Here is a 71,431-nt window from a genome sequence, read left to right as displayed (position 1 = left end):
GGGGGGGTATGCACACGTATGTGTGTGTGTGTGTGAACCATGTACATTTATACAAAGAAACATGAATGAAGTTTGGGGATACTACCTATGTGTTGCCTAAACAATCCCACTTTAGATTACCCCTGCTTAAATTCCCTTTCAGGAAGACTGTAGATAGCTCTTGGTATCGCTTACACTCGATTACTTCAGCGTTCACTTCTCCTGTGTGGTTTAACATGCACAAGCTTAATTATTCTTTTCTGGCCTAGGGAGAGATTTCCTTCCAATAATTACCTTCACTGCCCTTTACCCTTCTGCACATTAGTTTGTTTGGAGAAACGGAGTTGCTCAGTATGCAACTCCAAACAAGGCAATGCCTGCAGCTGTCTTGGAAAAGTAATTTATACCTTTTACATATAGCATGTTAAGCTTCAGTTTGCTGAAACTCAGCTACTAGATGTACTAAAATGGCAAGCTCTGAACATTTCTCTCTTCCATAAGGGTGGTATGAGTTCAGCAAAAGAATACCAGTTTACGCTGCACTTCAATAGTGTGAGGGAGTGATACAGGTGAAAAGGAAAGGACATTTAAGTCAGCAAATAACATCCATTAATTCAACCTTTTCTTTTTACTAGCAGCTGTTGTTTTTAATCATATGCTATTTAAATGTCAAAAGAGAATGACTTCTTATGAGATGAATGTGATGCAATGCTGCCAGACTGATTGGTCCTGTGATAGCAAAGAAATACTTATTTAATCTTGTGGAAATTTCATGGGATTATATCCTGATTTTTCCTTGGCCTGTCCTTTCTAATGTGAAGTATGGTGAAAAATAAAGAAAACACAAATAGTGAAAACCAAAAGGTATAAAGCACACAAATTCTTTGTTAAAATCTCTTTAAGTTGGTAGTAGTTGGAGAAGGTGTGATTGATAATTTCTTGGAACGGATGATGAAGAATTATCTCTAAAAGCATTGTCTTCTGCAATTTCTATTAATCTGTATGTTATACAAAATACAATCTGATACGTCAAAGGGATGGGGATGCTTCCTCTTTATCATGTTTACTGTAAATTGACCTTACATTATTATAACTTTTGTGGTAAATATAATGAAAAATAGCAAAAGGCTCCATTTGTCTTGAATCCCTGAATATCTAGTTCCATTCCATTACTAAGATGGAATAATTATTTAACCTTTACTGTTAATTGCACAGTAAGTAAATGCGTTTGTAAAATTGGCTGTTTTCATGTATGTGGAAATAAGTGTTTTGAACATGACAAAGCTGTGTATGTTTTTACATTATGTTGCCTTCTTCATTATGTCCTGATGTTTGATTGGAAACAGACAAAAAGAGATGGTGTTCTGAATGTTTCTTCCCTTTTATTTCAAAGTAAGCTCTTAAAGCTCCCATCTCTGATCCATTGCAGCATTGCTTGTTGCTCAACTAGAAGTTAAAATAAATTACTGCATCTGCTTTATACTTTTTGGATTTGGTAGTGGTTATAAGATGTGTTGGTATTTATTGTGGGCTCTGACACCATAATTGCAGAGCGCTGCTTCATTTCTGGTAGCTTAAATATTGATGTTTATAAGTGTATTGTTATTAAAAATTAAAAGAGGATATGGTTTGCCAGTTACAGTTAAAACCTTATCACTCTCAACTTTCAGGGAGTTGTTTGTTTTGTTTCTTAATAGTACCTTCACAAATTTGGTGGTGATAGATTGGAGAAAAATGATGTGTTGATGGTAATAAGTGATGAAATTGCTAAGGAGGAGAACAGGATGTCAGTAGCACTAAGCTGTCTGCAATAGGGACAGGTTTCAAGCTGCATGGCAAGTTTTACTGGCCCCAATTTACTGATTCAGTAAACCCCATAGTCTTTCAAGGCAAAAGAAATTGGACTTATTTGAAATAAGCAAGAACAAGAAAAACCAGATCTTTTTATTAATGGAGCTTGGGAGGGGTATTCTTTGTCCACCTTGTATCTGTTCTAGTTGTCTTCACTGCAGCATAGTTTATACATCAAAAAGGAATTTAAATTAACTGATGGCCTTTAAGTAAGAGCAAGAGTGTATTTCCTTGCCTATAGAATACCTATGATGAATTAAAAAATTAAAAACATGCCCGTGTTTGTTGTGTGGAGATAGCAAAAAGAAAAATGTTCACAAGCCCAATTTTCTTCTTGGGAGTTCTCCTGTAAAATGTATATTGCTGAAAAGAGACATACTATTTCTACCTACAAGCAGGCTAGAAATACAGGCAGATAGATTACTTGGTTGCCTTTTTGGGGCTCTTACTTTTCCATCACACATGCTTTGGATGTGTTTATATTAAAAATTGATCCTATGTATGTACATGATTAAACTTGACAAGCCTTAATCTCTGTTGCTAAGAGTGTGGGCTGGGTAGTTAATGTGGTAGGTCTTTGTTTTTCATGTAAATACTTGTAATGTTCTGTTTGCATTAAGTATGCTGTTTTTTTCTTGACAGTTTAGTGATTAAAATCTACTCAGTTTTAAATAGGAGTAGTCATGTCAATGCTGAGAACAGAATTAAACTGGAGAACTTAACTTTTTCAAGAAAATTACTAGTAATAAGTACTTCTTTGACCTCTTATTTATAATCGTATGCAATGGCTTTCAGTAATTTTTTGGCTGGGGGTTCTGTGAAAGATTTTCATTTGCTTGTATGCATTTTCCTTAAAAATTGGAGAATATGTGAGTTTTCTATTGGTTTATATTCCCGGGTCAGCAATGATAAGTCTTATTTTTGTTCATGTTAGGGTAAAATCCAGAAGTCCAGAGCTGTACTACTGAATTTGGCTAGCACTTTTATCCAGTTTGGGGTGTAATTTATAACCAATAACCTGTGCTCTTTGCATGCTGAGAGGAGACTGAGGTGGGAAGCTGGTCTCTTCTCCCAATTTCAAAGTGATAGGACAAGAATAAATGGCCTCAAGTTGTGCTAGGGGAGGTTCAGATGAGATATTGGAAGAAACTTCTTCACTGAAAGGGTAATAAAACACTGAAATAGGCTCTCTAGGTGATTGAATCACCATCCCTGGAGGTGTTTGAAACATGTATATGTGGTGCTTAGAAACATGGTGTAAGCATTGAACTTGGTAGAGTTAGGTTATGGTTGGGCCTGGTGATCTTAAAGGTCTTTTTGAACCTGAGCGGTTCTGTGTGCTACTTGGAGCTGTGTCTGGGGCTTTGGGAGGAGTGGGAAGGGTTTGGTCTTGTTTTGACTTTTTTGCCGTATATTGCAGTGGCATATTTTCACATTATATTGCAGTTGTATTAAGTACTCTGTGAGACTTTTATCAGCACAATATGAATTTGGATTGTAGCTGATGCATTGGATGCACTTAAGATGACATTTTCATGCTTGTTTTCAGAATTTAAATTACTTTTCTTGATCTTTGTTGCTGGAGTGGAATCCATCTTGAACTGCTGTGGTAAATAATCTCAGAAATTGTCAATAATACAACAAAACTTGGGAGCAAACTCCTGCTTGATCAATGTTGAAGCTCTGTCAAGGTCAGTGATAAAACATGTTCTGATAAAGGTTTTTGAACAGGCTTCCAAAAATGAGTGCTTGGAGTTAGGCCTTCAAAGCTAAGTCAGGCAGACATTGTCTTTTTTTTTTTTTTTTTTTTTCCCTTTTAGTTCAATGATTTATTTTTTCTTCATAGTAGAAGGGAGCAAGAACACCACGTAGGACAGGTGGTAGTCGTGTTATTTGTTGGGGCCTTAGTTTAGTGGTCAAAGATAAGACTGTAAGAGATTTTGGTGTATAATACCTAAATAGTCAGATTTTTGAAAAGCAAACTCACTGAATACTACTGCTAGATAGGCTGTTTCAGGCTGTTCCTGAAAGCGAGTTGCCTCCTTGACTATGTGAATACAAGATACAAGCTCCTTGGTATATTTAAAAAAAAAAATGAGAAAAAAAATAAAATTAATCTGATTTATACTCCGTTTTTGCCTGCACTCACAAAGTTTTTGGAGCAAGTGGTGCTTGTTAAAGAATACCTAAAGGTAGTGTAGAGAGGAAGATTTTAAACCTTTGCTTTTTATGTTCTCTCAGATTGGTTGAGTAATAAAAATGTCTTTGTCCTGTCCCCTCTCTGTGTTGCGTGGGGTTTCTGTCAGTCATAAAAAGGCTATTCCAGTGTTCTTGCAGGGCAGAGCGCGCTTTGGAGATTACGAGAGCCTCAGCCTGTGGTTCTTTGACGTGAAAAATACCCTCTGCTAATGATTTTGGTAGTTTTTGGCCGCTCGGTCTATTGCTGGGCTGGTCTCCTGCGAGGAAGCCGCACATATGCTGCCTTTCACAGGACAAGGGCATTTACAAGACAATGGCCGGAGCCGCCGCACGCTGGAGGGGCTGGCCCAGGGCTGGCCGGGTGATGGCTTTGTTAGGTGGGGGTTGGACCTGGTGCTGCCCTCTCCCCTCACCGCACACATGGGGTGCCCCACTAAACCCAGCAGCCCTGGCAGGCTGCTGCTCCGGTGGGTTTGGAGTGGGAAAGGGCCAAACGAATAGGTCTCCCCAGACTAGCCTGCACCTACCAGGATGGTCTTTCAATGATGTTTTCTTAAAATTTTTGTTGCTTATTTGTGGCTGGGAAAGAAGTCCTTCAAGAAAAGATCTGCTGTATTTCGCTCTAATATTGCAAGTTGGACTTGGCAGTGCTAGGTTAAGGGCTGGTCTTGATTTTAAAGGTCTTTTCCAACCCAAAGGGTTCTATGATTCTAAGTTTCTATAGCGTTTCTGTGAAACAGAGGCTGCCTACACTGCTGAAAAGCAGAGGTAGTCCTCAAATGCCCGGTTTAATATACAAGCATTGGTATTACATCAGTTTGGTCGTAAATAATGAAATACAGATTACCTTCTGTATGTTACATGCAAGCAGATATTTAATTGTACACGAGGCCATTAAACCCAGCGGGTTTTTATACCTTTGCCTTCACGAGCTCTCATTTTCAGACAATGCTGGTGCATCATGTGCAGTCCCAACAAATTAGTTCCCTGTGTTGCCCGGTCCTTTCTCAGCTGTCTGCTTCAGGATGCCCAGGGATGTTTCATCAACGTGCCCTTGTTCCACTTGCCTTCGTGTTGGGAGCTGCTGGCTTGCCATGGGTTTGGGCGAGTGGCTGTAGTTCTGCCAGATTTCAGACTGTCTGTATTGATTTTGTTTTTTGTCATCGCAAGGGCAGGCACAGTAAGCTTCGACTTATTTTTCTTGACGATAATATCTAAAATGTAACAGTATTTCAGTGGTGAATACATGGAAACTGTGTGTACTGCTTAATGTGTTTCAGAAGTCCCTGTTACTTTTCTTCCTTAAATACAAGAAAACAGGCGTGTAATGCCTCATTGAAAGAAGCCTGTAGGGGTGCTTTGTGAGGGTCTTAATTAAGGGCTTTGAAAGACTAAACAAAAGGAAAAAGAAAATGCTACAGGGTTATTGTTATTCCAGCCCATTGGCTCAGCGAGCTGACCATCCATTGGTGCCTTCTGTCCATTTGGGAGCTGAATGACACTTTTGTTCGTGGTTAACAGAGGTGAAAGAAGCCAATTATTGCCTGTCTTTTCCACAGGGCAGCTGCAGACGGATTTCACTGCAGGCAAATATGGGCTTTTCTGCCACAAGGGTGGTTGTGATGACAGTTATTTTTGTGGAATTATATGAAAGAAAACAGATTCCTCCCCCTCTCCAGTGACTTGTGTAGATGTTTATTGAAAACTACTGTGAATATGCTGGCTGGAATGAGAATGTGTAAAGGGCTGGATTTCCCCCCCTCCCCCGAAACAGTGTACTCGGCTGTTTCTCTAGGCGTGTGAGAATGAGGTTTTTTGGTTTCTTTTTCCTCTTATTTTCTTTTTTTTTCTTCCAAATGGCAGTTAATTTTAACTATAGGGTTTTTCTAATTGGTGTGCAGTGTGCATTAACCCTCTTATAGCTGCCAGTTCAGACTGTGCTGGCTGCTTTGTGTGCTGTGGTGTCAGATAGACAACCTCTGCAGGTTAGCAGGAAGGCCTATAGCAGAAAAATTAATGTCTGCATACCAATAGGGACCTCAGAAAGGGTCTCTGTGCCTGAAACCTCCCAAATCTCTATCAGTTGGTCCGGTACATGATACAATCTTTTCCTACAAATCTTCCTTTTATAATTCAAAACTTATCTTTCACCCAAAAGTTTTCTTTGTTTGAGCCTCTGGTTGTGGTTTAGATGTGTGAAAAGACTCTGTTGATGAAGAACCAGGTTCACAGACTGTTTTGATTTTTGGATAAGGCTCCTCCAGTTTGGGGCAAGTTTTCAGTAAAGACCCACATCTCAGAGTTTGTTACACTGAAAAGCTTCTTGGCATATTAGCTGCTCAGGAGGCCTGTCAGTGGTTGTGACAAATTGCTTGTGGTGACCCCTTTATGTACCGACCTAAAATCTGCATTTAAGCCTAGTTTGTATATATTAGTATATAAAAAAAATAAAAGAAAAATACTGTTCATCTTTTTATGTGGCTTTCTGCTGCAGGTAAGAGAATCTACCTTTTGTCCTCTGACCTTTGGAGGTGGAAGCACTGTGGTATTTCTCTTTTATCTCTCTGTACATACAGAGAAGTTCTTGAGAGCTTTCAGTTGGTTTCACTTCATCCAGACTAATTTATTTCCTTTACAGATTTTCAATATTTTTTTAATTTATTTATTTATTTTGCTGGATGTCTTGTTACCTGCAGATGTGACTGCTTCTGCCAGTTTCCACTATACTGCCAGCCCATATTGATTGAAGTTAGTCGTGCTTCCCTTGGACTTAGCATGGTTCAGGCAGCCTTGCTTGAGGTCTGGAACCTTCAAATGGTGTGGCTCTACAGGCACTTGTTACCTATTGGCCAGTGTCAGTGGAAGGACTGTACCCCTGCCAAGGTTTTGAGATCATGAGAGATGCATACGTGAGTGGTGCTGTGAAGTTGCCCACGCAATGCTGGCAGTGATGGCTGTGTGCACAGAGGTGTCAGCAGTGACAACAGTCACCTTCTTCTGGGCACGACAGCCCAGCTCTCAGGGAAAAAACATCCTATAGTCTGATGTTCCAGGAAAGGGAAGTCTCTGGATATGAGATCCTGCTTTGTCTGGTGCAAAGCTACAGATGAAGCTTTCAGGGGGGACCTTATCGCTCTGTTCAACTACCTGAAGGGAGGTTGTAGTCAGGTGGGAGCTGGGCTCTTTTTCCAGGCAACTAGCAACCAGACAAGAGGGCATGGCCTCAAGCTGCTCCATGGGTGGTTTAGATTGGCTAATAGGAAGTACTTCCTCACTGAGAGGGTGATTAGATATTGGAATGGGCTTCCTAGGGAAGTGGGAATGGAAGAACCATCCCTGGATGTGTTCAAGGAAAGGCTGGATGTGGCACTTAGTGCCATGGTCTAGCCCATGTGGTGGTGTTGGGTCATAGGCTGGACTTGATGATCTTAAAGGTCTTTTCCAGCCTTGGTGATTCTCTGATTCTGTTTGTGAAGGTTTGTGAAGTCTAAGGGTTACTTGCAGTAGTAGAGCGAGCCTGTTTGTCCAGTTGTGAAGCTTCACAACTTGGACCACTGAGGAGAGAATGGTGTGTTTATCACAAGGCAAAGCATGCATGAAGTTTTTTTTCTTGAGGTGAAATAATTAACTCTGTGATAAGTCAGATAAGAATGACATTATTTCTGCCACTTTTATTATACAAAGAGTAAAATTGTTTTTGAATCCTTTCTTGATATCCCGTGTTCAGTCCTGTACTGTTGAAGTAGAAGCTGAACCTGTAGCTCTTCTCTAAGAGTGAACTGGAGACATTTTATGCAGCTTTCATTTTGACTCATGTCTAAGGTTCACTGAAAGGTAGGGTGGATGCTTATCCTGTGTCTTCATGCACATAAGAGACTTGGCCATACATCTCAAATAACTCAGCAAGAGCAATGTAGCTGAAACCAGTATAACCCAAAAGGATGGGAAGCTTATATGAAGCTAGAGAGACTGTTTGGTTTCTTGTATTTGGCTACGTGTCTTGTCAATAGACAGCAACCCTCATTTCACCGTTTGTTGAAGGTGCTGTTTCCCCAGTGAAACACAAGGTTGGACATCAGCACGTGTGAATGCTGCCATGTGGGAAACTTCAGAAGATTTTAGGCAGACTTTAATCTTTCAAATGTCATAAAGTGGAAATTACTCTTCTGTCAAAGTACTTGATGATGAATAATTTCTGAAACCTAAGTTTTATGTCTTACCCAAACCACTTGTGTTTCACCAGCTACTTTAAGATGCCTTGAAAATTTCTACGTAAAAGCAGGTTTGGTTCTACAAAGGCCATTCCAGGTGCTGCCATGAAATCTATTTTGATACTGGAAAGCTGTACTGTGTGCTTTTCGTTTTCCCTCAGTATGTAGATAATTATAGTGCTGTATTGCAGAAAAAGTTGGGGTTTTTTTGCCAGAAATAATTTTTAGTTACATCCAAGCTACATGTTTACATGTAAGTGGAAAAAAATATTAAATGCTAAAGTTCTGTTGTATATAGATTTGGACGCTCACATTTTGTCTTCTGGCTTTATTGTATCAGTGACTGTCTTCATACACCAGTTTTATTTTGCCTTTTTTTTTTTTTGCTTTTAGCCTTCTAAAAATGTAGGGCTTACCCAGACTTTTGAGGCTCAGGTTGCTTTCTAAACATTGGGTGGGACAGAGTAGGAGACCAAAATAAACCAGAAGAAAATGAATAAAATTCCCAAGTACTTCGAGTTACTCAAGTTAGCATATTTATTAAATTGGATTTGTAGCTGTTTGTGTACCCCTTTTATAACAGAGCAATAAAACAGAGTAAAAATGTAACAGAAAATTTTTATATTAGTGTATGTGTGTAATGATAGTGCTTTTCTATCAGTGTAAACAGGTATAAGTGCTGGGCTCTGTCTGGACAGCTCAGAAATACTGGTAGCTTTATCCTCCCCCTTCCTCTCAGAGATGCAGGAAAGATTTTTCTCCTTTGAACTTGGAGTTTGGGAAGGGGAAGCAACCTGTCCAAACCCACAAAATGAGTCTGTGCTGGGGTGAGGAACTGAACCTTGGTGGATCTGTGTCCGGAGTTGTAATGGGGAGCTTTTGGTGAGAAATGTTTGTTGTAGTAAATATTGTGTTGCTAGGTGGAGTGAGATGTGGTGTCCTTGGAGTCCAAAGGGTGAGTGTGGCTCCCTGCACTCCTGTTGAGGCAGTTTAAGTTTTATGGAATTGCCCTTGAAGCTGTTAAAAGGAACAAAACTTGCCTAGTAGGTGCTCGTGGTTATGCAGCAGGGACCTGAGACTGGAGGGACGGATGGACCCAGATCTCATTAAACTGGTTTGATTACATAGCTTGGTGATGTTCTTAGTGTTTCAGCAGTGGCTGTTCACAGGAGTTTTTGATAAGAAAAAAATGCTTGAGAACTTCCTCAATAGTAATGAACAGAACCTTGGTTTGGTCATGGGTGACATGTTTATGTCAGATGTGTGCTTTAAATTAAAATGCAGATAGGTCTCTAACCTGGGTCTGGCTTAACTTGGTAAAGAAAAATGTCAAAGAGTAATTTTAAAATTACATAGTTACTTTGGTGGTCCAGTCTGACTCTGCAATGGTGAGGACAGTTGTTGCAACTGGCAATTCTGCCCTATTTTAACTCAGTTGCAAACACGGAGTCTAACTTTATTTACTTAAAACATGGCAAATGCTTTTCTGTAACACTCCCTTAGGGAATCTGGTCTTGATTTCCTTGAAGGTGAAGCTACATGCTATGTTTCCTTTTGGAGCAGAGTTTCCACTGTCCCCTTCAGTACCTTTCCTCATTCTTACTTCCATTTCAGTTTGCTGCCTCATCATTGTGCTGACACAGCTCTTAGTGAGGCCATGCTATAGGGAGGACTGCTAACCCCACCTGATTGGGAAAAAAAAAAAAAAAAGGCAAGCCAAAACCCTGAAATTCTTTTGTTTAACTCCAGATTGCTATTGCCCATAAATAGTTCCACTATGGAGATGGAAAATGATGGTAACATAAGCCAGTTTTCTTCATCAGAAAGAAAATATATCATTCAGCTACACCTTAATGCTCTTAAGCATGTAACCTGTTTTTGCATTTTCCTTTTCCTTTCATGTGTGCAGAGCAGTGGATTTAAAAGTACATCCCCTCTGCCTAGCTTTACTGGCTTTTACAAATACTCTTAAGTCTTTAAAAAAATAATGGTTGTGATTAATGGTTTAGGTGTGTGTGTTTGGGCTAAGATGATTCCAGGTTCAAGCCCCTTAACCTGAAGAGTTGTTGTTCCACCCAGTTTACTGCTTATTGTTACATGAGGTGAAGGCATTAAAGTATTCCTCAGTTTCTCATGTGTGGAAGACATGTCAGTGAAATACAAATGTATTGCTAACAAGAGAAGATAATTTTGAGAGCTTGCACCCAAAGGCTCCACCACCAGGTGTACAATTTACCTTAGCTCTCTGCCCCAGCCATCCTGCCTGGAGACAGGAGATGAGCTGGATAAAGTGCAGAAGACATTGCAGTAAGCTTAAAATAATTTTTCTTAGGTTTGATCCCTCTCAACAACTGCTGTGCTACTTCTCAGGGCATGATGAGTCGGCCTGGCAAAGATGTTTTGCAGTGGTCCTTTGCAAATTGTTGGCCCTTAAGAGATTTTAACTGTTCTGCTGCTCTCCTGAAGCCCTGTGTAGTCTGTGTGTTACCTCAAGTGGGTGTGAATCCGTGGGGATTATCACCAAATCCTTATAATGGCCTTTCCAATGTTTTAGTCTGTCGTTCCTTTGTAGTCTTGGATAAGCATATTACTTTAAAAAATTTATTTTATTTTTTTAAACTTTGAAGTCGGAAGTTAGCTGTGACATAGGCCTGCTGAGAGCTTCCCTACCAGGAGTTTGGGTAGTAGCAGGACACAGGAGGTTGGTTCCAGATCAGGGATGTGGATGATCAGAGTTTCCACTTGGTTTTGTCCATGGGCTGCTTCGTGGTGTAGCACGGGTTGGTCATTCACATTGTGTGATGGATACCCATAGATGCAGGAGTATCTGGGCCCAGGCTTTCCCTCAGACTGCTTTACTAATGTGCCTGTCACGCTCACGGCCTGATTTTTTATTTGTTTTATTTATTTTTTTTGTACTCAATTCCCTGGTGTTACTAAATTCCAGAGAGTAAATAATTATAAAACAATGAATAATGCATAATGTTGCTCTCTGCTATAAATAATCTCTAACTATATGAGAGAAATACTCTTGCACAGAAAGATACTTTCTTTCCTCTTCCAGTTCACCATAAGCTTCCCTCAGCCCCTAATCTGCACCAAACGTGTGGCTCTTAAAAATTAACCAAAGAGCATGTTAATTTGCGTTATATTCCTATTCCAGGATACGATCTCTTTCATAATAATGCAGTGGAATTTTTTTTCCTGCGTTAATTCCCCACCATGTGTCAACATAGGCCATTAACCGTATATGTGATTGCTTAATGGCTGGCCTGCAGTGACTCAAATACCAGTTCAAAATAGGTCTTTGCATACAAGTATTGTTCTCTCTAAGATCTTGATGATGGCTTGATTGGCACATGAATAGGGTACATTAGAGCTAGTTACTGTGTCTGGAAGAAAGCTAAGACATCATGTTGGAAGGGAAAAAAACAAACCACCAGGTTGATGTGACATGGGAAGGAGGAGGCAGGAGAAGTGACTTACAAATATGGTGGGGGAAGAGGGGGATGGTACTTCTGATGCAGGAACAGACCTGTCTGAAATTTTTAAGCCTTTCTGTGGCTGTCAGTGAAAATGTTATAGGTCCCTTTTCAGCAAAATGCTAAAAGATTACTGCAATCAACTTTTTTTTTTTTTTTTTATTTCTACTGAAAAGGGCTCTGTGTACCCTTCTTTTAGAAAACTTCTGAATATCTCAATCCCTTCTAGTAGCCGCGGTTGGTGGCTGGACTGAAGTTTGATTTCTTCAATGAAAATGCAGGTTAAAGGCTTCATCCCAAAGTGAGTGGCCACGCGAACGTTCCAGTTAGTTTGAGCCACAGAAAAGTGGATGGAAACACTGTATATAAACTGTTTGCATAGCTGTTAAGAGTATAAATCCTCTCCTTGGCTTTCAAATGGAGTGAGCCTTCACATCTAGCAAGCGAGAAATTGTTGGAGCAGTCTCCTGGCCTGTTTTCCTGCTTTTAAAAAAAAAAAAAAAAAGGAAAAAAGAAAGGTAATTTAGTCCTTATTTTCCCTCCCTTTTTGTTCTGTAATTTGGGTAGAATTTACTTCTGCAGTCCCTGCTTTTGTTCTGAGAAGGTCATGGGGGGTAGCAGCTGGACATAGCAGGAGAACAGCAGTGAGCAGCTGGTGACTCTGGGCAGGTTGCTTCACCTCTGCATGCCAGTTTTCCCTCCCATGCTGTTTGTCTGGTCCATTTAAGCAGCAAACTCTTTCAGGTGAGGAGTGTCTCCGACTGTGTATTTGTACAGCACCAATCACGCTGACACGTGTAACTGGGGCCCTTGGCTTCTTGTTGCAATGCAAACAGCAGATGATAAGACGCTGTGCTGGTTAGAGAGATAGCGTGGGTACTTAGGAAATGGCAAGTGTATTTGCTGGGTGGGAATGCAACCTGTCCCTTGTTCGGCCAGTCACAGCAGATGTTGACTAAGGCTTTAAGTATTTGGATATTTCCTTCCCTACAAGAATGTTTCCTAGAAGAAGTGGAAAAGGAAACATGCTCGTAAACAAAAAGAATGGCATGGCTGATAGGCTTTTTGTCATTGCAAAATAGGCTGTGAATACAGAACAGGTTTCTGTGCGTTTTACATGCCAGAGGTCTCCACGATCATGCCAGAGGCAGCAGGACTATATTTGAGATTGTCAGGGAGAGATGTAATCACAAAGAGGAAAATCTACATTAAAGCAAAAATTGGTTTCAAATCTTCCATTTTCTTTTATCATTAGCAACTTTGCCCATATTGAAAGGAACAATAGATAAAGATCAGGAGAAAAACGCGTTAAGATGTGGCAGTAAGATTGGAGGATATGGGCTAGTTAATACTGCAGAGTTCTGGCTGTTGGCATATCCAGAGGACCCTTCCCACTGGGAGATGGGCCCTGGTAGTTGGGCAGACCTTGTCAGAAACTGGAGAAGGTAATTTTTAAATACAAAATCAGTCTAACGTACTGGGACATCAATGTGCTATTACCATATAAATATTAGCTAAGAGTATAGGCTGAGGTAGCCAAACCTTGCAGTGATAGATGTAGGTAGTATGTGAAAGGTAAGAAATTAATTATGCAGCACATTACTTGAACTTTTTTTTTTTCCTGACTCAAACACCATTGCAAGCTCAAACACTTTCCAACTGTAGGGTCTGCTGTAGACATGATCTTTCTATTGCCTGGCATTTGTTTGCCTCCTGTTCATGAGTTGTAGCTGTTGGGGTTGGCATGTCTGTATATATGTCCTCGAATTTTAGCTGCATTCATTGGATCCACAGTGCAGGCAATTACTGTTCAAAGCAGTAGATGTGAAGTGGTGCTTCTAGAAGATAATTGTTTGATGCTTCTTATCAGGAAGATAACAGACCCAAACTTTTTATTTTAAATTTAATTAGTTGAATTAGAATTTCCTTGCTGATCCTCTAGGCTTTTATACTTTCATTACATACAGAATACAATTAAGGTTTAGGACAGTATTAATGTAAACTCATTGACTCTCTCCCTTCAGTGGCTTTATGTTAATCCTGAAGAAGATGGCTAAATGGAAAAGTAGGTCTAAACCCCGGGATGTAATTCAGCTGCTGGTCTTCCCTGGGATTGGCTGCTGTGGTGTGTTGATTTGGTTGAAAATTACATTTGTTTCCATCCTGTGAGCATGTTTCTGCAAGGAGTTGGGCACCAAATGCATTTCTTCAAGACCATAGCACCACAGTACAATTTAGATTGGTCTAACCTTCAGTTTCCCTGATTTCTTCTCTTCTTCCCTGCTGCAGCTCCTCTGCCTATCCCTGTTGCTGGCACACCAGGCAGTTCTCCTGCTTAAAGCAGATTTGACCGGGACTGAATTTGAAGCGCTGATCATCACCGTACAACTACTGTATACTTATGTCCCTTTTATTTTTGTTTATCAGCAAATAATTGTTGGTCTGGTAGACCCACCTGAAGAAAAGTATCTGTTGCTTTGTCTTGTTGATCTTTGCCTATGTTACTCTAATTGGAGCATTACCCATGTATCAACGATCCCAGTGGTAATGGATGGTTAGTTGTTGCTGAGTGTTTTCCAGCATCGTGTTGGCTTGCATTTGCAATAACCTGGCTTATTTAACGTAGTTTCCTAAGTTATTAACAGCTCCAGCTTTTCCTAGTACTGCTGAAGCTGGATCAGGTTTACTACCTGGGGAATTTTACATGAGATTAAGACCTTTTACCTAATGGTTTTATACAAGAAGGTAGGAGGGCTTTATTCAAATACAGATAGCTCTGCCTAAATCATTTTGTAAGTGTTATAATTAAATAATGCAGTGGCAGAGGGCCCAGACCTTGGAAAAGACTGAATGGAGCCTACAGTATTACATGCTATTATCTATCAGCAAACAGGTTAAGCTTGCTCAGAGGGAGTATTTTATAGGATTTTAAAGGTGCCTTGTTGAAACATGATCTTCCTTCCTTCAACAAACACTCCTCTCTCTCTCTCTCTCTCCTTCTCTCCCCCTTCTCTTCTAAACTTCACAAAAGATAGAGGTTAGGTGAAGAGCTGAAAAGAAGTTACCTCAGTGAAGTGACAGCACAGGGGAGTATTTTGATTTTATTTTTAAGCAACCAGCCTCAGTTGGGTTTGGCTGAGGTCTAATTTTCCTCTTCTGCAGCTAGGTATCTTGTGTTTTTCTAGCTTAAGATCTTCATATAAAAAGTGGAGTATTTTAGATCCTTAGCCACACCTTCAGATGTAGTACACACCAATGTGGTGGGAAGGTGTATGTGCCCCCAGATCAGTGCAGATCCAGGTGTTGATAACCAAAGCTGCAATGCAGGATAGAAAGCCTAGCACCCACATCTTCTGTGAGTTTTAGGAGAGAAGCCAGTACACCAGAGCTGGGTAGTGAGGAAGTTTTCTTTGCCTAAAGTGGGCACACCTTCTGCCTGGCTACAATGAAGTCTTGTTTAAAAAAAAAATAGCTGTTGAAGCAAAATGTCCCTCAGTCCACAGAGACTGGCATCGTTTTCCTTTTCAGTGCCCGTCAGTTACTGAGTGTCATTAGTTCTCATTCTCTGCCTATATCTTGGGCTAATTTATTTTTCATTTTTTACCTGTGCTTTCTGTAGCCCTCTACAGGAAGTCTGTGTTTCCCATTTTGTGGTCCCTCTTCGTTGTTGCAGCTTTTCTTCTCCTGCAAGAATTATTGTCCCCCTCCTCCATTTCCTTTGTCTCTAATCATCCAGCAAGGAGCTGGCATCGAAACTCCAATGATGAATCCCACTCTGGAAATGAGTAAGAAAGATGTTTAGGATAAATCTAAGAAGGTCAGGCTACTTTATGGTCAAGGCAGTGCTTTAAAATGAGTGAGAAAGAGATCTGTGTGCTGCAGAAGGTGCTGTGACACGCTGTGCATTTTATCTGATTCTATTGTGTGATACCACCAATGAAAGCCGTGGCTTAAGCCACTGTCTAAAGATAAGCAAGAATTTATTTTTTTTTTAAAATGTGAGAGAATTAGTAAGTTACCATTTAAGAGAGGAAAAGTGGTGGCTGAGTCTGGTGGGGCAAAGCTGGCCAGAATTTAAGATCAAATTCCAGAATAAATATTAAGGGGACTGGGGAGAAGAGCAGCTTTATGACATGGAGTTTATCACACTGGAAGTAACTTGGAGTGCTTGATCCTGAAAGGAGTAGGAATTGCTGGGAGGTTGGATGGGTTTTACTTCCAGATGCCTGCAAAGTTGAATGTGGGATATTTCTGCTTACCCCGGAGCCTGGGGAACTCTGCCTTTGGGTAGTGGTAGAACAAAGAATACTTAAACACAAACGACTAAGTCTTTCCTTTAGGAACCAGAATTCTTACATAGAAAGAGTATAATAAAGTTTAAGTGCATTATGTTGCCTAGTGCAGGTTTCTGAAATCTGAAACTGCTGTTTGCTTTGAGTAGTTTAAATCTGCTTTACAAGGAGAGATGTGGTGCTGGGTGTTCTTACTGTGTCCAGTAAAGGTGCTTTCCTCTCCCAGGTGATTTGATGCCTACTTTCAACATAAGGAGGTTTTCATAGCTTTTTGTGTCCTTGGTGGTTAGTATACATAGAAGTATTTTTAAAGACCTGTGTTTCTGTGTTAAGTGAAAGCAAGGGACTTTACTAAACTGAGCTGGCTATGAAGATTTAATGTAATGCTAACCTGAAGGGATCTACTGAAGCAGGCTGTAGCCAGCAAATAACTGCTGGAGTACCATGGCTTGATTTTTCACATTTGACCTGTAAAAATTAGTCTCTGCAGTACCTGGGATGGTGAAATAACACTTCCAGTAGGTTTCTTCAAGCTACTTACTGTTTTGTTGTTGTTGTTTTTTGTAGTACCTTTTGGTAAGAAAGACAAAACTTCTGAGTGAGTGTGTGAGTCTTATTTGTCAGTAAAAGTGCAGCTAGGGCAGCAACAGCACTGTAGGAGGGAGCCCGGTTGTGGAGTTACATCTCTCCTGCCTGAAATGGCGAAACTAATTGTAACTATAAGGCTGTGATTCATGTTATCCCCGAGCTGCAGACACTTCTTGCTAAAGAGGTTACCACCTTCAGCTGCTCATCATTGGAGTTTCGATGCCAGCTCCTTGCCCAGTCACGCCCTGACCTGCCTTGGTTAAAGTTGGTTTGAGAGGGAAGATTTAGCCTGGCTGCTTAGTACAGATAAGCCCAGTTAATGGCTAACTGCTGAAAGGTGCAGGTCTGGCCCTGGCTTCTCCTTCCTTTTCCTGACAAAAGTACAGTGTAAAACCCTGTCCTCATCTTTTGCCCCTTAAAGCTGCTGTTTCCTTTTTGTGCTTCTTGGGGAAATCATCCCAAATATAAGCATGGGGCTGGGTTTAACTTCAAGACAGAGCGGTCGGTTGCTGGGCTGACAAGGTCATACTGCAAATTGGTGAAAGGACAAGAAATTTAACATAAGCCAGATTCAGAGTTTGAACTTCATTGTTTCAGTAAAAATATGGACAAGTGTAGGGTTTTTCTGGTGTTTTGTTTCTTATTTTTTGGTTGGGTTTGGGGTTTTTTTTGGTGGTGATTGAAAGGTTTGGAAGTGTGGTGCCTGAGGTCTTTCTGGTAGAGCTGGAGGAACACGTGGAGACTTTTTTGACGTATCCAAAGTGTTTAGTTGTATTTTATCTTTATTGTGTGGACTGCCTCCTTGATCCTACATAGACTGATAGGATTTTTTTAAATATTAGAAATATAAAATTAATATTTAAAAAAAAATAAAAGCAGTAGAAGCTTGGTAATGGCTGTTTCTGTTTTGGATAGTGATTTTGGGGGAAATACTTGACGTTGTTTTGTGATATATGCTGCTAGTTGATTTTTGTTGTGCTTCTATAAAGCACCTGTTATTAAAAGTATCTTCCAAATTTAATAGGCAAACTTCTAAGAGAGTAGTTATTAAGTAATAAATTCTAGTGATATGGGTAAATGCTTCCATTGAACCTCTTGAACTACTTAATATTTAATTACCAGCAAATAGGGCACATTCTTTGACTAAGAATATTCTGTAGGCTTAAAAAAAATACATTTATTTATATAAACCAAATCAAGTTTTAAATTTTTGCTTCTAAACTTCTTTATAGGTCTTTCCTTCTATATTTGGTGGCTTTTTTGTTGATAGTGTAACTTCAGATAAAATGGGTGTATTTTCACCTTCTTGTCCCTTGTGTTGAAACTTAACTTTTTTCTAGCAGTTTTTCAAAGTGTTAATGACTCAAGTGTGTTGATTGGTGAGGCACTGGCAATCAATTTGTGATTTCTGCAGCAAAGCTTGTTTTGTATAATGTCTTTAAGAGAAAAAATTGTTTTAAAACTTGTATGGTGGTCATTAAGAAACTTTGGAAGTTAGTGACTTGATGTTTCTCAAAGTCTGCAAATCAGTGCTGTAAAGATATTGGCTTATTTACTGAATGGGAGTTATCACATGTAACAAAGGCAAATACAGGAACTTTGTAATACCTCCAGATTTTTAGCAGGGAAACATGATAAGCAGTCCCTGAAGATTCACATGATAATGTCAGACAGAACTGCAGTGTCTCTGTGCCAGTTTTTGTTTAAAATGCAGTTTGACTGAAAATAAATGTCAGTAGAATTTGTGTATTGTAATCCCTGTATTAAAATTGTAAATGCTAACATTTGGAGCTACAGGCAAAAAAACATTCTCTGCTAATTTCAGATCCCAGAAAAAGGCTGGAATTATGTAGAATTTGGCTGCCAGCCATGCTATGTGTCTACATGATTTGTGTTGACTTTGCTTAGGATTGTATATGCCACTTCTTAAAATCAGGCATTTGTAGCTCTGGAATCTTCAAGACCATTGCTTTTGGATGGACATGATTCCTTACTACTTCTGTAGCTATCCTGTCATACCACAAGTGTATATGCAGTCCAAATCCCTGACAAAAAGATGTGTTGCCATTCATATAGTGCTTTCTGGTGGTATGTATTGTTGACCTATTTTATACTACCACCATTTAATATTGTGTATTATGATTGCAGGGTTTTATATCATCTAGATACTCTTAAGAGAGTTGTGATTTGTCTTGCACAGCTTATAATTTCTTAGGATTCATGTAGGGTCTCCTCTCCTTTCTTATCCTCCTGCTGTTTTCATAAATGCTTCCCAGTTGATACTGGAAGGGATGTGTAGTCATCTGGAAAGGAGAGGACTGGCCTGGGTGTGTGAAACGTGTGTATTCATGACAATTTGAAAAATGTATGTGGGGGGGCAGGGAGAATAAAAATTGCAGTCTCCTGTGGAGCAGACAGCTGACAATTCATGTATCTGATACTTTTATTTACTTTCCTTCACAAGAAGAAAAATGTTCCCCCACAGCAACTGCAGCATCTCACGGTACCCAAGCTGCTGTTGAGACACAAAGCACCTCTTAAAACACACAGGCTGTAGAATTTAGAAATAAATCATCACCAGCTCAGCTCCTTCTGGAGCTTAGTGAAGGAGCCTGTTGTGTTGCAGTGGATTTTCTTGGTTGTCTCTCACAATTGGGTTTGTTTTTTATCCGCCGAACCTTATTTTGATCTCCTTTGCTCTTGAGTTATATTAATATATGCTAAACAACTTCTGAGGAATAACTCTCTTGGTTTACACTGGGGTATGAAAAATGAAGATTGGCTTGCTAGTTAATAAACATTTAGTTTAAAGAAACAATTGCCTCTAGATTTAATTTAAGAGTGCAGTGTGCATGTCACTGGTGGGTGGGGGCCTGTTTTGCTCGGTCAGGGGCAGCAGAACAGTTGCCAGTTACTCGTTAATCTCAGCATAAATTCACTGACATCAGTTGACATTGTCAACTGCTGTGGGGAAAAAAATTCTGTTGTCAGTATAAATAAGGAAACTTTTTTTTAACGAGCTATGGCAAATGGTAACATGGGCATTCCTTGCAAAAAGTGGTTTAATTAGCTGCTGCAACTTTTTTTGGTAAGTTATATGGTACTGACATGGCGTTTGGTTTGTCACAACGTAAAAGAAGGCACAAATGTCCCAAGACACTACTTTCTCAGGAGCAGCACTGGCCCCTCTGCCTCCTCCATGCTCCCCTTAAGGGCCTGACTCTGAACCTTCGAAGGTCAGCACTGAGACCTTCTGTGGGTGGGAGCCACTGAAGATATCCTGAATGTGGAACTTCTTGATTTCTCAAGGGGGTTGTTTTTGCTGCTACAAAATAGTTTTTCAGAGATTTTTGCCCTTCTCTTCTACCAGGAAGAGTCTGAATTCATCTTTCTCTGCTTCATCGTAAGAAGTGATAACTCCAGTTGAGACAGATATTTGAAAAATTTTGGTGGCAACGGATGGGTTAAGAGCATCTACTTCAGCAATAGGCAAGGGCTGGTACTTTATTCTGAGGTTGAGCATTTTAGGTGGCAAATAAAATCTGACCACCAGCCCTTCAGATCTTCATGGAGGAGCTCCAGTGGTACTTGTTGATTATCAGGGAGATGGATGGGGTGGTTTTGTTTTGTGTGCTTTTTACTTGAAATACATGGGACGGTGTCACATACATGCTAGAGAACAATTTGTGGAAGGCAACAAGACAGCAACAGAAGGAAGCTAGGAGGGCTCTACTAACAAGTCTTATTGGGTTGCCTTTTAAACTACACATTTAAAAAAAAGCAGTAACCAAGTGAAAAGGAAGAACTTGGATTATGTCCTGAATTGTTAGGCAGTTATTAGCTTAATTATCAAACGGAATTGTTTTTGTGCTACTTCTACTCGCATTGAGTAATATCTTGCTTTAGGACTGGATTATCTGTGATGGTTCTGTAGGTGTGAACTGAGGTGATGGCACCAGGTTTGCCACTTACTGTGCTCCTTCAGAAAGAAAAAAACTGAGCAGATCTGCATACCTATCATGTAAGCACTTGCTGCCGGCCTGTCTGTGTTTAGGGACTGAGAATGAAATCTGCTTAAAACTATTACCTTCTGTAGGTTTTGTAGGAAAAAAAAAACCCCAAAAAACAAACAAAAAAACTCCTGTGGTAGAGCTAGGACATGTTTCTGCTATTCTTGTCAGTTGCTTCAGAAGCCATGTTTGCCAGAAGCTCTTTATTAAGTCCCAATGTGTGTATTCTGTGCTTTTTTTTTTTTTTTTTTAAAGACATTGTGGGATGAAAATTTGCTTGGTGGGTGGTCACAAGCTTTTTTTACAATTTTTTTCCTGTGCTGTGGTTTTGGAGAAGTCTTAATCATCTGTGCTAGAATTGTATGCATATGTAAGTTGGTAAAAATTAGTAATGGGGGCAACAGGACTGTAGAGCCTCTTCCATACATGCGTGCCTTGTAGCTTCACAGTAGATTTTGTTTACAGGTGTCAGAAAACTTTTTAATCAACTTTTCATGACATAGATCTTTGCTGCAACTAGATCCTCAAATTACTGTGCTTTGAAGTTTGACATGCAAATTTCTAGACTTGTTCTAGAAAGAGATACTACTGTGTGATGCTAGAATTTTTTTTGGTTATCAAACCATCTGATTAAGCTTTCTTCTCCTCCTCCTTTTCCTATTGTGTAAAGATTTCCTGCCTGTTTATTGATGAACCTTTATTTTTCCTTCCCCAGAGATATCAGCATGAATAACATCACAAGGCTACCAGAGGATGCATTCAAGAACTTTCCCTGCTTGGAAGAGCTGTGAGTATTTCACACGTTAAAGCTTTGCTACAACATCAGATGGCTGTGTAGAGTGGAAGGTGGGTGGGGAAATAGTCTTAAGTTGAGCTGCAAACAGAGAAAGCAATTATACTTAAAAAAAAAATCCTGTTCATGTTTGGAAACTGGAACAGTAAATGCTACTTACAAGGGACTTTTAACGGTAATTATTTTAATCATGGCTAGAGTGATGACACAGGCTAATTACAGTGTTATCTTTGGATAGCACAAGAGGTGTTTAATTACCATTGTTTCCAAAGGAGCTACAGTATAGCTGTTGCATAAGTTCCATAAAATGTATGTTATTTAATGTACTGAGCAGCTTACTCCCATTGTCCCTGTAGGCTGCAGATGCAGTGCTCACAAGCCCATCCAGACCTGCATCAGAAAGTCAAGTTCTGTGGTGCAGGGCTTCTTGTTCTTAGTTTATCTGTCAGAAATTCTTTCTCCAGTTCCCATCTCCCTCTTGTCCCGTCTGTCTTTTTAGCTTTTTTTTAGGTTTAACTTAGGTAATACTTGCATTTCTGAATCCTCAAGCTGAGCTAAGGCTCATGTGCCCATTTTTCTTGGACTGAAGTCTTAACTGCAATCCCTTTGGGAAGTTGAAGCATCTTTTTGCAGCATAGCCCTGGATTAGATTGGATTTCAGAGTCATAAATGGGGAAAAGGCTTTGACTTTCAATTACTGCTTTAATACTCTTATGCACTTCTGTAAGTACTATTATGTGACAAGTGACTTCTGTGTGCCTTAGTTTCCTTATCTATGAAGACAAGGTAGTGGTTCAACCTTTGTCAGTGTGTTGAAATTCCAACAACATGCAACAGATAAGACAAAACCACTGCAGTTTGCTTTGCTTCCTTGCATTTCCAGTGTTAAAGTAGCATTTCTTGTGTCATGGAGTATTTAAAATAAAAGTTAGCCTGTCCTTATTTTTAACTTTGGCTAGACTGGAGCTATGAATGTTATGTTGAGAAATTTTCCAGTAAATGTACCGTAGGGACAGAACAGCTCATTTTCCCAAAGAGACAAACCTTTATGAAGTAAGGAAGCATTTTTCCAACTTTACAGATGAGGAAACTGAAGCAAAGAATGAAAACCATTTGTAGAGGGCAACAGGATAAATAAACCCCATAAAAAATCCTAGAGATAAAGCCCAGGACCTTTTGATTCTTGGTTATTTGCTATAACAAATGCAACCACCATACCTGACTGCAACAAGGATATTTAGAATTTGGCAAGAGATGGCTTACTTGTTCCTGAAGAAAAAGCTTGCATTCCTGAAAGCTTCTCTGTTCTTCCTTGCACTCTAGCTTTGTTGGTTGGTCTAGTAAGGTGTTTTACCTCTCCTTACGATTTTGGGGTCTTTTATATCCTAATAATGTAACAGGTACCATGACTAATACAGTTAAATAACTCAATTTGCCCTCTTTTTAAAGAGTTTTGATCCAAGTCAGTCAGTTGGACAGACTTATGTCAGGTGAAGTGTGTGTGGTATCTTATTTCCTGCTTAACAGGTTCCAGTTTATTGCCTCTGATTTTTAGGTATTGCTTAAATTTGCAATATAGTGTAGAATACCTCATGAAGGAAAATAGGTTTACGAGGATTTCAGGTGGTGCATTTTTGTAATTGATGCAATTTATTAAAGTCTGTATGGCATGAGTAGTCAATTAAAAAAAAACTAATTAGAGGCCTGGGGAGGCTTACTTGGCTCAGAATACATACCAGCCACTTCCCTATGTGCTTTATAATATGTGCTGCTCTATGTTTGTGTGTTGTTCTATTAGACTGTATTTGTAGTTCAGTTTTTTCCAAATTCTTTATACTCCTATTTCACACCAAAAGTTGAAAAACAAACAATTCTGTTTTCCCAACTTCAGATGACTGTGGGAGACTTCATTTTTTCCATATAAGTAATTAAGCAATAAAACCTAACTGGTGGGTGTGCATATTGTGCAACTTGTATAAACCCTGGGGTGTGTCAGGAGGTAAAGAGAAAAGGCAGAGCCTTCAGCCATCATCTATTGTGCTTATTGCTTAAGAGCAATTTGCTACATGTACCTCATTGTCCCCCTGAATTCCAGCATTGCAGTTTGCAAAAAAAATAGGCTAGTGTTAAGTTCAGTATCATATGTGAATACCCAGAAGCTTTGAATCATTCCTAGCATGCTTGCTTGAGATGTTAAAGCAACTGCTGGGGAAAAGAAACTCACACATCTTTACAAAAATAATGATACTTGGCAAATGTTTGAACATATTTGAATAAATCATAATTTCTTAGTACAACAGAAAATACTACTTTCGTTCTATCTTCAAGTTAGCTCCTTAGAGCTGCAGAGGTAGGAGAACCTGCAGAAAGGCTGAAAAGAAAAAGTCTCCCAAGTCAGCAGTTATCATGGATGCAGAAAACCAGGAAAACAACTGTGAGAGCAAAGCCATAAGCAGGCAGTATTTTTGTACAGTAATTCAGTTGAAAACCATTAACTGAGACCTGTGAGCTGTTAGTAATGTTTTGCAGCAGCCAGCTTTGACTTTTGTAGCCTATTTGCAGAGACTCTGGCCATGCCTATGAGCAGTGAAATGAGGGAATTTTCTTCCTGTTCTATAAAGACCTGGTTATGATCATCTGTGCAGGAGTCAACTCTAGGTTCCCTTGCTTCAGGTCATGCTCTTCCTAGAGGAAATAAAATAGACTAAAGTAGATTCAAGCAAAAGCAGCTTACCTTTGTATTGGAAATGGCCAGCACCAGACATGATGCATTTTTGCTTCATTCTGCCCATTTTTCTGTATGGCACAGGGTCCAGAAATGTTTTGGTCTTTATTTTTGCTGGTTGTGGACAGAAAAAAAACCCAAACTATCAAACTTCCCACTGTACGCCTACAATTTTCCCTCTCCACTCTAAGATGATTTTCAAACTTTATTCCTGACTTCTATTTATAGTTGAACAAATCCAAATTCTAACTGCCAGACATGAGCAAAAGTTGTTTTTTCAGCACAGAAACCTGGGTGTGAGTCTCTGCAGCAAAGAGACAGAGCTAAAGCGAAGTGGTGTTGAAATCTGTGCTGGAGGTGACTTTTCCATCTCAAACTTTTCCCAAGAATTACATGCCTAAGGCAAATGAAAGTCCCAGAAACTTGATGGGAATGCAGTAAGTATCCACCCCACCACAGACTTCCAGTAGCTCTTCATCCAGGAGACAGCCCCAGACACCTTTCTTTTTATACCATGCTTTAGCTCTGCCGTTTGTCAAACACTGTGGGAGATCAGCCCCCAACAGAGTTAACTAATATTGCAAAACAGTACCACAGAGCTTAATTGAATCTAAATGGGAGGCAATTAGATGTATTATGTAGGCAACTGAGTCTTATGCAGTGCATGTATGAAGAGGATGGGATTAAAAAAATGCAGGAGTAATTTAAAATGGGGGTTGTAATTTCCTTAATGCAATGAATTATTTGGCAGGATTGTTTTCCGAATCCCAAAATGAGCACTAGCGAACAAAAGTGAACAAAGGAGCTTACCAGACTTGTAAAAGCTGCCTGCTGGATTAAAAGGTGCCTTCTGTGGCACTGACGGGGGAGCAACCTGGGTGCTTCAGTGTGTGCCCACTGGCATTTTTAGATGTGCTGGGTTATCAGAGACTGACAGGTCTGGCACAGATGGGAGACCGATGGCCGGCAGTTGCAGCCAGGTGGAAGAAGAAATAGCCTTGTTTAGGGAACAAACTCCCTTGCAAAATATCAAATTTGCAGGTATAATCTTGAGTTTTTGTATTATTGAGTGTCCTAGCTGAGTACTACTAACAGGTACAAGCAAAAGGATTCCAGCTTGTCTGTGGGCAGCATCTATCCCTTAGGTTATGTGCTCCACAGGCCCCTCATCACAGTCTCGTTACACTTCTCGTGTGTCTGTAGGATTCTTGCACTATTTATAAATGTTATAAAAATTCTCCATCTCTGTGTAACTGATACTCATCTGGAAGTAATTTGCAAATGATTGAGGATCAGACCACCAAGGGTTTTGCCACAGCAGTTAATGAAGTGTATTCTTCAGAAAATGCTAATGTAAATATGCTGCAACCCTGAACTTGATATGGAAAATATCTAAACTGAAAATCCTTGAAAAACTTGGCCACAGTTTTCTAACCACACCTTGAAGTATTTATAGAAAGATAGAAGAGTGAAATACAGTTAGATAATGCAGTGTTTTTCGAAAGCACAAACCATTTTCCAGTGTGCATTTTTAACTACAAGAGCCATGTTTTGTTGGTCTTCTAAATGATTGCAGTTCCTTCTAACATTTAAAATTATCTAAAGTAGTCTGAAGGATTTTTAACTGTATGATTTTTTTTCAGTATATTTGTGAATGATCTGCTGGATTAATGAAAAAGGCACTCTCTCCTCAAGGAAGGCAATACAAAATGATTTTTATTTTTGTCACTTTTCTAGTCTGGCTTCAGAAACTTGAATAAAACAAAAGGCTTCTTAACATAACAAGCTTTTAACCTTGTTTTGATCTCCACTTCTAGCCCTTTAAAATGTTGTCTTATTTGCCCCACAGTGATGGGCAAGATTTAGATTGTAAGGTTTTGTCTGTCTGGGTGCTGGCCATGTGAGAGCCAGTTGGGAGGCCATAGGACAGCAAGCTGTCCTTCTGCCTGTATGTTGTCTGTGACACAAGTACATTGTTGTCTGAAGAGGAGTACAGGTCACCTTCCAACCAGTCAGCCTCAGGACAGGCTCTGACCTTCTCCAACATCGATGAGGGAGGATGTTCTCTGATTATTCACTCCTGAGGGCACCAAGAGGCAGCAGTGCTTGATTACCTTCCAGATGTGTCCTGATGTCCAGATCTGTTGTGTTTCTGGTTTTTGCTCATAAATGAGATGAAACAGCCTGTCTTTTGTGACTCTACCCTCAGATTTTTTTTATCAGTCAAGCACAAACTTTATTAAGGTTTTTATTTAGTAACTGTTGAAAATTATGAGAGAAAAAGTGATAAAAGAAAAAGCTAATAAAAAAAATTTAAAAAGCTAATCTGCTTTTTGAGAAATGAATAAGCAAACAGTGAACAAGAGACAGCACGTGTGCAACTAATTTTTCAGGAAAAGGTAGATCAACTCAGAATTTCCTTGACTAATTATATCCATGCTGATGACAGCGTTGAGAGATCTTGCTTAAACATCTCAAGCCCCTCTCCTCCCCTCAGCCAATCTCTGAACATGGCTTTTAATTGGCAAAGTATATTTTAAGAATGTAAGGATTAATTAAAATGCATACTGGCAATGAAAATGAGGTGGTTTTGCCATAAGGTTGTAATCAGGAAGTATCTGTAAGGGAAATGTCTGGAATTATATTTCCTTGACTGCAGCTGAAGATGACCACCTGGCTGAAATGTCACAGCTGCTTACTTCTGTAGTATCTATTTCAGTGTGTAATTTAGATGGTCCCCTTCCTTCTAATTTCTGTGTCAGCACCAAGTTGTATTATCTTTGGGGAAGGAGGGGAGTGACTATCTTTTTTATTACTTTGGTTTTATGAATAAGGCATGTCTTGGAATTCTGCCAAGGCCACCAAGGCTGAGCTGTTACTTTGAGATGCAGTACCTTTCCTCACCTGGCTATGGAGCATTTGGTGGTTTTTGCCAAAGGAGGTTTTTGCCCTTCAATGCTAAGTCTTTTAAAATAGCATTTGCTAGGTAATGTGCCAATGTTGATAAGATGGTACAATTCCTCTACCTTTCATAAACACGGGTAGTCCCAGGGTTTGCAGTGGGAGGCTGGAGGCAAAGGGCTTGTTTTGAGTAGAAAAGGTAAGGAACAATCTTCATGAGAAAAGTTGTCCTGATTCCCTGTGTCAGCCAACATGTGGTAACTGAGGCTGTGGTTAAACATCTGCTTGGAAGACTAGCTGGTATGATTTGAGATATTACCCTCCCATAATCTGACTGTTCAGCCCCACCAGCAGAGACTAAGGAATGAACCAAGAGGTTCATTTGCTTTGCTGTAAGGGCAGGCAGTGTAGACATCCTCTGTTGGTATTTCAAAAATAGCCACCTGACGTTGGGTTACAAGCCAATGAGTGATCTTCCTCCATCTGCCTGCTCTGAATATTTGAACAGCTGGAGGAGATAATTTCATCAGTTACTCCAGTTTGAATTCCAAGAGGTAAAGTTCTAATGAAGAGAATGCAAGATGTACATTTCACGTGTGGTAGCAAGTTAAGAGCCTAAGCTCTGACTTGAGCAGCTAGCAAACATTAGAAGTGTTTGCTGCCTTATGTGCACCAGAGCTTTAGAACGTGCAGTGGCGTGTTGCAACTTGCACCTTCAAATTCTAGTCAAGACAAACCTTTAGGCAAAGACTCCCAAGTAGAATTAACCACAGTCAGCTAAGATATTTTTAAACATTACCTACTTGGTCTGCACTAGATGCTAAATGATGTTTAAAAACATGTTGGCCAACCTGTGTTTAATTAATGTTTTCTTATCTGTGCAAGTCCTAAATCAGTTTGGTTCTGGATGAGTTTCAATCCTGCTGATGTAAGAACAGTATTTCTGTAGCTTAGAAGTTTCTCACTGTGCTTCCCAGTTGCATATTTTTCCTGTTTATGGGGACAGATGCTAGTAGGTTGAGTAGATTCCATTGTTTTTTGAAGATGAGGAAGTTTCTTCCCAGTTTCTGTTTCTGCATGTTAATTTCAAAAGTTGGCCTGTTGTGCATTAGGATCCCAAGACTGTTTATTTTGCTTCAAGTACATTTAGAGGGAAACAAGACTTTTTCCTTATCTGTCGTGTTTGAGTTTCCGTGTTCAGCATTATTTTCACATGTGCATGCTCACAGAAGCTGGCTTAGCTAAATGGCCTGGAGGCTGAACTTTGCAGCGTTACGCTTCAAGACCTGTCTTACAAGCCTGAATTTATTATGCTGCCTGAGCTGCCAGGTTGGGGCTGTCTGAAAGTATAAACTAGATAAGAAACTTCTGGAGGCTGAGTAGTCTCAGAAGCTCTCAGGCTGGGTCTTCCCAAGTAGAGTCCCCCAGACAGTGGTCGTACTGTGCAGTCCACCTCCTCTTTTCAGTTTCAGGAATTGGAGCATGAGTCAAAGGCACAGGAGAATGCGAGGTGGCAGGCAGCTTGTTCCAGGCTCAAGCCGCAAGAATCGCAAAATCCTTAAGTGTTCAGACAGTAAAAAAACCCAAATCCTACATGTGGGAGGTAAATGCATTATCACCCTGTTCAAAGTGACTCATAGAATCACAGAATGTCAAGTTGGAAGGGACCTGAAGGATCATCTTCTCCAACCTTTCTAAGTAATGCTGTAGTAATACTATATGAGATGGCTCAGCACCCTGTCAAGCTGAGACTTAAAACTCTCCAATGTCAGGGAATCTACCACTTTGCTGGTCTTCCCTGGGAGACTATTCCAATGTTTGACTGTCATCATGGTTAAAAATATACCTCTTGTGTCCAGTTGGAATCTCCCCAGGATCAACTTGTGCCCCTTGTCTTTTTCATGTAACTCCTTGTAAATAGGGAGTCTCCATCTCCTTGATAACCACCCTTTAAGTACTGGAGCATTGTAATAAGGTCTCCCCTAAGCCTTCTCAAGTCTGAGCAAACCCAGTGTTATCAGCCTCTCCTCATATGGCAGGTCCCGCAGTCCTCTGATCCTCCTTGTGACCTTTCTCTGGACCTTCTCCAGCCTGTCCCATCTTTTTTGCAGAGCGGGGACCAGAACTGAACACAACACTTCAGGTGTGGTCTGACAAGCGCTGAGTAGAGCTGGATGATGACTCCCTTATCTCTGCTGGTGATGCCTTCGATGCAGCCCAGCATCCTGGTGGCTTTCTTTGCTGCTGGAGCGCACTGTTCGCTCATGTTGAGCCTGTTATCCACCAAGACCCCCCAGGTTCCTTGCCACAGGGCTGCTCTCCAGCCAGGTGGATCCTAGTGTGGACTGCACTCCTGGGTTATGTGTTGCCAGGTGCAAGACCTTACACTTCTCCCTGTTGAACTTCATGAGGTTCCTGCTAGCCCACTCCTCCAATCTGTTTAGGTTATCCTGGAGGGTGTCTCTCCCTTCTGGAGTGTCAGCGTCTCCACTCATCTTGGTGTCATCCCTAAACTTCATCAGGGTGCTCTTGATCCCAACATCCAGGTCACTTATGAAGATGTTAAAGAGCCCAACACTGATCCCTGGGAACCCCACTTGTGACCAGTTTGCGATTTGAGGAGGAACTATTTACTATGACCCTCTGGGTATGGTCTGTCAGCCAGTTCCCCACCCACCTCACAGACCACTCGTCAAGGCCGTTACAAGTGCATTCTGTCACCATAGTGTCTCCGTGTGGCACTGTATGTAACCATAAGAAGACATGGTGGGGAATGAAATAATTTTTATCTCCATTCCTCCCCTCAACTTGGGTGGTTATATTTTGGTATATTTTTTGTAGAGTACTGTGAATACTGAGGTACTTTTGCCTAATTAGCATTGGCAGATTTTTCCTGGCATAGAAGAACCTGTACTCACATAAAGTTCTTTTACTGCTCTTCCTTTAGAAAAGTAAAATTCTAGATGATTCTGATAAAATAGTTATGGGTTTTTTTCAGCTAGGGGAAAATTAACTGTTGCCCTGAATCTGAAACAAAGAGTAATGTCCAAAATTAATCTCATTTCTGCTAAGTCGTTCACTGTGGAGGTGTCCAGAAAACACAGGTCTTATATTTACCCAGTATGTATATCTGTAATGGTTAGAAAGCTGGTAAAAGAGGTTTAATTGCCAAATATACGTGGATTTATGCTACTTCCACATTTTGCAGTGTCACTTTGCTAGATGCATCAGTCAGAAAAAGGAGGGGTGACAAAGGAAAATAATTAGGCTGTAGCTTCAATCCTGCATTCCTGTGTAAGGGAAATCCGTAATAATTTATTCTCCTGTTAAAAAGAAAAAAGGAATTATAAATATTCCTTGACAGTTCATGAGAAGCAGTATCATAGAGCCATATTTTGTCTTGCAGTGGGTGCTGGGGATACCTGCTAACAATTTAAATCTAGAACTTCTGGACTGTTCTTAAGGACTTCTTTTAATCAATCAGTTTAGGCATTTTACAATTTTAGTCCAGGAATGCATTTGGAAAACAAGCTATTGCCTTGAAGTACAGTATAACTTTGAGAAAGCTGTAAATGCTGGAAAGGGAAGGCTCAAGATGAGAAATGCCCATTCAGCTGGATGGAGTTGGTGCAGTTTCAGTGCTGGCTGTAGTTACAGGCTTTTTTTTTTTCTAGTCCTAATGTGTCTTGGCTCACATACTCGGGAATTCATAAATAGTGGTTGAAGTTGTACAATACTGAAATGACTTCAGGAAAAGGAGAAAAGGGGACAAATGCGTTTTCCATTAGCAGCAGCAGAATAAAGTATCCATTTAGTTATGTTAAATTGGTGTGGAAGAATTGGGAGTGATCTGTAGGTTATTGTTTGGCTTCACAGGAGTGTGGCAGGCAGCAGCTGGCACAAGTACCAAAGGAGCTGTTTGCTAATCATAGGTAGGCAAAGTAGAGTTTAGTCCTGTGCCACTGCTTCCATTTCCCAGCCTGTCCTCTTCTGCAGCTGCCCAGCTTGGGCAGGAGCTGCCTGCACAGGCGTGTGCCTTCTGTGGGCAGGGCACCTCTGCATGATGGAAGCAGCCAGCCCCTGGTGTCTTCCTGCAAGTGGCTGTACCTCTTCTGTAAAGCTTCACACCACAATGAATAGCGTGTAGTACGTAACTGTAGTACAGTGTGGCCAGCAGGTCGAGGGAGGTGATTCTGCCCCTCTGCTCTGCTCTGGTGAGACCCCACCTGGACACCTACTGTGTCCAGTTCTGGAGCCCTCAGAACAGGAAGGACATAAAGCTTTTGGAGCAAGTCTGGGTGAGGCCAAGATGATCTGAGGGCTGAAGCACCTCTGCTATGAAGAAAAGCTGAGAGTTGGGGTTGTTCAACCTGGAGAAGAGAAGTCTCTGGGGAGAACTTATAGTGGCCTTCCTGTATCTGAAGGGGCTACAGGAAAGCTGGGGAGGGGCTTTTTACAAGGGTGTGTAGTGACAGGATGAGAAGCAATGCTTTTAAGCTGGAAGAGAGGAGATTTAGGTTAGACATTAAGAAGAAATTCTTTAGTGTGGGGCTGGTGAGACACTGGAGCAGGTTGCCCCAGGAGGTTATGGATGCCCCCTCTCTGGAAGTGTTCAAGGCCAGGCTGGATGGGGCTCTGAGCAACCTGATCTAGGGGGAGGTGTCCCTGCACATGCATGGGGGTTAGAACTAGATTATCTTTAAGGTCCCTTCCAACCCAAACCATTCTGTGATTCTATGAACTATGCATCACCTGTTAAGAAAAGTGAGTTCTGCTCCGAAGTGGCTGCTTTTCTGGCATAAGTGTAGCCTGGACCTCTTAAGTTGGAGAAAATCTAATCTGTGCTACCCATCAAGTGTGTCTGTCAGGCATTTTCAAAGGTTACTTCTGTTGCAGGAAAACATGAAATAAAATTCGAATTAGTGTGGGAAGCACAAGAAGCCCTGAAAAAGCTGATGTTAGGGCCAGGCTTGTAAGGATGGCAGAACAGTTTGATGCAAGACAGCAAAAACGTGAAGAAATGGAAAAAGTACAAGAGGGGAATTAACAGAATATTTTCCCATGGGATGAAAACAAGTAGTTAAAAGTTGGAGAGCTGAAAGGAGATGTTGCCTGGGTAGGCAGCCAGCAGTAGGATGGTCTGAAGGTGACTGTGGAGTGTTCAGTTTTGACTAGGTCTTGGGTCTTACCTGAAAGCATCTAATGTAGAAATAAAAATGGTACATCAGGTGACTTATTGTGGCCTGTCAGGATTGCAGTCTGTGTCACGGTTTGAAGTTTCAGCAAGGAAGTAAGGTTGCAATTGATACATGGAAAAAGAAGTATAGATATGTATATATATACACACGTGTGTGTATATTTATATATATGTATATAGTTATGTATATAGTAATGTATAGTTATCAAGATGGACAGGTAAGGTTAAGAGGACCCCAGAATACCACTAAAGGGAAAAAAAAAACAACACAGCAAAAGCATTTTGTATGTGCACGAGATGTTGAGGACAGAAGGAGACCTAATTCTTTACTCATGTAGCCTCTTGAGGTTCACCACCATCTGGGATGCAAGGCAAGCAGAGAGGTTTCCAAGGAGTTTGTATTGAATCCTGTCAAAATGAGAGTGATGGTTTTAATTGTTAAGGATAAAACTATATCCCTTGGACATCCTCCCTGAATTTGGAGTGACACCAGTGATTAACTTGGCTCAGTTAATATGCGGCTGGATTGCCAGACTCATAATTGGTGAAGTTTTAATTTCCCAAAAGAAAGAAAACAGTCCTTTCTGCTTTAAGAAGAGTTTCAGTGCAAGAAGCTGTGCTTGCTGTGAACTCTGGGAATGAGATACCATGGAAGATTGTTCCCCAGCCAGATTGTATCCTGATTTCTGTAATAACAACAAGGTGTCCTCTACATCTGGACATAATTTACTGTGTCACTTAATAAATGGTTAGAGAGTATTGCTCACCTCTCTGTATGACTAGATAGAAGAAGTATTTTGTCCTCTGTATGTCCTCCTCTATTATCCTGCTATGCTGTATTTATTTGATTTTGTCTACTTGAATTTGTCCAAATTTTCAGGAATTTTGTGCCATTAGTACACTCAATTTTTACTTTTTTTTTTTTTTAAAAAGTAAAACCAGAGGACTACAGTTTTCAGTACGAAACAGTTAAAATTATTGATCTAGAAGCAAGATACTAACGTGATCATACATGAGAACTGTGATTCCAGTGCAGAAGCCTCCAAGGTGTAACTCAGCTTGGCTAATTCAGGAAACCTGCAGTCCTGGGCAGAGAGTCCAAACAGGGCAGTCACAACTGAGTTGGCTGGAAAGCTCTTGGTCAATGTGATACACATTTACACCCCACTTCAGATATTGCCTGCCGCTGTGTCTGTGTACATTGAAAAGTAAAAGGCAGCAAATTAAGTATTTGTGTCGTGTAGCATAAAATGGCACTTTACAATTGTCTGTTATCATAGAATCACAGAATGGTTAAGGTGGGAAGGGACCTTAAAGATCATCAGGTTCCAACCTCCCTCCTATGAGCAGGGACACTGCCCACTAGACCAGGCTGCACAAAACCTCATCCAACCTGGCCTCAAACACCTTCAGGGACGGGGGTTCCACAGCCTCCCTAGGTAACCTATTCCAGCACCCTGCTACCCTCATGGTGAAGAATTTCTTACTGATGTCTAACCTATATCTCCTCTCTTTCAGTTTAAAACCATTACCCCTTGTCCTGCCACTATGCTCTCTGGTGAAAAGTCCCTCCCCAGCTTTTCTGTAGCCCCTTTAGGTATTGGAAGGTGCTGTAAGGTCTCCCTGGAGCCCTCTCTTCTCCAGGCTGAACAGCCCCCACTCTCTCAGCCTGTCTTCATAGTAGACGTGCTCCAACCCTTTGATCGTCTTCATAGCTGTTCTCTGGACCCTCTCCAACAGCTCCATGTCTTTCCTGTGCTGAGAGTTCCTTCACTGTATTGTGAATTAATCTGTTTTACAGTCCTCTGCCTTTTGGACAAAGAGTTCTGACTAATGGTGATGTGCCTTGACTCAGTAACTATAAATGGACTTTCAGACCAAGTCTCTGAGACTCTTTCCACTCACAGTTCAGGGAAGGACATGTACTCAGCTCTCAGTAGCATAAATGTAAAGCTGTCTTCAGGTATCTTAATAGCAGTGTGGGCTTGTTCCACCATGGGCAGGCCCCAAGCAGATTAGTGAATGTTGTTGCAGGAAGATGAAGCCTCCTTCCTTTTTGTTGTGCTGCAGGTTTGGTCTTGGTAAAGCTGTGATTTTTCTTAGCCCGTTTACAAAGCATGTGAGAGAGACAGAATGAGAAAAACAGAGGTGCTTGTAAAACATTTAGGTGTTTTAAAAGTTCTATTTGAAAATCTGATTGAGACTACATTTGAGGCAGGCTGAAAGGAGAGAACGTGGAAAACGACTGGACAATTTCTGATGCCTGGAATTCTATGCTGTACATGTTCTATATTATATATTAATTTTTAGTTTCTCTCTGTAAAATGAACCTGGTTATGTAAAGGGAAATCTTCCCATCCTCCCAGCTGCTTCATGCTGCAGCAGGGGGGAGCATGTTGGGAGCAGTGTGTGATACTTGGTCTTTGCCTGCTGGAGAGCTGCAGTTGAAACCTCCTAACGAGCAGCCACGCTCCCCAAGGCTACGACGTGAATGATAAATGTATATTTGGCAAACTGATTAGTAAAGCCTTTGCACACTTGGCTAGTTGTATCCTGTTTCCTGGAAGGCTGCCAGATGGAGGAGAAACGGAAATGTAATGGATTGCAGGTTGTTTTGTGTTTTTTTTTTCTGTTGGTTGGTTGCAGAAAGTCTGAATAAACAGGAGTTGCCTTGAGGTAGGTGAAGTCCTGCTTTTTGAAGTCACGCAAGCCTTGCTCTGGCTCAGATGCATTATTTTTTTTTTCCTGTGCTCTGTAGGTTGTGTTAGTGACAGTGAGACTGGGGGAGGCTATTCAACTGGATTTAGTTTAGCTTTTTAAAAACAAACCATAATCCCGAGCCTCATTGGGGGAGGGTGAAGTTAACAGCAGATGCCTGAGGAGCTGCACACCAGCCCCTTCAACAGGGAGCCTCTGCAGAGCTGCAGGCAGAGTTGATACATTTACCAAAGCTGCTGCCATTTACCAGGGCTGCTGCTTCTTGAAGCATGTGGTAGGTCATCAACATCAGCTTGTAGTGTTTGAGTGCCAAAATAATTTGGTGTGATAGCCTCACTTAAATTTTGCTTGATTTAAGGATTAGTATTGTGGTGTTTTGAAAACTTTTTGAAATAAACATGTGCTCTGCAGATCACTGGCTTTCTGGTGTAGGGACCCAGCACGTTACATCAATATTTCTTTCTGTTTACTGTGAACTTCTTAAGAAATTCTTAAAAGGAAAGCCATGAAATACTGCAAATCTCCCGCCACGTCCCCTCAGATAAAGTTAATACAGTTAATTTGGGCAACTGCGAAATTAATTTAAGGGAGTGTTTTGTTGCCATCTGGAATTTTTCATTCATGTTAAAAATTCAAAATATTTGAAAAATTATGTCACAACCTCCAAAATCCTGAGGTTGTTTGGAGACAGGAGATTTCAAGGATAAATAAACATGAATTCTTTCTTATTCCTCTTCTGTTTTCAGAGCTGTTTGGTTATACACAGACCACACAGCAGTCAGATCTCTCTTTTTAATTTTTTTTTAGGACAAAGGAAGCTGAGATTTAAGCATACTTCTAATGATGTCAGAGCCATAGCTACAGCAATTGGGGGGTGTGTGAGAATACAAGGACTAAATATAAAGGTCTAACGAACTATAGTAACACAGTTTTCTAAACTTTAGTAGTATCTGCAACTGTCACCTTACTGTTTCATGAGAAGCTGTCTTCTCCCTTCGTTTATAAATAAAGCTATCTACCTTTGACAAATAGAGTTGATAAACATAACTACCATCCTCTTTATCAGGTGGCATTTTATGAAGTCGTATTCTGTTGCAAGCAGATTTAGGTAGGCCTTAAATGGTTTGGGTAATCTCATTTATGCAGTTAGAACAGAGACTAAGATAAAAAAGTAATAACGTTGCTATGTTCAGGCAAGCTGGTGCATTAGACGATGCTCTTGTTATTTCCTTCATTTGCCTCTTTGAAATAATATTTCCCCCTTAATGTGGCTGGCTTGCTTCACAGAGCCCTGTAGCAGGAGAGGTGGATTTTGATACTCTGTAACCTTTGTTAAAGCACATGGACTGGTTTTTAATTGTTAACACTCACTGCATTGTACACAATTTTTCTCCCAGATGATTTCTTTGTACAACCTTTTTCAATGTAGTTTTTGCTTAGCTTGGATGTGAAACTGAGTCTGATAGCAAATAATTTGGCAGAAATGATGGCATCTTTTGGCAGCTATGCATTACCAGGTGTTCTGCATTATTGTCTTTTACCCTTAATAAAATACCTTGTGTCACAACTATTAGCCGCTCAACACAGGTTGGACCACACAGGGTCTGCTAGTCAGGATAGAGGTAAAAAGGTTGAAGGAAAAATAGAGTGGGGGGAAGGGGGAAAGAGCTATTTGAAAGCAGCTGTTTTGGCTGCTCTTTCTGCTTTCTAGCTTCATGTGCTGCAGCATCTCCTGTATTTATTACTTTTAATATCATGGTGGTTTTCACAATTTACTTAGTGTGAGTGTCTAGCAGTCCAAGTTTGAAAATCTTGAGAGAGGGCAAGTATGGCTGAGGATCCTATTCCTTTACTGCCTCCCCCCAAACAGTTTTCTTTTCTGAAAAGTTAGTCCAAATAGCTGACCAAAATGAAGAAATATTGCCAAGATTATGTCTTGGTAATGTCAGCAGGCATCCTGTCAATGGTCAGCACTGTGAACATACCTCCTGCTTGTGAATATCGTCTTCGCGTTTGGAATTCTCACAGAAACTTTTCCCTGCCTCATGCTGTCATCTAGCTATTTTTACTCAACTGCATAGTTTCTTTAGAAACTGCTGGGTAGATTAAAAACACATGGGTACCCGAGCATGTGTTTTGAGCAGAATAATGCTGAAAGCTGAGGAATCATGTTAATAGTTGGTAAATGCACTTTTTGAACCTAGTGCCATAAGAAGACTCTTTATAATTCTGGGATGTGTGTTTTTGAGCATGTTTAAGAAGTATATCCATGAAGCAGAGTAAGGCATTCCTCATGGTCAAAATGTGCAATGGCTAAAATAACTGTAGCAAACTTGGAAGACTGTGAATATGGCATAATTGCAAAATGTATAATTGGTTGCAAGGTGTAATGTATTGGTGATTCTCCTTGTTAGGTGGCTGTGTAAGTACTGTATTTTCTGACTGAAATTATTATTGCAATTTTTTTCCAGGCGGCTGGCTGGCAATGACCTTTCTTTTATCCATCCAAAGGCCTTGTCTGGCTTGAAAGAACTCAAAGTTCTGTAAGTAATCAGGTTCTGAAGGACATTTATATTTTTTTTTTTCCCTAACCCCCCCTCCCCAGTATAGCTCTTCTGCTTTTTTTTTTTTTTTTTAAAGACCTGCTGCAAGTGGTGGTGAACTTGACTAAACTGTAATTATTGTGTTTAATTAGAACTCTTAATTGTTTCTGAGGTTTATATTGTAGCAGAAGTATGCTAAAAAGGAAGAATCCTAAGAAGGAAAAATCCTAAAAAGGACATATAAAGCTTTTAGTTGTTCTCCCCCCTCTCAGCTTACTCTGTCGGGTGCCCTGATGTTGTCAGGTAGTACTTAGAGATTTAAAACACTCACCTTTGAATTGTCCCCTATTGGTACTAGAAATAATTCTTAGTTTTCCATAGCTAAGGATACAAAGAGCTTTCTGTTGTTCAAGGCTTTAAAAGCCTGTATCCATAATTTGTAGCATGTATGCTAATGTAAGCATTTCCCAATTGCTAGTAGGGTAATAGTTAATTAAACAGATATTTAAAAGCAAAGAGTGGAAAAGGATCTTGGGTTTGGAAAGAAAGAAGCACAAACAGCATAACTAGGGTACAGAGCAGGAAACTGCTCATCTGCCATATTACTAAATATGATGTTTTGTAAATTGAATGCAGAGTGTCCAGACTTTTGAAGGCATCTCCATCAGGATACTGGTTACAGCACTGGAGATGCTTGAAATCTTGCCAGTTCTTGAAAAATTTGGGACTTGAATATTAATTAACATCTAACTTACTTGACCACTTTCATTTTACTCCAGTATGCACTCAAATCTATGAAGATTTTCTTAATGTGTGAGATCTCACTTCTTTCATTCTCTTTAAAAGAACTCATCATGCAATAATGTTGTCCCATAAGAGAACTTTTTTAAAAAAGCAAACAACAAACTACTATAACTTAATGCAGCTTGACTCTAGTTTCATTCTGTCTCTTTTTAACGTTGTGCCCAGATGTGCTTTGTTGTGAACATAGTTAGTAAATTAGATTAATACATTGTGTATTGATGCAGCTTTAAGAAAAATTAGAGGTTTGTGTATTTTGTAGCATGTATAGGATGATTTCACACAAAAATAATAAAATATCACTTATTCCAGCAAATTTGAACTAGTGTTAAGTTGTTCGACCTCTTCAGTGAGTTCCATGGGGAATTTTAGCATATTATGTCAGAGGCTTGCTCTCTGCAAATTAATGCAGTTAATTAATGAGTTATAAATAAAACTGAAATAGACCATTTTTTTGTTTCATCATTGCCTTTGGATGTCTGGTCTTGATAATTGTAGATGATTTTTTATACTCTAGAATGTGAAACCGTAACAGCACTGTAGGCTCCTCTGTCAACCTCTACTGTTGGTAAAAGTTAATGTCAAATTCTGCTTTACTAACATGGTGTTTTTTATAGAACCCTGCAGAACAATCAGCTGAAGACTGTACCTAACGAGGCCATCAGAGGATTAAGTGGTTTACAGTCCTTGTAAGTTTTCTTATTTTGCTTTTATTTTTTGTGTTGTTCTCCAGGTTCCACTTTCAGTCACTTTGTACACATTTACTTCGTTCTATAGAGTTTTGACATATAATCATGTATGTGTAATAACATACCTGGACTTTCTGATACTGCCATTCCAGCTGGAACAAAGTTTCCCAAGTAAGGTTCATACAGATTATTATTTGTCCTCATTGGTGGAGTGATGCAAATCCAAATTCTTTCAAAACCCAAACGCAGGTACAAGATTGCTGTATAAATGCAGTGGGGGTGGAGTTAAACATTTATCATCCTTATTGCATGTCCTAAGGTGTTTAAGCAATTTCAAAATGTTGTGCAAAAGTGAATCATGCTCAAATATTTTGTATCTGGAGGAGGAAAAGGGGTTTATGGGAAGGAATATTGCCTGAGACATGTTATTGGTTTTACTGGAGGTTGTTGAAATCACTCAGCCATTATTGCTAGTTGCTCATAAGATATTTCATATGTGCTTGTACTATCTCATGGCTTATTATGTTTTATAAAGCATCTTAATCAGACCTTAATAGTTAGTTACAGCTCTCTAGGTGGTAGATGCTTATCACTGTGGTGAGGAGGCGGAGGAGGGGGGGAAGGGCTTGAAAATTTCTCCTCCTTTCTGCTTACCTACAGAGAGAGAGGGCAGAATTCAGCTTTCCTGCCTAAGATCTTGTTTGTTTCAGTGTTGCATCAGATTATGGATAGTTTTAGAAAAAAAAAAAAAGAAAAAGAAAAATTAGTTTTGCAGAATAACTCTGCAAACTGTTGCACAACTTTTGCAAAGGTGCTTTCTGCATTCCCTAAACTTGGATCTTGGCCATGACCATCTCATAGCTGCTTCAGTATTCCCGCCTTTTGCATCTGCAGAAAGCTCAGTAAGCAGCACGGGGCAGAACAAGATTGGCTGCAGATTATCCTGCTGGGAAGTGTGGGAGCCTGTGGAGTGCAGGGATGTGCCACCTCCCAGGGCAGCCTGGGACCTGCTTCTGCTGGGCTGCTCACTGGTGAGGATCTCCTGCACACAACGGTGAGCGTGGGAAGCACACAGCTCCTAGCAGGAGAGAGGAGCAAGTTTTGATGCCACGGGTTGGCTTGAATTTTTCCAGGTTTTTGGATCCAAGAGTAGAACAGATGCAGGTTTCTGTTTCCAGCCATTTTGCAAACTTCATGTCCTTGTTTCCCTCTTGGTTTAGAGTGCGAGTAAGGAGAGCACACCTTGGTCTGAGGGCCACAGTCTGCTTCATGCAAATACTATGCAATGTAATAAAAATCTTTCAGATTACACAATATGAATAACCCTTTAGTAATTATTACAAAAACCCCAACAAAATAAAACTCTGTCCTGGCTTCCAGCATTCCTGTGATGCCAAAAAAGAAACTACTTTAGTAAATACTGTTGTTTACAAATAATTTCATTTTTTATGAACATGCTTTTTCCTCTACTTACTTACAGTAATGTTCTTTAATTAAAGTTAAAAATATTAAATCTCTAGTTTCTGGTTTGATAATTTTATGTGTAAAAGGGAAGGGACAAAATTAAGGGAAAAATAATGTATAAATTAAGCCAGCATCTCTCTCTTAAAAAAATATATATTTAATATGACTGAAAAGAAGATGATGACAGAGTGGTTTTAAAGAAGCAGACATTTTACTTGTTGAAAAAAGCCATGGGAAGATGATGTAATATTGTATAATATAACCAGTATAATCACTCGACATGACATAATTGTAATTAAAATATAATGATGACAATTTAAAGTGTGGTGAGGTTTCCCTTTCTGGAAGCTTAATTTTTCATAGGCAAATGATAAACAGTATCAATGTTAGGAAGGTGAAAAAGGAGGAAATTGGGTTCATGAGAAGAAAGGTGCTTGTTATTACTTTTTCTGCAGAAAATCAAATTTACATTTCAGAATAGCTGTTAGAAATACAGTGGGCAAATCCAGGCTGGAAGGCATCAGTGTCAGAAGTTCAGATGTTTGTATTATTAATAATATTATTATTATTATTATTATTATTATTATTATTATTATTATTATTATTATTATTATTATTATTATTATTATTATTATTATTATTATTATTATTATTATTATTATTATTATTATTATTATTATTATTATTATTATTATTATTATTATTATTATTATTATTATTATTATTATTATTATTATTATTATTATTATTATTTATTTCTCTGCTGCTGGTGTGGGTCAGGCTTTGGGTTGTCCCTGTCTCTGTTCCTGAGAAGGATATCTGTCTGCATTGCAAGATCACCAGAATTTGTTAGAATTGACAGCAGTTTGAGAATAAATTGGGTTTTTTGAGACAAAGTGTAGTGGGAAATGTAAAGCATTTTTCCTGTGCAGTTTGTTTACTTCACCAGAATGCACTCCTGTAATTTTAATGATTTTTGGGAAAACTTTCAGTTGATTACATTGTTCATAAAATTACAGTGTAATTATGAATATCCCCCACTAATGTAGGGAGCACCTTCTGGCAAAGGAATATAGGACTGGTCCTCTGAATTTTATGTGTGAAACATGTCATAATGCTGCTTTATTAACTTAAAAAAAAGGAAAAGTGGTATTTTATTTCAAAGAAATTTGTATCAAAAATGGATTTAAAGCTCCTGAGCTGCTGTGACCTTCGAAGACAAATAACTCTTTGCAGATTATATGTTAGAAAACCTGCTTCTACCTTTTTAACACATAAACTCCATCCAAAACCTGCAAGTTTTAACATCACTTAACTAATTCCCTTTTGGCAGCTTCCCAGTTTGCTCTGAAGCAGGCTTTAGGGGGATTTTTTTCTTGGTGAAGACACAAATTACTTGCTCATAAAACTTTATACTATATTGATAATCATTTGCTTTGCAGCTCTTGTAGAACTATCTGGTTTCTCCATGTGCTCCAGTTCTAGCTGCGTAGGAAGATGGTTGCCCCACTCTGTGTATTAACAAGCCCAGTAAACATACCTGGGTGGAAATAAAGAAGATGGTTACAGGAGCTTCATGATCTCTAATGTTTATATTATAACTGGCAAGTAGCCAGCCTGGTTCAGAATACTAAATGACAGCTCTTTATTTTCTGTTTATGTTGGCTATTTTCCCAGCTCTGGCCTCAGAAGGAGAGTTAGAATAGAGTCCTTATTAATGGAGCTGAAACTTAGCAAAATGAAAGAGTTTTGCTGAGTGGAAACTCACTGTCTAGCACCCCAGAAAAGTGTATCTGGCAGGATGTTTTCTCACATTGCAAGATGCTGTGATCTCTGGGACCGTGGGACTGCACTGCCGAGAGCAGACACTAGTTGCCCAGCTTGTGCCCACGGCTTTTGGTAGCAGAAGAACCTGATAAATAAGGAGCCTCACAAATGTAAACAACAGACTTGATGCATTTCAATTACTGCAAAGCATCAACAGTGGATTTTTGTTATCAGAAGGTAATAATGTGGCTTACTTGGTACTTCAGAGCTGGAAAAGGTATTGGTGAGGTTTATTGGCAATCTGAGAGGCAGAGGCAGGAGAAGTGGTGTGTTGCTCCCCAAGCATGTGCAGAACCTGAGAAGTCATTTCAGAGGGTCACTACTTGACTGCAGTGACTTCATTTGGTAGTGGTGCTTATTCTGAGCTTTGACTCAGAATATGGGGATTTATAAAATTGTTATATTAGTTACAGAAGCTTCTAGGGTTGCTCTGTTTCACCCCAGAAACCAAACTACGTATGAATTATAAGTCATAGCACAGAATATTCTAGTACAATCCTGTGTGACAAATACTGGAGATATGTTATTTAAACAAAGACTTTCAGATGCTTTGGAAGACAGAGCTAGGTTCCTTTTAGTCTCAAAAAAAACCCTAATTGTGGCTAACTTTAGTGGTATTTGTCATCAAATCCAGGAGTCATTTTTGAAAGCTTGTCAAGTTCTGCTAAGGTATTGGAGATGTTTTATTATAATTGTAGTTCAGGAATCAACTGAGTTACTGTCCCTGCACATGTGCCCACATGCAGGGAATATTAGAGCATCCTGCAGCAATAGTTCAAAGCATCTATGCTGTTAGGCCAGATTCCCAAATTGTGGGTATTGGGATTGTGCCAGGGTGGTACTTAACTGTGATAGCTCCTGTCTCTCTGTGTGGGTGTTCACCTGAGCTGCAGGGTAAATGTCTTCATGCATGTGGTCAGCAGTAATTTTCTGTGGTACCTGGTGGCAGTTCTGGCTCCCTAGCCTGGTCTGCTGGCAGCCTCCACTGCGGGATCATAACCAGTTTTGCAGTCTGCCTTCCTATCTCAGAAGGCTTAAGGCAGGATCAGGCAGGAGACACGAACATGCTGAACTGGAATGTGATTATATTTTCTGGGAGAGGGAATCAGCTTGGCCCAGGCAGGAAAGACTGGGGTCCTAGTGTGGGATTGAGAGAAATGAGAGTAGGATCTTGCTTTGCAAGGTAAAAACATACAGAAGAAGGCTGGGGACAGAGGATGAAGGGTGTATTTCAGTCAGTTGGGACACATTTAAAGGTGCTAGAGCACATATCTGGTATAGCATTGCATTTCTATCTTTTTCTCATTATAGGAATGATTCCTTATACAGATCAAGTTAAATCTGTATTTATGAAAATAACCCAAATGAAATCTAGAAACATTCTGCTGGGGCTATTATGAAACTGCACAACTTCAAGCAGTAGTTCACGTTGGTGACAGCAATTTTAGTCATATAACCTGTAAACATGTGGAAGAGCATCAGAAGAGAAGACCCTTGAATTAGAGAGGACAATATAAACACTGTCTTGATTTAAAAATACAGTTCTGTTCTAATTCTGCTATTTTTTTCCTTAGTGTATTTTATGGCTTTTTTTGACAATTTTGTCATTCAGGATTAGGGTTTTGGAGGACACTGTGAAAAGTGTTCATTAACAGCAATCACTAGATGAAGTTAAGCAGCATTATATGTACAGGTAGTGTGCATCTTTTAATAGTGGCAGGTGGTTTTTCAACTAACCAACTTCTAAAGGGTTGTCTTTTTCCAGAGGATTTTTAGCTCCCTGCTTTGCTGTTGATAAAAGGGACCAGCAGCCCTCATATGAGTCTGTGTTAAGATGTAGAATTAAACTATCAGCACCAGAAGGTGAAAGGGAGGTTTCACATGTTTTTAACCTGTAAAAACAATACAAGTTTAAATATGTGGAATATGTTTTCTCCATTGCATTTTTTTTTAGTGAAGAATGTGTTTAAGCTCTCCTGAGCATGTTTGGTTGTGGAGAAAAATTTTTAAATATGCAGCAGCTTAAAAAAAACTGCTTCAGGAACTTTACAAACTTGCTGAATGACAAGAATGTCGTTTTTCTATGTCATATTCACCTTCAGAAGCTGGGGTTCTTGAAAGTGAGGTATGGGTATTTATTGTGAGCTTCCTTATTTTTTTAACTGTCTGGGCTTGCTTAAGGAATTATTCATGTTTAAATGAAAATGCGGAAATTGCTTAGAAATGGAATAAGCAGAAATGTAACTGAGATGGTGGAAGTTACACAGCGTGTAGGTAAAGATCAGCTAAATGTGGATAATTTGCAGTAAACTGTGTAATCTCTAACTGGTACCGTCTTGGAACATTTAAATGGAAGAAATAGATATGCTGGCACATCAGCACTGGTGGTTGAAATAGCTTGGGCATGTATCTTTAGTTTCTGAGAGCTGCTGTAAATTTGTCTTTGAACAAAGCAAATCCTTGCATTGATGTTCTCAATACATAAGGTACAGAGAGTGGCAGCTTGATACAGTGAGCAAATGCACTGAGTATTTTAAAGTACCTCTCTTAACACGGTGGGTTTAGTGCCTTGCAGTGTAGCAGAATTTCCTAGGTACCAGGCTTATCAGCACTCAACTCAAAACCTAAAAATCTACTCCAGTGTTATTTGAGTGATTTCTTTGTGGTTTTTAAAGGAGCACTTTAAAGAGCAAAGTTCCTTAACGATTGCCATTGAGGAGAAGTGGTTTAACACAAGAGTCAGGAGTGAGTTTCTTTTTATTAACATCAACGTTATACTCTCGCTATTCGTACAAGGCTGATAAAATTTCCTAGTCTCTGAAGGTTGGGAGACTGAGTGTGGTCACAGATGAGAGCTAGCAAGGCTGGGAGAGTGGCTGCAAACAAATCTGCGATCATCTCCTTTCCCAGGCAAAGAGTGTTAACAGAGTTTGTAGCAGCAGAACATCCATAATGAATGTTATTACTTAAGATGACATTTATGAGATATATCTCACATCCACAGCACCCAGCTGGGCTTTGTGGTGAGGAGCTTGGCTGGCTCCTGAGGGAGCATCTGCAGCAATGGCCACTTTTATTCGTTTGAGTTGAGGCAGGAGTTCATAGTAGTTTTACAGTTACCTTAAAGCTGAGTTTAATTGCTTGAAGACCCTAAAGTTACTCTGTTCTTTGCTTGTTTTAGCAATATGTCAAATACTAATATAAGAGCTGCTGAATGTTTAGGTTTCTATCATCCTCCTGCTTTTTCTTCTTGTGGACTTGAAGTTTGTGTGAGGAGGGAACCTGACAGGTAATAAGAGTAAAGATGACAGCTCTACAAGTGAACTCTGAATTTAGAGACTATATGTAAAGGTCTCTCACAAACCAATGCATATAGGTAAGCTAGACTTGAAGTAGCTTCTAAAAGATTAAGATATTTAAGTACATGCTGCAATCTTTAATTTAAAGAATAGTCTTTAATGCTTTATTGGAAAAAGTGTGTTTGTAAAAGCTATGCTTGTTCCTGTAACATTTGTAAATCACAAGTTTTCCCTTTAAAAGTATAAATGCAGTTTTTAACTGCATTTGAAAATGCAAATGAAACTGCAGGGAAAACCTTTCAAATGTTGTATCGATGTATCTGTTGTGAAAACTTTGGGCTAGCACAGTGATCTTCAGGTGCAGAAGTTGCTGTGTAAGTGAAGAGTGAGAGGCACGAATTATTATAGCATGAGGTCCTGTCTTTCTCCTTGAATTTGGCTTTATGATGTGACATCGCTAATTACTTTAATCTCTGTTCAGACATCGTGTTTGTTAAGATGATGCCAGATGTTTGTTAAAATGTGACAGAGACCCAGGAAATCACCTTTCACCTTCCAAACTTCCCTGCTCAGTGACAGTGGTGGTTGGTGTTTTTTACCCCCTCAGTTTCACTGCTGTGGGCAGGAGATGAACACTACAGACTGGATGGCTTTGGAGAGCCATCAGTTAAAGAGTTACTTGAGGTCTTGTCAAAGTGAGCTGGGGATGAAGGGTCTGTCATCTTCTCCATGACCCTCTTTGTTCTCCTTGGCTGAGAGTTTGATTCCCTCATTGTTTACAACCATTTATCCTCTGATCACCTTCTGCTTTAACTGTGGGAGAGGAGGAGCAGGGTTTGGGGCTTCACTGTATGTTTTGGTTTTCCAAAATCTGCTTGAGTAAATGGAAAAGGAGCACAGTGAAAGTACAAACACAGGCATAGCCAAGTAGTCAAAAGGAGTGAGGGCAGCCTCTCCAACATGCTGCTTTCCTTAAAGAAAAAAGGAGAGGGGGAGGCAGGGAGAAATTAGTTGAAGAGAAGACTCGGATATGTTTATTCCACTGGAAAATAATTCTTTTGATCTTCAGGGAGGTGTGTGAATTTAGGAGAGAGAAGAAAGACAGGTAATTTCTAGTTTTGGTTGTATTTTTTTTCTGAAGCAGAGCCGCAGGCTTTTTTCCTTACTCCCTCCCCCTTATTTTTTTTTTTCCTTTATTATCATCAGATACTTAATTTCTCTGAAATATTCCAGTCACAGTGCAACCTAAAAGCATTCAAACAGAATAGTGTACACACCTGTCAGATCATGGGGCAAATGATAAGGGGATGCCAGTATATGAATGATAGGAATTAGCTCTTTGATGTACAGCTTTAGAGCTAATGGCACCTCACTCAACTTAGGAGAAAGCCTTTGAGTGCAGACAGTTTTGTAAGTTCCCACTTCTATTGATGTATTTGCTACTTGATGCATTTCTTTGACTTCCTATTACATGAAAATTTAGCTGCCAACTTTTTTCCCTAATAATTTCAACTATTTACACCATGTACATCACAACAACAAAACTCTCTCACAGATAAAGATAAGGTGCATTAAGTCTTCATCCAGCTTGTCTTCTCCCTTTGATTTCAGCACATTCTGTAAGTGCTGGGGTCCAAGAACAATTTTACTACTATTTAAGCTGTTGTGACTGTGCCCAGGGACAAATGGAGCACAGTCACTTGGTCCAGCCTGCCAGCCCAGAGAGGGACAGGATGAACAGCTGGAGGCAATGATTTCTTAAACTAACCCAGCTAGATTTTCAAGAGCATGTCTGGTCATGGCTTCAGAAACACAGTGAATGCTTAATATAGCTTAAAACCTGTGCTGATATGTATTGTAATGAGTGTCGATGCTAATGGAGGAATGTATATGTGTTTGTTTCCCCAGACAGCAGCACACACACCGTGGCTGGTACACCAGTCATTTCAGAGCAGTTATGCAAGGTGTTTTTTTCTGTGTTTGCAGCCAAGTCACCGTGGTTCAGCTGTGTGTTGACCTAGAGAAGACAGCCTCTAGGTCACAGGACAGTCAAACATTGCCTGTTGCTCTCAGCCCTATGCCAGCTCAGATTTGTCACAGCTCATGTTTTTCATCTCGTGGGCTATCACTGCTGACCTTTCTTCTCATCACTGTAGGAAGAATAGCACTTTATTAATGTTCTGCTGCTTCCTGGGTCATCCTTTGCTGCTTCCCATTCCTGGGGTTTCTGTCTGTGTAAATCTGAGCTTGAGCTTTTACCATAGGTGGTTTTGCACTTTCATCCTCAGCGCAGCTGGTTATGTGATATGGTGTGAACAAACTTGAACCGGTCCCTGTCTGAGCCTTTTGCCTGCCCTGGTTGTCAGAGGTGCTATCCAAGTAACTTCACGACTGATGTTGGAAGATGGAATAGCAGATTGGTTCAGAGAATAGTGCATGAGAAGAAAGCACATGTCATTTTGCAGGAGAGTTTCTGTTGTGGATGCCAAAGCCATCAGACAAGGAGTATCAGCTCTGTCAGTTGTCATGGATAAGGATTCTAGGCAAGACTCAGAGGAACACCTGCATCGCCCTTCATGAGGGCTTCACATCTGGTGTCGGAGCTGAGGACATGCTTTTTAGCCTCCTAGGTTTCCAGGTGTGGAGTGCTTTTTTTGATGCTTTGAAACCTGAAGAATCTGTGAAACCCAATAGCCTAGGTGAGCCAGCAACTGTAGCAGAACTAATTGTCGCACTTGGGGTGACTTTATGTATGAAAGGTAAAGTGGCTTCCCACATGTGTTAATGCTGCTAATGTTTGCAGGCTGAGTTCATAGGGGAGAAAAGTGTGATGGCAAATCCAATAATGTACAATAGTCAACGGAGCTAATGCGCTGTTTTGCATTTATGTTGTGGAGCATGCTAGAAAGGATCAGGTGCAAGAGTGAAAGAAATGTCTCAGTTTCAGTTGATGATGTAATGTGTCATTTTTCAGGGTGATTAATATCTGACTTAATTCAAGAACTGCTTTTACTAATTGTGTTCTCTACAGTAGTTGCTTAAGGTGTACAGTAGCACCACAAAACAAAGCATATAACTGTATGTAGTGCTGTCAACAGTGTAGCTATGGGAATAATCAATTCAAACCAGTAAATGCCTGTAATCTTTGATACGCTATCAAGCTACCATTTTAAAGACTTGCTGCAGTATTAGCAGCTGGGGGATCTGTGGGGGAGAGAGGTATCTACAGAGTTACCAATTCAGCTTGTTAAGCTGATTATAAGCATATCAATTTGTTAACATGTTTTATTAAAAACGCCTGAGAAAAAAAAATTATTAAGTTTTCTTTAATGGGCTCTTATTGTGCCTTGAAAGGGTGTTCATGCATCATTCAGTAAACCTCCAAACTTTCTGATAATAAATTCTGTAAGACATTTAAGCTTAAAAAAAAAAAATACCCAGGAGTAACAGGACTTTTAACCAACATTTTTACTTAATCTGCAGCTTGTATGTTAACTGTGTGAATTCCTTCTGTTCAAATGTAGGCGTTTAGATGCAAACCATATCACTGCCATACCAGAAGACAGTTTTGAGGGCCTGGTGCAGCTGCGTCACCTTTGGTTGGATGACAACAGTTTGACAGAAGTTCCCATCTATCCCCTCAGCAATCTCCCCTCTCTGCAGGCCTTAACGTTGGCTCTTAACAAAATAACACACATTCCTGACTATGCATTTACCAACCTTTCAAGTCTTGTTGTTCTGTGAGTATTCGTAACTGTATTTCATAGGTCACTTTGATTGTCTTCTCAGTTACAGTTTTGATTAAACTAAATAGGCACTGAAAATGGTATTTTGCTATGTTTTAGCTCAGTTGGCTAGTTACACCTATACTGCCAACAGGAGCTGATACCATGTATACTTAAGACAACCTACTGAAGGTTTGCTGAAGACTTTCTCCTAAATAGAAAGTCAAAAGGGCTACGGATAGTGAACTTGCCATATATTTTCATAATATCTCACTTTAATAATGTGTATTTCAAACCAATGGTTGTCAGAGAAAGATTTCATATTAAGACATATTAAAAGAAGAAAATACTATCTGCCACAGACCTGTTTGTTGTAGTCTTCAATATTGCCAAGGGTGAATATGGAAAATTTCTTTGATTATATGTTTAAAACATATTTTTACCACACTTTGGGATAGTGGGTAAAGGTTTTTAATAGGTCATCTTGACTGTGGGCAATCTATTTTGTTCCCATGCAAGGATTAAATATTTCTGTTTAGAAGTGAAAGATATTCTTCTGCAAAATACACTGTTTATACTGTTTTTTTCTAAACCATTTAGCTGTCTTGATTTCATAGACAGAGATGCTAATTTGTAAACTTAGATTAAATCATTAACTTATTTTAATACTTGTTTTTGTTTAGACATCTTCATAATAATAAAATAAAAACGATAGGAAAACACTGCTTTGATGGATTAGACAACCTTGAAACCTTGTAAGTATACTTCTTAAAGAAATTAATTGTTCAGTGTTTGTCTCATTCTCAGCTTACTCAAGGTAATTTTTTTGGTATGGTGAAGAATTTGCAAATAAGGCATGTGTGCACAGCACAGCCCATACCACTGACACAGGTCCAGCTCAGCTTTTGGAACTGAAGGCTAGTATCAGTGCAGTGCTCCACCAAAACTCATTAACTATGTTGAGAAGCAGGTAAATATTAGCCTGGGTGAAATGTCACTGTGGATGATGTAGCTCTAACGTTCCTAGCCCTGATCTAGTTGGTGTATCTTTGCATAGCACTCCACTGAGTCGGGCGGATGTATCAGAAGTGTTTGAGTGGCCCTGGGGATGATAAGGGACAAATATTTGTTTCTCAGATTTACTGTAGGATTAAACATATTTGAGATAACACTGCCACAACTGCTGTCTGACAACAGGAGGTTTCTCAGAGGGCCCCAGCAAACTGTTTCTTCACTGCCTCTCCCTCACGGGGTGGGCAGCACTGCCTGCTGAGGAGACTGTTGCTCAATTCCTGAGCTGATGCTCTGCAGGCCAGTAGAAAACAGCCCAGCTCCTGGTCCCCAGGGTTTCTCACAAGAGATACACCTGCATTCACTTCAGATACTGGCAAATATGAAGGTAATGGACTGGGTTATCTGAAGCAGTGAGCCTTATATTCCTTCAGACAGAAACAGGGGATGAGGTTGAGAAGCATCACCTTCTCCTTGCCTGGTGCCTGGCATCCTCACTCTGTATGGCCCCAGAACTGGGTGTCCATAGTGGCTGGATCCTAGCTCCACAGTATTCTAGGCCTCGTTGTGAAGAATGGCTTTCAGCTGCTTGGGTTACTCTCTCCATTTCCTTTCAGCTCTCTCAGTGAATGTGGTATTTCCTTCAGCAGTGCATTTTGTTACTCTTAGGTGAATGCTAAATGAATAAGATGAGAAGGGAGGGCAAGGACACATTAAAGCCAGTGACACCCTCTGTTAACATGAGGAGTTTGGATGAGTCCAGGAATGCTCCTTGGTCCAACTACGTTGTCACTGGTTTAGGACCTCAATTAACTAGTAAATAGGTGATAAGTAAATGTACTCAGCTGCTATAAGGCTTCAAAAAAGTTTTTACTTCTCCAAAGGAATCCCTTCTGCAGAAAAGACTGTCTCCAGTCCTGACATTACTGATAGAGCAGTGTCAGGTTAACTGAGATTTCATCTGATCCCTGTCCCTGATGTGTAGTGGTTCAGTGTGATGAGATTTCCCTCTGCCTTCATTCAGTATTTATAGTTGGTTTTGCTACAAGGTTTGCTGTTACCTAATGGCTTATTTACTGTTCATTCTATAAAACCTGAAAGAAAAGTATTTTTAGTAAGCTTAATAAAGAGTAGTCATTTGTATCTACTTTTATTTAAACATTGAAATCTTAGTTCATTTCCATGTAAATGCTGTTGAAGAAAAATCTGAGAGTTGTTGAAAAGTACTGAGCTTTGCTGTAAAGAAGTGTCATTTGACTTAATGTGAATAATCCTCTGGATAATATTAAATATCTAAGTTTATTAGCTGGTTATAAAGCATGTACAAGATCAGAAGTGTAACTCTTAAGTTAAAAATCAGGTTGTTCTGTGGGCTTGTTAAAGATGTTCTGAGATCTTTTTATTTAACACAGTTCAATGAAAGAAGAAAAATATTTTAACAATTCATGCTCACTATTATTAAGAATTTTATAATTTTTCTGCTTTGTTTCTTCTAGGGATTTAAATTATAATAACATGGTAGAGTTCCCTGAAGCCATAAAAGCACTCCCAAATCTAAAGGAGTTGTGAGTATTACTTATTCTTTCTACCAGTTTTCTTCTTCCCATAAATCAAAAGGGAAAAGAAATTTCCAGATTTAAGACTGGTTGTCTCATTATGCTGCAACTGAGATCAGATAAAGGTATGCTAAGTGATGCTATAATTAAAGGAAAAATATAATTGCTAGAGAGGGAACCTGTTGAAAATTATTTTAGAGTTATATAAGCAAGCAATTTATTCAGGAGAACCATTAGCATAGATCTTAATCGTGAGCTGGTTTTGGTCTCCAGGAGCAGAATTAAGTATTCAGTGATCACACATGTTTCCCTTGCTCCCTCCTTAAGAGGGGAGGAAGAAGAGAGAAAGCATGGGAACATATTTTGGACAGAACAGTTTGTTTCTAATGGAATATTTTCAGATTAGCTGATGTACAGTAGTCAGAAATCATCCCTTCGAAGTTACTCCTACAGTTTGACTTCATTCTGTTTAACTACAATCCTATTTCTGGCAGGATTGGGAATCGAGTAGGTGTGAAGAAAGTGACTGTTGGTCGAATCTACTGGCAGTACATTTTTAAATGTTGGTTTTCTTCCTTGTTAATATCTTTAGGGGATTTCACAGTAACTACATTTCCATAATTCCTGATGGTGCATTTGCAGGAAACCCCCTTCTAAGAACAATGTAAGTAATTTTCATCCCTCTATTTTTAGTCTTTAGCAGTGACTGCATGAACAGCAACTGAAACGTGTTTTTCATTTCCTAGACATTTGTATGATAATCCTTTGTCTTTTGTGGGGAACTCAGCCTTTCAGAATCTGTCAGATCTGCATTCCCTGTAAGTATCACCTCAACTTTATAGTACAATAAATGGATATGAAATGTTGTGGCAAAGAGCTCAAAATAACTAAACTTTGTGACTGTCTCTTACCTTATACCTTTTTTTGCAGTAAGCTTTTTTAAACATTACTATTGTTGGGAATATCCAGTCTCTTAAGAAGCTCTAGTAAATGTGCTCTACAACCTATTTTTTTTTTTTAATTTTTTTTTTTTTTAATCTTCATTACCTTGCATAAGGCACATAACCTCAGGCCAAATGCTCAGGTTCTTACTTAAACTGCAATATGTCCTAGGTGGTTTTTGAACAGGGATGTACATTGTGAGAATGTTTTGCAGGTTAGTGCATGCATGCTCTCAAAAGATACCAGTTCTGGGGGTGACAAGAAAGCAAAATGGAGTGAGACTTCAAACTGTGATCTGCAGACTACCGAAGATTTTATGCCCTTTTCATATGTGTATTCATACAACTCTTTCTAACTGGAATTTCAGTTGTTTGCTAATGGAGGGGTAATTTATTAAGCAAATTACTAACATATGAAGCACCAAAAAGACTATCTTCATGTGCAAAATTTAAACAACAGCAATGAGGATGTTAGAATGTCTCCTTGGTGAAAATATCCCCACCTGATGTCAGGTTTGAATGTCACAATTCTTTGCCTAATAGTTTACAGCTAATTTTCTTGGGGATTTTTTAGGGTCATTCGGGGTGCCAGCATGGTGCAGTGGTTTCCTAATTTGACAGGAACTGTGAATCTGGAGAGTTTGTAAGTATCTTCTACAGAAATAATTTCCATAACTTCTTGGGTTTGCCTCTTGTGAAATGATAGAAATATGATGAGTGGATCTGGAGAGCAACTGGATATATGTGCTCTTCCTGTCAATAGATGTAATTGTATCATTTGTCTTACTGTGATACTTGGGTGCCCTTTAATTATTTTTTTAATAGGGTCAGCTGGCAAGCTGAAAAGGCCATTGATTCTACCCCCACCCCCATGATCTGACAAACAGAAAAGTTTGCCTCTCCCAAAAACAAAAAAAATATTGATGACTAAATCTGGCACCCCAACAGCTGAGGAACCATCCTTATTCTGCTCTTACATATGCTTCTAATGATATCCACCATCAACAGTGCAAACATTTATATATGGTTGGTTTGGTTTTTTCCACAGAACTCTAACAGGGACCAAGATAAACAGTATTCCTGTTAATTTATGCCAAGAGCAAAAGGTGCTACGAACTTTGTAAGTATATATCTTGTGCTCTTATCTTCATCTGCATCAAAATGTTTAAAAAAACCCATTAAATCTAATTTAAGGCAAAAGTCTTGCTTATACTTGCTCATCCTAGTAGTTCTATCACAGTTGGAAGTCTGATTCTGATTTCTTGATTCTTCAAATCAGGACCCATGGCAGAGTTGATCTAATGCTGTATGTTCCTGAAACAGGGGCCAGTTTATAGGGATGCAGTGTTAGTTCTTTCATAGTTTGTAACATATGTAAGGTGGTGCTGCAGAACAGTCTTTGCATCTTCAAATTCACTCTGCCACCATTCATTCTTAGCTTAAAAGTAATCATCTACATTCAGAGCTTAAGAGAGCTTAGTTACAGGTCTATGACTTTTTATATTTGGAAACACAGAAGAGAGGGCATCAGGAACCAAAGGAAATGGAGAACAGCATTAGGAAGAGAGTAGTAATGCAAAGGAAAGACAGAAAAAGTGTAAGGACATGTTAAAATAAATGAAAAAAACCAACACCAAAAACCAAAACAAAAACCCCAAACCAACAAAACCAACCCAAACTGAAAAATGAAACTACTGGGAGGAAAAGGCAAAGCCGTATTTACAAAGGACACACAGAGGAGCATATGGAACAAAAGTACTGAAAAATGGAGGAGAAAAATCTATTCTGTTTTATAGAAGAAAGACTAGGAAAAAAAATGGCGAGGTAGGACTTCTTTCAAATGGCAGTTTATCTTTTGAACAGAATTGTGAAGACTGCTGGCAAGTTTCTAGTCTCTTTTTGTTATATAGTTTCGCAGGAGAATCTGAATGTTCTTTGCTCTGCTTAGGGAGGTACCAACAGCCTAAATAAAGATATGCACCAAAGTCCTGCATTGCATGCTATCTATCCAGTTTATTCTAAAAAAGCAGGTTATGAATAAAGCTTTTTACATTATAACTCTTAGAATATAGGGAATTTGTCCAGTATTTTCAGGTATGCATATATCCAGAGGCAGAGCTGAAGGCAGTGACTGTGGAATTGAACAGTGTCAGTTGGGAGGGATATCATGAGCTATTGAAGCCACTATAAAGGCACGACCTGTTTTTCCCTTTTTAATTACAGAACACTGGTTTCAGTTGTTAATTCTTGTGAAATGGAAAAATTTTGTATAGATTTTTTTGTCATGCTTGCTTGCTTTTCATCACTAGTTGAATATATCAGGAAAGTAAATAAATAAAAAAATGTTCACCAAATTCAGAGACAAAGAGAGGGAGGAATATAGATACGCAGTTTTTGAATGTTATCTGGTCAGAGTGAATATAAGGCAATGAATCAAGATTTTAGTTATATAGCCTCATTTCTGCTATTTGCTGACTATTGCAAGCTTGACATAGCAGTTATGTCTTTCTACATTTTTGGGTGTGTGTAATATGTAAATCAAAGTGAGGCTAGATAGGATGACTGTAGAGACATCACACTTGTGATGCCATTCAAGATTTTCTCTAAACTGCCCTTAGTTTTGCCACATAATGCTTCTGAAAAGTAGACATGTCCTACCATCCATTTTATGGTTACAAGTGATGAGATGTTTCAGGTAGAAAAGAGATTAACTAAGCACCTTTCTCCCATTTTCTGTTTTGAAGGGACTTGTCTTATAACAATATAAAGGACCTCCCAAGTTTTAAGGGCTGCCACTCCTTGGAAGAAATGTAAGTAGAAAGACAACTTGTTTATCCTTATTACCTCCTTAGCATGCTGAGTCCAAGTCTCTAGAAACCTTTTTTACTTCATGTTTGATCATAACTTTTCTGAGATCAAGGAGAGAGATAATATGGCTATTTCATGTGAGGGGTGTGCTGGATAGAGAATTCAAGCACTTTTAATCATTTCTATGGCACAAAAAAGAATGAAGGACACTTAATCCTGCATTTCATAGTAATATTGCTATACTTATAGATGGAATGAACATGTATGTGTTTTCCTTTTTCCTCATTTCTTCCACTCTTCTTCAGCTGCCTCCAACCAGCTTGTGTAAGCAACCTTGTATAAAATGTTTTTCCTGTAGTCTCTCCAAGACACATTCAAAACCCATCTTTGCTTTTCCTTACTTCATTCCTTTAAAGCTTAGGATTAAACATTATTTCTAGACCCTACATAATTTTTCCATCTGCATATATTCTTGCTTCTCCTTCCACCTCGATGGCTCTCAAGCTTCTTTCCACTTAACCAGAGTGGGGCTAATAGACTTCTCACAGGTTTTTGCTGTAATACATTTTACATCTTTAGTGTCATTGTAAAGACAGCTACTGAAATGGAAGCATAATTTGCCCATTAGCTCTTCCTAACGTTTTTCTTTCATAAATCCATATTTTGAGAAGGAAAAGTGCACCCAGGGTAAGAATAGGGCCCAAAGGTTCCTTCAGAATTCAGAAGATGAGTTTAAATCTCAGAGTGACTCTTCAAAGTTCACAAAGTGCTACTTGGAAGTAATTTAGTCCACAGTTAGTAGTCTCTTGTAAATTAAATGAGTTATGAATTGGGATTGGACAGAGGCACCACAAAAGACCTTCATGGTTGTATTACCATGGCTAATGTGAAGTGCAGAGCAGGTATTTAAACAGTTTGCCTACAGGGGGAAATGAGAAAAATCTTCCCATTTATAGGGCTAAATCTATGTATTAGCAGGAACTGAACAGTCCCTTGTTTTGAAGTCAGCTCAGTTTGCCAATAAAGTTCTGTTTCTACTTCTTCCCTTTGCAGTTCCTTACAGCATAATCAAATCCATGAAATCACTGAGGATACCTTTCAAGGACTGTCATCCCTTCGTATCCTGTAAGTGTACATAGTTTTGCATACTGAGTAAAACAAGATAATGTTCTTGATTGCTGTGTAAACTGATCATAGGGTTTGGTGTTACAAAGCTGAATGGTGGAAAAAGGGCAGATGTGCTGAATCCTTAGGTGAAGTAAATGCTATACCAGAGATACTAGCAGTGAGTTGTAGTCCCATTTTTTCTATTCTCCATTTTGCTTTTATAGGCTATAATATTTTTTATATATGTGGAGATTGAAAAAGGAAAAATTGTTGGTAGTATTTTGCAATATATTATTATTATATTATTCCATTACACATTCTTTCTTGGGGAGATTTTCCTGTTTTTCTCAAGAGGAGCAGACAGTAAATAAAATTATCCCTTACATCTCTAGCTATATGAAGATTATGCAAGAACGTAATTATCAGGGGAAAAAAAATCCACAAATTGACAGGTTTGTTAAAAGGAATGTCAGAATATAAATCATGGTGGTCCAGTAGGAGCTGGATGTGGATTTTGAAATCCAACAAAGCAGATGCTCTTCTGTTTGTTCTTCTGTTGCCTTGCCCCTCCTGATCTGATGTGGTCTGCCCTAGGTGCAGCTTGTCACCAAAGGGATCATCTTGGCACCTTCAGCCTGGGAATGGGTGGTTGCCAGAGATGGCCTCTGCCTTGGGAGCATAGGCTGAGTTGCTAGTACAGCAGATGCTCTTCTGTTTGTTCTTCTGTTGCCTTGCCCCTCCTGATCTGATGTGGTCTGCCCTAGGTGCAGCTTGTCACCAAAGGGATCATCTTGGCACCTTCAGCCTGGGAATGGGTGGTTGCCAGAGATGGCCTCTGCCTTGGGAGCATAGGCTGAGTTGCTAGTACCAGGAAGGAAAGGAAAGGGGGCAGGGAGGGGGGAGATGGATGCCACCTCAGGGATGAGGTTAAGCAGCTTACACCTGCCTTACCAAGGGATTTGGCTGCTGCTGCATCTGGCTGACTGGGGAGAGAGGGGAAATGAGAGTGTTGTTCTACTTTTCTGACAAAGGCATAATGTATTTGTAACCTTAAGTTTTTTCTCAATATAGTGGCTGTTACAAAGTTCTGATGAAACTGCTAAAATAATCTCATTTGGCATTGATTGCAGTGACCTCAGTAGAAATCGGATCCATCACATCCACAAGGAAGCTTTCATCACTGTTGGAGCTCTTGCTAACTTGTAAGTAGGCAATTCTGTGCAGCAACGTCCTCTCTCTAGCATTAAACTACTGAGATAATAAATATTTTTAGCTTAACGTTGATATGTGCCCATCATGTATTTCATCTCTGTGGCTCACAAAACCTCTCACTAGGTGAACATCTGCAGAGAACACTTCTTTAAAGTGCCTGCTGCACTGACAGGCATTTGCCTGACCACAGCCTTGGTAGGAGACTTGAAGAAGCCTTCCTACTTCAATGAAATGTGTGCTATAGTGTTCAAGTTCACTTTGTTGTAACACTATCTTAATATTCACATTGCAGAGACCTAAGTTTCAATGAACTCACTTCAGTTCCAGCTGAAGGACTGAGTGGACTGAACCAGCTTAAACTTGCAGGCAATTCTGAGTTGAAAGAGGCTTTGGCAGCGAAGAACTTTGCAAAACTCCGGTATGTTGGTAGGAAAAACTGCAGAGTCCCTCCTTTACTTTGACAGGAACAACCAACGTGACAACAAAATGAAGTCCAATTTAATAATACTCATGACAATCAGGCTGTTAGCTGAGTCCTGTAGGGCCTTAAAGTTGGCGTATCATAGAACTGTAGAATCATAGAATGGTTTGAGTTGAAAGGGACAGTAAAAATCATCTAGATCCAACCCCCTGCATGGCCAGGGACACCTCCCACTAGACCAGGTTGTTCCAAGCCCCATCCAACCTGCCCTTGAACACTTCCAGGGATGAGGTTTCCACAACTTCCCTGGGCAACCTGTTCCAATGTCTCACCACTCTCACACTACAGAATTTCTTCCTAATGTCTAACTTAAATCTCCCTTCTAGTTTCGATCCATTACCCCTCATCCTGTCACTACAAGCCCTCATAAAAATCCCTCCCCAGCTTTCCTGTAGGCCCCCTTCAGATACTGGAAGGCCACTGTGAGGTCTCCCCAGGGCCTTCTCTTCTTCAGGCTGAACAATGCATGAAAAGGGCATCTGTCTATTCTGGTACAGAAGCCATTTGCAGACAATTTTCTTGAAACTTCTTAATATTTTTCCACCACCACTTTTCAAGCAGATACCACCTGATTTTTGAGTAGTGGTTTTGGGTGAATTCCATTTGTTATCGAACTGAGCACATCTATCTTTCAGAGTATGGAAAACAGGAGCAGATGTGCAGGTGTCTTGATTCCATAATCACCACACTTTATGCTGTTTATTCTTGGAGGCAAATTATGAGAGTAACCCAGTACTGATTTTAGTGGGAGGTGGATCAGATAGTGATTAACTGCTTTGCATTTTCAAAGATCTTTCTGCTCATTAATATTTCAATCCTCAAGAAGCAGTTAAAAGTTGTTTCCCATACTGTCCAACAGAAAAATGGAGATGAAGATACTGTTAATTTGTCTGAAGCCAGCAAAAGAATCCATGTAATTTTTACAGGCGGGCCTCAGCAGATGGGTTTTTGGTTTTGAACTGTGTTTGAGAACTAATACATTGTGGTAACCTTTAGACTGATGTTCCTCCTGAATCTTTGCAAGAACAGAATTCAGGTACAATCATGCAGGTAGTTGATATTGTAGCTTTGAGTCAGAAAAAATAGTTTCTGGTCTGCTATTATCCTGTCGTTTTCATGAACTTCTTAAAATTCTGTGGGTGACTGGATTTCTTCTCTACTAGGATTAATAGTATGTAACATTCTGTCAAGCACACAAAAAGGCAATAGCAAAATTAAAAAAAACCCAACAACTTGCTTTGCTTCTTCTGGGAATTAACTTCATTACTAAACTGTTACTTTTTAATTAACTTGCTTCATTAGTTTCCAGTTTAAGTTGTATGTCAACTCCAGAAATGTGGATCAGAATTTGTTTTGTATTTGGAGTAGAATGAGTAGTAGGGAGATGTGAACATCACAGAATTTTCTTTGTACTTGCAGCAGACAAGACTTGGGTGCATCACCTGTCCTTTATCTCTGTGCCAAAGCTCATCAGAAACAGTTACAGCTGATCCAATTTTAAATAGTTTTTTATCAGCAAACATGACAAAAAGAATCTTCAGTTTTAGAGCTGAAGTGTGCCACTTAAGTCTTTTTAATAGTTGGTAATTTCTCAGGTTACAACTGGTAACACTTACTGTTGTTCTGCCTGTCTTTCAGGTCTCTCTCTGTACCATATGCTTACCAGTGCTGTGCATTTTGGGGTTGTGAGTCTTACTTAAACTCTGATGCTGAAGATTCCAGTCACCAAGATCAGGGTGCCTTGATGGACCGTGAGAAGGGTAAGTGTTTCACTGCACTACACTGGCAGGATTTTTGTGGCCTAGACTAGACCAAATATTTGTATGTTGCCTTTGAATAAAGAAATTTGGCAAATGTAAAGCTTTATAGGGATACAAAAGCTGTCTCTGAAAGTGCTTGGTGACTGCTTACGGTAGTGCCATGTTCTTTCTAAGTGTTTTAAGATTTGCCTGTTTAAGGAAAAATGACACAATATTTTTTTCTTTTTATTTTCCTTTTTTTTTTTTTAATTCTAAACTGCCAGTATTGTTTCTGTCATTTTCTGCCAGAACAAAAATATTTTGTAGTGCTCAGTATTTTGACCTTCATGTTTAGCAAGGCCTTGTCCTTCCACTGTCACTTCAGGGCCCATAGATCTTTTCCTGGTGATGAAAGATGTTGCTGCTTTGTTGCAAAGTATTGCGAGTAGCTGTGACAGGCAATAATAACTCAGACTGCTGCAGCAATTTCCACACTGAACATTCACCCTTATGTCACAAACCAGAACAGCTCAATTTGTTCAAGGCTTGAATGTGGGTCAAGTGTTAGCTCTTTGATCTTTAAAAGGACTATTTCCATCCTGGGCAGCTCACTGCATTTCTCTTTTTTTCTTGTCATCTTTAAACTAACCTGTTGGTTTTTTTATTTTTACTGGATACAGCTGATGCAGATGTTCTAAGAAATGAAGAGAATGAGGAACTGGGGCAGACTATTATTCACTGTACACCAGCAACAGGTAAATCTTATAATGTGCTTTAGCCACACTGTGAACTTTATGGTGTCATGCAAATACTTTTTTGCAGAGTTGGGCATTTCATTCCTTATAGTCACTCCATACACAGAAGATAGAATTCTCCAATGCTTGGGTGAAACTTCCTTTGATGTCAGTGTTGTTTTGCATGAGCAGTCACAAAGATTTGCCTCAGCTTTAGACACACACAGCACTATATTGCAGAAGTCAGCATAAGCAGAACATACAAGACTGTGATACTTCTATTTTGAGCTTGCTGTGTTTAATGCACTGTTCCCTAAATCTTGTTTCTCTTGCCAAAGAGATGTCTGTGGAGCAGACTGTATGAATGCTCATATGCTTCAGTGAGAAGTCAACCTGTGCTTTCATAGCTTTATTCCAGCTGTTGTCATTGGTGGTTTTAACTAAGCCTGAGGTCTTTGCAGGAGAGAGGAGGAGAACATTCACTCTGTTCCCCAGTCCTGCCATAGCTGCATTCATGGACAGCAGAGGGCTGTTAGAAGTAGCTGGAGCAGGCAGTAGCATTTTAAACTGCTGCAGATACTTGTGCAATGAGAGGTCTTATTGGCATACCAGAGCTACTCCAATTCAGACTTGAACAGCCCAGGAGTGTTTAAAGTCTTTGATCTTGCAAACAAATATTTTAATTCTAGCCAGCTTTATTGCTGTCCTTCTGCTCATCTTCCTCATCCTGTGAGTTTCCACACGTGGTTCCCCATGGTTCCTAAAGCTCTTGCTGTAGCGTCTTCTCCTTCCTTGCCTTTGTCATGGGCTCTCTAGAGGATTCCCTGTGTCTTGTACCCTCCTGTGTTCATAAACAGGAACACACAGATGGGGGAACAGAATGCTGCCACTGAAGTTACTTCTGGGGTTTTCCAAGTCTTCTTTCATTCTCTTCTCCTAGACTGGGGTAAACATTGGTTGTGAAAACCTGGTCACTCTTCATTTTTTGGGGGGCTAGCTCCAGCTTTGTTATATATAATATCACAGGGATTTCTTGATCACAGCAAAAAAAAAAATAATGGCCAGAAAGTCAAATATTTTATTAATGTAACTGTACATGATCTGAGAATTAATTTGACCAATACTGCTGATTGGCTTTTGATCTCCTGTTCACAGAATTAGAATTCAGATGATGTGTTACAAGGGTTAAATCTTTAAAACCTTCAGCGCTCTCTTTTTGCCTGTGCTAGACATGCTGCAGCTCTAAAAGGAACAAAGAGCTTGTTTTACAAGTTCAGAATTTGTCTTGTTTTCCACCAGTCCCTCCCATACTAACAACTTGTTTTCTATGCCATGCTGTCATCTGGTCATAAGTAGGACACTCCACCCACCCTGTAACTTCTGAATCATTGCTGATCTCGTAGAGCCACTTTCTGCTTTGCCTAATGGCAGGAATGGATTGCTGAACAGTGGCACTCAAGTAGCACAGCACTGAAAGCTGCAGCACATCCTTCCCAGCATCAATTCCCCCCGGTGGGCTGGGAATTTTAAGGACTTTTAAGGATTGAAAGACAGGCAAGTGTGATGTGGTTATTTGTTTGTCTAAAGACATCTCGCTGTACAGCTACTAGAGAACAGACTTCAAGTTGATTTTGGAAGCACAGCACTGGCTTTTTAAAATTTCCTAAGTTGTTGTTTATTACTAAGTAGATTCAGCTTAGCAGGTATTGCTGTGTCATGTGAATGTACTGTAAAAATAATGATCCCAGCAAGGATGCCTTACTTAGGAACACCTGCAAAAAAAAACAAACCAAAGGGATTTTATTGCTGATTTTACTGGTCTGATAATCCAGTTAGCACCATTGCCCAGAAATGAAGCTTGCTTATTTCAACAAAGATTGTTTTTTTGGCCTGTCAGTTTGGTAATTTCTGGAAATAGCTTTAGGCCTTGGGAGGCTCTTGCACTAACATTTTGTTGTTCTGTGCAGTTGTTGTTCCAGCCTGCATTAGGGATGGGTTATACTTAGTTTTCACCTGCCTCAAGGGAGGGCATGAGCTGCAGAGAGCCAGGAGTCATGGGTTGAATCCAGCCCAGAAAGCTCCAGCCTGAGGTGGCAGCACAGTTTTGGCATTTTTCTGCTGTGCCTTCAGCTCCCAGAGTGCCCGACTGCAGGGAGAGATCCCCAGCTATTGTGCTTCAGACAATTAGCAGTGCCTAATGGGGATGTAGGAGAGGTTAAACTCTTCTAATTGTTACTTAAAATCAGTAGGATTTCCCTATGGAATAAACAGCAATTAGAAGGATTAGAAGGGCAAGCAGTAGTAGTGACCTTTTTTCCTCAACTTTCCTCGTATTATTTAGCTTGTTGGGCATTTTTTATTATTCCAACTTTTTTAAGTGGCAAAAGAAGAAGAAGAAAAAACGTATTTTCCCCTAGATGACTTTCCAAGCTCACAGTTCCTTTCAGTGACAAGGGTGGGGGAGAGGGCTTGCAGTGAATTCCTGTCCCCTTTCAATCTGCTTACATTGAATTCATCAGCTGTTTTACAGATGTTTCCCTGTGTTATTCCAGAGGACATGTTTGTGAATCATTTTTTGAGAGAAAGCATTACTTCTAAAAAAATTCTTTCCCCTTACAAGTTGGTTGTGGACATTTGCTTTTATTGTGTTACCAATTTTTTATTTCTGAAGCATGTAAGAAGTATTTAGGTGGCACTCATAGAAGCTATTTTGAGTAGCTAAAAGGTAATTAGGTTTGTTTAGCTAGCTTGTTTATACGAAGTATTCTCAAGTGACCATTCATCACAGTAATTATTTTTTCAGGCGTGATTAATTAGTAAATAGCTTCAGCAGAATCATTTACTTTCAACTGACCTATTTAGCTGTTCAGCTGTGTACTCTATTCATGAATTAATGAGGAGTGCTCCTCTAATACCTTTGAAAATCTTATTAAGACACGCATTTTTTCCTAAATTGGTTGTCTGTTTTGTTTTTTTTTCTTCTAGGTGCTTTTAAGCCTTGTGAATATTTATTGGGCAGCTGGATGATTCGACTTACTGTCTGGTTTATTTTTTTGGTTGCTTTGTTCTTCAACCTGCTTGTCATGTTAACAATATTTGCATCCTGTACTCCACTGCCATCTTCCAAACTGTTTATAGGCCTTATTTCTGTTTCTAATTTATTTATGGGAGTCTATACTGGTATTTTAACTTTCTTGGATGCTGTCTCTTGGGGCAGATTTGCTGAATTTGGCATATGGTGGGAGACTGGCAGTGGCTGCAGAGTAGCTGGGTTTCTTGCAGTCTTTTCCTCAGAAAGTGCCATTTTTTTCCTGATGCTGGCAGCTGTTGAACGGAGCTTCTCTGCAAAGGAGATCATTAAAAAGGGGAAAAGCAATCGCCAAAAACAGTTTCAGATGGCAGCAGGTTTTGCTTTCCTGTGTGCTGTGGTAGCAGGGTGCTTACCACTCTTTTATAAATCGGAGTACTCGGCATCACCCCTTTGCTTGCCCTTCCCCACCGGAGAGACACCTTCGTTAGGCTTCACAGTAACTTTAGTGCTCCTAAATTCATTAGCATTTTTGCTAATGGCTATTATCTACACCAAACTCTATTGCAACTTGGAAAAAGAGGACCTCTCCGAAAACTTGCAGTCCAGCATGATAAAGCACGTCGCTTGGCTCATCTTCACGAACTGCATCTTTTTCTGCCCCGTTGCCTTCTTCTCCTTCGCGCCGCTGATCACAGCCATTTCCATCAGCCCCGAGATCATGAAGTCTGTCACTTTGATTTTTTTCCCGTTACCTGCTTGCCTGAATCCCGTTCTGTACGTGTTCTTCAACCCGAAGTTCAAGGAGGACTGGAAGCTGCTCAGGCGCCACATGAGCAGGAAGAACGGCGCGCTGGCCATCGCTGTCAACACCCAGGGGGGCTGCGTCGCGCAGGATTTCTACTACGAGTGCGGGGTCTACACTCACCTGCAGGGTAACATCGCCGTCTGCGAGTGCTGCGAGTCGCTCCTCTTATCCAAGCCCGTGCCCTGTAAACATTTAATCAAATCCCACAGCTGCCCCGCGCTGGCGGTGGTGCCATGCCACAGGCCCGACGGCTACTGGTCGGACTGTGGCACCCAGTCGGCTCACTCCGACTACGCGGACGAGGATGACTCCTTTGTGTCGGACAGCTCGGACCAAGTGCAGGCCTGTGGCCGCGCCTGTTTCTACCAAAGCCGAGGGTTCCCCTTGGTTCGTTACGCCTACAACATACCCAGGATTAAAGACTGAGAGGTGTTCTGGCCAACAGCTGTTCTGATAAAGAGGTGTAGCCCTTCGCAGGCCGCTGCCTGTTTTGGCCTTTCGAGCAGGAAGCACTTTTGTAATCATCGCTCAGTGTCGTTTGGGAAGAAGGGAAGCGGGCGGTAACTTCTTGAGCCATACATTTAAAAGAATAACTTACGAATAAATCGGTTGCCCTGACTGTAAATAATTGGTAAACCAAATTTGTTACCCGATATTTTTACTCTTTCCACACAATAGTGGTTTCTTTTATACAGTTTTTTACATGCTAATGCTGTGTTTCCACATTGTACTCCAGTTGTACTTTGCTTCTGCTGTTGGCGAGGTAAGTTCTGTTGATTTCTATTTTTTTTCTTTTGCCAAAGCACAATATAAAGGACAGCTGTTTAATACTAAAGGAATTATTTTTAAATGTGACTTTTCTATAATTAAGAAAAAAACCTCTTTTGCTAGCTTTGTATAGTGTATTCAGCATTGAATCTCAGGATGAATTTTACTGCAGGGCCAAAAAAGGGATTAATTCTCCCACACGTAACTGTGACAGCAATATAGGAATACCATGTTTGTTTAATAATTCAAGCCAACGTTTAATTTGCTACAGTAAAGCACTTGTAATCCACAGTGACTGTAGACTCTGAAATAAGAATATGAACAGCTGTCAGGAATAATAGGGTTGGACATGTTTTTCCAGTGATGATGCATTAGTTCAGGTGAACTACAGCAACTTTCTGCAGTGTTACGCAGTCGGGTCACCCTGCTGGAAGAAGCATTGGTGCATCAGGGGGGTGTTAGCAGTTCTGTCAATGAATACAGCTCATCTCTTGTCTGGTTAATGCTCTGCAGCCTGCTGAATGTTAGAGCACCCCAATAATATCTAGGAATAGACTGAGATCTTAGCAAATGGAGGGAACACAGAAAGTAATTTTGCAATAAAGAAAATAATTTTTAAAATTAATTTACTGAGAGTGAAGTACACTGTGCAAACTCACTGATTTTAATCTAAATCAGTGCAGTGTTTTTAAACCATTCAAGTCCTGAGACCCAAATGATTTAAGTACAATCAGTGGTCCATTTATATTTAGTTTGAAATCAGAGCGACATAAAGCTACGAATGCATGATTAAATAATTCTGTATGTTTCTTGAACAATACCTAAATCAAGAGCAAATCCACTGCCATCCCAGCTACTCTGGAGACATTTTTGTTAAGATTTAAAGCTAGATTGCTGTTTTGAGAATTGTGTATATACTGTTCATACAATGAATTTTTATCTTTGTATTGTAAATTATTTGATAGAACACATGATGGGAAATGTGGCTTCAGTTCATTTTGTTAATTAAAGCTACCTCCTAAATAATAGTGGCTGCCAGTAGCAGAATGTTTAAAATGTGGTTTATATACTTTTTGCATTGTAAATAGACATGGTTGTATATTGTCACTGTAATAAAAACAGAATCCTTGTATATCAAAATCATGTAGTTTGTACAAAGTACGGGAGGATTATTTACTGTATGCTGTTAATTTTGTAAGCCAAAATATTCACATGTAAAAACAAAAGAAAAGAAAACCAACCCAGAGTGGTTAATTCTTATATTTACACTCATAAATATTACATCTGCAATTAGCATGGAATCTTACACTGAAAACAAATCAAGGGTACATGACTATTGATTGCTATTTATCTCTGTTTTTCAAAAGATAAGGCTGAAAATGGGGCACATGTAAAATTATTGAGCATAAATAATGTGTCATCTGCTCCCAACTACATGTGGTGAGAGTTTCAGGTAATAATTGCCAGCAGAGTAAGAAAGTTGTCAATTCCCAAGTGGGTTTATTATCTCAGACTAATGCTGACTCTTGGCATGCAAAAGGTTAAAACCTTCAGAGAAGTGTTTGTTCTCTTATAAAGCAATCTCTTTAATAAAGACATTATTACATATTATTTGAGTTGAAATGTTTTTAGTATGGCTTGGAAAATCATATAGATTATCATTTTGGTTCGGAGACTATTTCCATGTTGAGAGTTGTGGGGTTGGTTTTTTTCAGCCACAGTTTTCTAAGAGTCCCAGTCTGTTCCACAATCCATCTGTTGGCCAGCCAGTCACAGGTCATGAAAATACGTCTAACAAGAATACTTCTCAAAAAGGACAGAACATATCAGATGCCAGTTGGTAGGGAAGGAAAGCAACTATCAATTTCAAACAATGTTCTTTGAGTATGGATCTGTTTCTTCTCCTGTTTTACAATTGAATGCTACTTAAATGGTCAGACATGATCCATCTGGAGTTAAAGTATTTATTGTATACATCAGTGGCTGTGTAAGTTACAGTTAGCTAACAGCTAATTTTTAATACAGTCAGCCCAGTATCTGCCAACACACACAGGTTATCTGCTGCTAGAGGTGAAAGAGCACAGGCACTGGCCACTAAAATCAATGCATCAAGAAGCAGTGCTGCAAAACTCGGCTGTCTCAGCATCACTGCGTGCCCAGCACCTATGGATGATGACATAAGGACAACCTGGAGAAATCAAGCCACCAGGTACTTAATAGCTCCTTTGTGTCTTTGCTGTAGAGGCTGATCTCAGTAGTAAGGCATCATGTTCAGATGTTCACAACCACAATAGGAAAGCCAGCCACTGAGAACTCGTTCCCTCTCCTCCTCACTCCAAAAGTGGCATCAAATATATGGGGACAACTTTGCCTTAAGTCTGTGCTGTGCAAGTAACTTTTTGGTTACCTCTGTACAACTGGCTTTCAGAGCTGTCACCCGGGCAGCCACCTCAGCTAGGCAAAGCTTCCTGATTGCAGTTTTGATACTCAACTGAAACTTCACAATTAATATTCTTCTGGAGCATCTGCAGGAAAGAAATCTTTTGATTCTTGTGAGTCTAAAGCCAGCTGAAACTGTTCTTACAGTGACATTGTCACATAGCTTCCTTCTAAACCCTCTGAACCCTTGTGCCGAGCTCCAACACTGGATGTAGCAGACAAAAGGAATTTGCCATTGACTTTAAATAAAGGAAAACTTATGACAAAGAGAACATTTGTTTGTTTTATTTTCCTTCCTCATCTTGTGAGGAAGCAGCTTTCCTCATGTTGTGAGGAAGCAGCTTTCTGCAGGACAGAGTCACAATTTGAATTGCCAGAGTTGTTGCTAAGGTATTCCCTACTCTTCCCTCACTGGGAGCAATTTCTTGCCTCTATTAATTAGCCTGCTCTGTGGCAGAATGCTGGTGGGATCTCTTAACCTGAAACAACCTTTTTATTATCTTACAAAAATAATGCATCTTCTTAGCAACTTGGTCAAGATTCCTTTTCCCCTTCTTTTCTTTTCAGTAGAATTGCCTGTGTTTAATCATAAATTTACTCAGAAATTTCCAAATTAGACAAGGATACTTTGCTTTAATAATTCTGTTGACCTTGATTACTATTTTTAAGCCTTAGGTTTTAATTTATAGGGTAATATTTTTAATTAAACGCACAATGCTGAGTTTGTTTCATACTCTCGATTTAATAATTTTTAATTACATAGATGCTTTTGATCTTTTACTTCTTGCTTAAGTTTATTTTTAGCAAGAGAATATTTTTAATACTACCTTTCACGTATCGTACCATAGGATCTGACCAATTTAGCTGTCGAGTTCAGTTGAAGATTATTAAGTAAATAAGGAAATTAATTAAATCTGAAATGGGCTAATACCTCACAAATTACTGTTTTCTTTACTGTTGTATCCTGTAAGAACTTGGAGGGTGAATGGACAAGGTTTGTTGCACTACTCTACTCTTAAAATACCATTTAGGTTTAACTAGGAAATACTAGTTAATGGTCACTGTGGTGTTTACTATAGGGAAAGTATTTAGATTTGAGTGTAACAAAATACCAAGTGTCTCACTGGTTTCTGGAAACAAAAGTATAACCTATAAGTGCCTTTTGAAAATTTCAGCCCCAAAACAGACAACTAAATCTGTTAATAAATGAAGGTTTAAAAGAGACAGACCAGCAGAACCAGGGAGGTGATCCTGTCCATCTCCTCGGCCTTGGTGAGGCTGCACCTCGAGCACTGTGTGCAGCTTTGGGCACTGCAGGATAGGAAGGACATTGAGGTGCTGGAGAGGGTACAGAGAAGGGCAACAAGGCTGATTAGGGGTCTGGAGAACAGGTCTTATGAGAAGAGGCTGAGGGAGCTGGGGCAGTTCAGTCTGGAGAAGAGGAGGCTGAGAGGAGAACTCATGGTGCTCTAAAATTACATGAGAGGAGGTTGTGGTGAGGTGGGTGTTGGGCTCTTCTCCCTTGTGACCAGCAATGCAACAAGAGGAAATGGGGTCAGTTTGCACCAGGGGAGGCTCAGACTGGATATTAGGAAAAAGTTCTTCACTGAATGGGTAATGAGGCATTGGAACAGGCTGCCCAGGGAGGCAGCACAGGCACTGTCCCTGGAGGTGTTAAAAAAACAGGTAGCTGTGGTGTTTCAGGAGATGGCTTGGTGGTTATGGGTTGTAGGACAGACAACTGGACTTGATCTTGGAGGTATTTTCCAACCTTGATAATTCTATGATTCTGTGACTTGTATGGAAGCATAAGCTAGCTGAACCAGTGAGGGCTGTTCAAAAGCAGCAGAGACATGATCTCCAGCTGACGTGGAACAACTGAGTTGAGACCATGCTGTTAATTCAAGAAGATGGGATTTGAATATGTGTGTTCCATAGAATTCTTGCACATGTCCCTAACCAAGAGAGGAATTCTCACCTCAGCAAGGCTGTACTCTGTAAAGGAGATGGCTCTACACCTGCAACCAACAGAATCTGGACTGGGACTAGCAGTGGGTACAGTATATTGCAAAGAGGAGAACACACCATACTGTGAAGGGAAGCTGAAGCTATCCAAGACCTCTCAGATTCCATAGTCTCCAGTCAAGCAGAACTACAAATCCAGGCATAAAAATAGTCAGTAGAAGAGTATAGTCAGTGCTTGTTTAGCTCTTGACACCCAGCCTGGAGCCAAGCAGCCTCCTTCCTCACTGCTGTGCCCGCTGCAACTGTTCTTCCCCATACTGGAAAATCTGAAGACTTGGGAAGACTACACTTAGTTCAGTTTTTGGTTTTGTTTGGGTTTTTTTCCAGATTGCAAGTAAAATTGATATAAATCCTCTTCATAATTGTGTGCTTGTCGTCTAAGCCTTAATGCAAGTTGTCTAAGCCTTAATGCAAGTTGTCTAAGCCTTAGCTTGTGCCTCAAAGTGTTTTGGTTGGTTTTTTTTTAAATAGGATTATTTTAATGCTTTTCTGTGTTCCTGAATCACAGAATTATCATGGTTGGAAAGGACCTCTGAGATCACAGAGTCAAACCATCAACACAAAAAAAACCCAAAATAAAAAACCAAACAAAACTCACCAAAAAACCCACCAAACCACAGACAACCACACACCCTCCACAACAAAACCCCACAACCTTGGCCACGAGAGCATGCCCTGAAGTGCCACATCTACACATTTCCAGTGCAGTGACCTCCAGAATTCCTCAATTCAGGGAGAAAGTACATTCAAGGCTGTTGCCAGTTTTCACTATGACATGGACTTTAAGGTCAGGGAAGGTTTTCAGGCCTTCCTGAGATGTTTTGAAACAACTTTGTTCTGCACCCTGTTGAAATACTTGATGTTTCCATGCCTGCCATGACGTGAAGCTTTGCTCTCAGTGCTTGTTCAAGCCAGGAAGGAAAAACAACTTCTCCTACCACTTGGGTGCCTGCAGCACGTCCATGGATGTTCATGCAGAACCAGGGATGGTTTGTGTTTAGCAAAGCTGAGGCCCTGCACTCTGCACCTCAGAATTCAGCCCAATTTCAAATTTGCTTGTTGTTGTAACTTCCCGTGGCATGAAATTCAGGTTCTACGGATACTCTGCTGTTTCCCAGGCCCAAATAAAGCTTAAATTATTTTAACGGGTGTTACCTGTTGTCTGTTAGAAGCTGGAGAGAGTCATACGAGGACCTTTGGTTTCCTGCAAGCGGCTGGAGTTATTTTAACGTCATAAATATCGATCAGCTGCGTGGCTGATGTAAAAAAATTGATTTAATTAGAACAGATGGAAACAGTTAATATGGAGGAAGCACCGCAGGCCGCGCGGGGGGCGGGGCCGCGTCCCGGTTGCCATGGCGACGTGGGGGGGGAGCCGCGGGGGCCGCCGGGAGCGCGGGCTCTTCCGTGAAGGCTGCGGGGGGCCCGGGAATAACGGCCCGTAACGGCACGCAACCGGCCGCCCGCCGGACTGAGCGGC

General features: G+C 39.9%; 2 protein-coding genes across 2 annotated transcripts in view; both read left to right on the top strand.

Annotated features, from left to right (window-relative positions):
* The first annotated feature begins 19,710 nt into the window (after nucleotides 1-19,710).
* Nucleotides 19,711-65,145, top strand: LGR4 (leucine-rich repeat containing G protein-coupled receptor 4). Its single transcript, XM_010004262.1, has 18 exons — nucleotides 19,711-19,838; nucleotides 21,328-21,399; nucleotides 37,418-37,489; nucleotides 38,908-38,979; nucleotides 49,094-49,309; nucleotides 49,978-50,049; nucleotides 51,802-51,870; nucleotides 52,454-52,525; nucleotides 52,608-52,679; nucleotides 53,377-53,445; nucleotides 53,851-53,922; nucleotides 55,547-55,612; nucleotides 56,664-56,735; nucleotides 57,848-57,919; nucleotides 58,222-58,347; nucleotides 60,049-60,176; nucleotides 60,830-60,904; nucleotides 63,869-65,145. The coding sequence occupies exons 1-18, from the start codon at nucleotides 19,711-19,713 to the stop codon at nucleotides 65,143-65,145; spliced, it is 2,802 nt and encodes a 933-aa protein (XP_010002564.1).
* Nucleotides 65,146-71,306: 6,161 nt separating this feature from the next.
* The window catches only part of CCDC34 (coiled-coil domain containing 34), a 17,724-nt gene continuing 17,599 nt past the window's right edge, over nucleotides 71,307-71,431 (top strand). Inside the window, exon 1 of the mRNA XM_010004261.1 lies at nucleotides 71,307-71,392. Within this exon, the coding sequence (XP_010002563.1) occupies nucleotides 71,307-71,392 (86 nt within the window). The remainder of the gene's footprint in view (nucleotides 71,393-71,431) is intronic.

This window comes from Chaetura pelagica, unplaced genomic scaffold, assembly GCF_000747805.2.
Source record: "Chaetura pelagica isolate M959 unplaced genomic scaffold, ChaPel_1.0 scaffold119, whole genome shotgun sequence".
Classification (NCBI taxonomy): Eukaryota; Metazoa; Chordata; class Aves; order Apodiformes; family Apodidae; genus Chaetura; species Chaetura pelagica.
This window is presented reverse-complemented; position numbering and strand designations above follow the sequence as displayed.

Coding starts and splice junctions, on each gene's coding strand:
- LGR4 (XM_010004262.1), top strand. CDS start 19,711: ATGGCGTTTGGTTTGTCACAACGTAAAAGAAGGCACAAATGTCCCAAG. Junction 19,839..21,327: donor CTGACTCTGAACCTTCGAAG/GTCAGCACTGAG, acceptor TTCCTTCCCCAG/AGATATCAGCATGAATAACA. Junction 21,400..37,417: donor TTTCCCTGCTTGGAAGAGCT/GTGAGTATTTCA, acceptor ATTTTTTTCCAG/GCGGCTGGCTGGCAATGACC.